At 43.0% G+C, this 72,089-nt stretch overlaps 1 protein-coding gene across 2 annotated transcripts; it reads left to right on the top strand.

Annotated features, from left to right (window-relative positions):
- The first annotated feature begins 14,335 nt into the window (after nucleotides 1-14,335).
- On the top strand, nucleotides 14,336-57,030 carry tox3 (TOX high mobility group box family member 3). Of its 2 annotated transcripts, none has more exons than XM_042062412.1 (7): nucleotides 14,336-15,136; nucleotides 39,574-39,639; nucleotides 46,852-47,091; nucleotides 53,723-53,986; nucleotides 54,394-54,621; nucleotides 55,239-55,319; nucleotides 55,961-57,030. In XM_042062412.1, exons 1-7 carry the CDS (start codon nucleotides 15,035-15,037, stop codon nucleotides 56,846-56,848), a joined length of 1,869 nt encoding a protein of 622 aa, XP_041918346.1. In that variant the 5' UTR covers nucleotides 14,336-15,034; the 3' UTR covers nucleotides 56,849-57,030. The 2 variants fall into 2 exon arrangements, with proteins under 2 accessions (XP_041918346.1, XP_041918345.1); XM_042062411.1 differs by having other exon boundaries at nucleotides 54,391-54,621.
- The last annotated feature ends 15,059 nt before the right edge of the window (nucleotides 57,031-72,089 follow it).

The raw sequence follows: 72,089 nt of genomic DNA, 5'->3' as shown, positions 1-72,089 counted from the left end.
TAGTAGCCTACAAAAGAAATGTAATCCATCTGTCATCAGTGCACGCTGTGCATTTGTGGGGCTTTTGCAGGCTGGTATTTTTTACCCCAAAAAAGCTCTCGTCCTGGCACGCCATGTAAAGAGGTGGACGGGGTCTCCTCCATCACCCAGTGGTACGATCTCCTCTCTCTCTCTCTCTTATCCCCAGTGCTCGAGCTGGTGGTTAGCTCCACCACTTCACAGAACCCTGTGCGAGGATCTCTCTACCCGGGCTCTGGGCCGCGCCGAGCCTCAGACAGTTCTGACAGGCCCTGCTACTCAGATTGATGTTGCCCAGATAGACACGGCAGAAAGAATGGCAATTATGTCAGGGCCGGGAGAAACATGTGTCTGTGTGTGACTAGAGAAAGCTCCCTCCTCTGTGTTGTTATCACTCCCAATAACCTAAACTGGGCTTGGGAGTAAATTGAGCATCTGCAGAAACAGAGAGACTGAGAGAGAGTGAGCAAGAGAGGGAGAGAGAGAAAGAGTAGAAGAGTGTTTGTGAGTGAAGGATCTTTCTCTTGGCTTTGTTCTCCTCCTTGCCCCTTTCTTTTTCCTCTGCTGAACCTTATACTATCACTGCAAAATAACTTGAAGCCCTTTCTCCCACGGTGAGAACGGAGGGATTAACAATAAACAGTAGGGCAGCAGAAGCATGACTGTGCTGATTGAGTTTCACTGTTACACACACCGAGCAGAAAAAAAACTCCAGGCGTTTGGACACACACTCGCTAACATTCGAGAATAGCAACATACAAATACGTAGTTACACGCTGACCACAAAATAGGCCTGTTGAGAAAATAAGAGACTCCAGAGTTCCTTGTATGATTATTTTTGTGCAGAGAAATAGTAACTGGGACAGAGGAAAGATGATTTATGTTTAATGTGGTGGGAGACTTTTTTTTCCTTCCTTTGAGGTGCAAGTGCGCACACTATTGTGGGTTAGCTTCCAGCTTTGCACCATATGTGAGCTGCATGGTAGATCCATATTCACAAAACAGAGGAGTAGCTATTATCGCAGATCCAGATTGCATGGCCCAGTGGTGAATTCTATGAATCTGGCTTGTGTCAGAGTTAATATTCACATCATCTACTTTGGCCAACAATAGCAGTGCAACCAAGGAAGGTAATTGACTGACACGGCCACTTTTTCAATGTCAGCGGTTAAGACAACACAGGACCCAAACTTGGTAAACAATGGGGGAACAAGGCAATAAAAGACTTGGGGTCTGGTCGTGGGCAGAGCTGACTATATCTAGGCCTGTGTGTGCACTAGAGGAAATGGCCGTTGAAAGGGAGGGCCTGGCAGAATGTTGGCCTCGTGCCAGGCGTTCCTCTGTTTCTTTTCTCTCTGGGTTGGCCACCTTCCCTGGGCCCTTTCTCTCTCTCACTCTCCCTCTCTCTCTCTCTCCCTCTCCCTCTCTCTCTCTCTCCCCCTCTCCCTCTAACTCTCTTTCTCCCTCCCTCTCTCTCTTTTTCTCCCTCCCTTTCTCTCTCTCCATCTTTCTTCCTCCCTCCCCCTCTCTCTCTCTCTCTCTCTCTCTCTCTCCTTCTCCTTCCCCCCTCTCTCTTCTCCCCCCTCTCTTTTCTGAGCTGAACATGACACACAAGCAGTTGTGGCAGCTCCTGTGCCACATTCACACAGGGGGTTGGGAGACTATAGAATGCTGATATTAACAATGTTGCAATAATGACGCATAAGATAACAAGCAAGCTGATTCATGATACCTCACTTACACTTCCTGATAGAGCTGTACAGAGGCATGCATTCCATCGACACAAAACTGCTATATCAAGTTCAAGGTTTCTCCTCCAGTGGAGACAAACCTATATGAGGCACAACTCAATGATGAAATCTATTCACCTTATTCCGCGCGCAAACATGGGGACGCTAGCTTTGCCAACATTGTCTCCGAACTTCCGATTGAGCAGTACATCCATTGCGATACACTGAGATAGCAGAGCTCTATCGAGATGACTGGCATCATATATTATGGGTCATCCTAAAGTTAGGAACGTTTATTTAGGATTTTGGTGACTTAAGACATTTCTGTTATACAGCTTTCTGACTTTGGAGCGGCTGTTCTGTAAGTTAGCCTCTCTATCCTCTTCTGCCGTGTTATCCCAATGAATCTAACTAGACGTAGCTAGCCGACCGGAAGTTTAAAGACAACGTGGAATTTAAAAAAATGGGCGGGGCTGAATAAGGTGAATATCTACACCCTACAGTATCTGGTTAAGTGATTACACTATACAATGTGTTTCCAGAGCGATATGACTTTCAATGTTTGTGGATCTTTTTTTTCACTAACCCCAGCTCACTGTTTATTCACCGTCCTGACAGAAAGGGCACATGAAACTAACCCTCGGCTGTCTTCCCTGTCAGAGCGGGTAATGGGAAAAGCTGACATAAATGATAGCCAACCAGATTAGAGAAATAATTAAATACTCTCTACAAATCAAAGCTCAACAACGTGTCAGTCAAAGGTGGGACAGATCTCACTTAATTTATAACTCTAAGAAATCACTATTTCTCCCGCCAGAACCCATCCATATCGGTAAAGGACACATTTACATTCCAGGGAATATGGGATAACATTGGGTTTTACTGTCATGTTGACATTTGATTAAAAAGACAACGACCAAGGGGCCAACACCATTTTCCAGCCCTGGTTAATGTGTTTGAGCTCCCTGCAGTCATAATGTCCAGTCAAGATTTCACTGCATATAGTGTTAAGTAAAGTAGATATGAGGGAGGGGGCAGGGAATAGATTTATGTAGACAGTATTGAGTATGTAAGATATCTTTGTTAACACTTTATCTGTGTAGCTAACTTTAGATTCTTAACAAATGGTAATCAAATAGTTTGTAAACTATCAAACAACTAGCCACCTTACAGTACACATGAATCTTTAACTATAACCAAAACCATAACTAAGTCTAAACTTAACCTTTCAATGTAACTCAAACTTAACCCTTGCACTAATGCCACCACTACACGGTAACGTGACCCTAATTACAAACAGAAATGTGTTTCCATATCTCACTATCTCAAGAACATTTTAATCAAGATTTAGCCAGTTAATATGAGCATTATTTGTATTTGTAGATTGTGCCAAGTAAAGAGGTTTCTTAAAGTGTCTTCTTGTTTTTATTACATCTTATTCACATGGGTTAATGAAAGATCCAATTCTCAAATGTAGATAATCAATGTTAAGTAAACATGTAGCCACTTCCTTGTATTTATGACACATTTAAGCAGCAGGCCTGACCCTCTGTTTCCTGTTCTTTCTGTTGTTTATACTCCTCCATTTTACAGTCACCCCTGTCACATGTTCCATTTCCCATGTTATCAGATGATATTTCCATGACGACGTGGGATCGGAACTGCTGTGGTTAGTTACTCCAAAGACAAGACCCACTGTAACAACACATATAAGTCTGATAGAGGGAGTAGTCGGCAGTGGACAAATGAAGTTTTGTCTTTCGTCTCCCGAATTGAAAGTAAACTCAGGATGAAGCCCACCAACAGGAGCAAAGCTAGCAAAGTTTTGTAGCCAATGAGGAGGATTTGTCAGCTACAACAGCAGCAGAGTTGTAGGTGGTGTCTTTTTCTCTTCTCTTAGAGCATTGGACTAAATGTGTGCATGGAGGAACTGCATTAATATGCATGAGCCTTCACCAGCAGCCAGTACATAAACATCAGAATATGGCTACTGACAGCCATTAGAGAGTGGCCTCACTGAATCAAACAGAATAATCTGTCTTTGATGCCACAGGGTTATCAGCAGTACCATTACCACTGCTATTAGTGGACTTAGACAGTGCCAGACTTCTTCTGCAGGCCTTTGCAAAGTTTCTCAGCTCACTGAATCATGTTTCTGTCACCATGCACCAATCAGACTGTCACCCCAGCAACATGTATACTGTGCAAGTGTGTAAGTGTGACTATAGACATAGTCTATGTTGTGTGTATTTTGTCCACTGAATTCTCCATCTCTTGACTGCTGAAAACAAATGCCTCCATTTAAAGACCATTCTGATCTATTCTGAACATTCATGTGCAGAGCTCTTAGCTAGATATTTTGAGCAGGACAAAGTGGTTAAGATTGTATTTTGTTCGGATTTGAAAAAGGACTCTTTTTTTCTTTCTTAGATGCTAATATGTGTGACTGGGTGTAGTTCTGTAGTACAAAACTTCAAGCTCAAAGCAGAATAGAAATATGTTTATAGATGTTTATAGGTTACGAAGAAATATATACATCCTTACATAAGCACAGCTCCTACCCACAAAGGGTTAAAATGTCACATGTGTAGGAGAGGAGGGTTATAGTGTGATGCATAAGTAATGAATGGCAGTGGCACAAGGAGGGTTGACAGACAGGCTCAAATTAACCCTTTCAGACCCCACGTCCATTGGAATGGACATGATATATTTTTGGGTCTAAACCAATGAAAATCTGTGGTTTCACCATTTTAATTATGCTTTGCTACTGATTGGATCCTGATGACCAAATCAGAATGCAGTTATGACCTGTAACTTGTTCTGAGAGCACTTCAGACATCAAACAACACAAGCATGGCTCTGAAGCTAGATAGGAACAGGAGTAAGCTTCTTTTTTCCCTCATCAATATGAATTTATATTTATGATAGCCTAACCAATTTGCACTTAGTATAATTCTAACCATTACTGGGATGATATTTAAAGTTAGTTTGAATATATTTCATAACAGTGTAGTACAGGATTTTTTCAAAGTTTAATGTCCATCCCAATGGACACCAGGTGTTGGGAGATGTTAGCCAACACTCATTTAATTATTGTCACCAGGCAAGGTTCTGACATCCTCAAGACCCAAGCTATAATTCTAAGTATATTTTTTATTTATTTCAGCTATTTTGGATGAATGTGCACTCATTTCACTAAAATGTGTAGTCGGTTGTACTAAATCGTACTCTCATTTTACTAGATTGTGCACAGAATTTAGTACATTGTGTGCCCGGTTTACTAAATAGTATCCTCATTTTACTAAATCATGGACTTATACAGCTATATTTTCTGAGCATTTAGCTATTTTTTGTGCAAAAAAGTGTGGAAGATTTAGTAAAACGAGTACACTATGTAGTAAAACAAGCGCAAAATTTAGGGTGTGTTTGTAAATTCAGTCTGACACTGAGAATAGCGCTCTGGAGTTCGAAAAAGACAAGCAGTCTAAATCTCTGTGAATTATTTTGGGTTACAAACAGTTTGGTTTAGGCCTACAATATGGACACCACTACAGTACTTGTGAAACAGTGTTTAGGTCCACTTCAACCTAGCCTGACGAGCCAGATCCACATTATTTGCTGCCGCTAGGGTGTGTCTAGATTTCTAGGCTAGCTTCAACCCTCTCTGGTATAACAGTCTCTCAGCCTACTGTGTGATGTCATGCTCTGCCACTCCATCCCTTCAGCTGGAGTGCCCAGAGTACGCACTGAAAGCTCCGAGATTGTGACACTCTGAATAAACAAATAATCCGACCCACGCTCCGAATTTACGAACGGTTAAAAGTTTCAGAGTGTGCATTTGGAGTGGCAATTTAAGAATGCACTCTAAGTAAAATGAGTGCATAATTGCAAAAAACAATGCAAACAGTGTGTGTATCGAAAACTGCTAAACATTTAGCACTAGCACCACAGGTCTATTGTGTGGACACAATCCGGCACAAAAAAAAAAAAAAAAAAAATCTATGATGTTATATTTTAAAACTCTTTGGACCTTACAAAAAAACATCATTTGAACTGTTCAAGTTCATGTTCCATGTGATGTCAATGTGAATTATAAGACAAAAAATAGGTATGATGTTGTCATATGATGTTGGTATTTTAACAACTGTTTGGACTGGATGTCCATTAAAATGGACAAAAAAAAATAACAATTAAAAGGTTTTGATAAAAACATTTTTTTTATTGATTCTCATTTATGGTTGCATTAAAGCAACACCAAAGAACTTTTCCTCTGTCGCACGCACTATTTGTTTATCCAGCACCAACTCTGCAAATAACAATGTCCACAGACAAGGTAGAATATGTTGCATGATTTTATGAAAGTACGATGTATTGCGACATCAGATGCAAGTCAAATTTGTAGTTTCTCATGTCTCATTCCATCGAACTACAGATCCGCTACCCGATCCGGCAAACTTACATAGTGCGGTTATAGCCGATAGAGGGCCGCGAAGCGAATGCAGAAAGTGCCGTTCACCCTGTTACGAGTTGATGAACCACTGAAACGATTTTTGAAACATTATTTTAATGTACAAAAAACTCTTTGGTGTTGCTTTAAGGATGGGGAAAAAAACATTATTATATTTTTCACCTTGGAACATATTTTTCACCTTGGAACATAATTGGGGTCTGAAGGGGTTAAAGCGTGAGTTGGGAACGATTCAGCTCTGTTTGAGAGAAAATTCGTTCAGCGTTGAGCAGAAATCAACCACCAAAGGAAGGCATATTGTGACAATGTAATTGATTGCAAATAGAAACTCCAATGATCTATTAAACAGACTATGAAAGGAATTGCAAATCTCTGCTAGGAAAATTGGATATTGTTTGCAATTTTGCACCCTCCATCAGCATAACCACTGTATTTTATTAGACTGTGGGGCATATCTTTAACTGTTCCCTTACAGTAGCATATTATCACCACAAGCCTAATGTAAAACTGTGATTGCAGTGCAAAAGAGATTAAACAGTTTCAGAGCATATTAAAAATCTGATCGCTCATCAGCTAATTGTGCTGAAATATTTTATGGATCCAGTTAATTCATTTGCTGAATCTGAGCTTTGATGTCTGACAAGCATGCACACACAAAAGTTCAGAGACAATTATGTGTGACATGTTGTTTGGCAAATGTTGTTAATATCCATGAGTGTTATGCCTACCTTAAAGCCAGCATAAGCTCATGTTAAATGAATAATTAATAAAGCTTTTGCTCTGTGCTTCATGGTAAACAACTGACATAACTAGGGGAGACAGTTTTATTCACCAGAGTTCATCAACACACCATCAAGAAGCCTTTTTTGTCAAGACAGGCTCTATCATCACAATAATTAGGTTGATAAATATTCCGAAATGCATCTAATCATCTGTTGTTGTTTTTTTAATGTAGCCTACAACCCTCTCTCTGGTACATTCAGTGAAATCTCAGCCAGAGTCTTTACTTTGTGAGCATAGACTCGGTTGCATAGCAGAGAGGACATCTTGAAAAATGAAATTATAAGGTGGCAGAACACACTGAAGCATGAAATGTAATTACTTCCCTAAGTTTCACAGAATGTCAATCACCGACATATCGCTGCATCGTTTAATGGGATATTGAAATATCCTCTTCCAGAAAGATGCAATGACGGCTCCCCCTAATTAGTATGAATTATGAGGACTGAGGTGACTAATGCTTTGGTGGACAGGTTTTAATTGAGAATAATAAAATGGAGTATCCGGTGAATTCATCGGAGCAGTGCAAAGATTTTTCATAGCCCCGTTGACATTTTTTAAAGGTGATTCATGATAACAACATTCATCCCATTTGGACACTGAAAGACCTCCACTTTGTCATAAATGTATTACTGTACTGTAGAGCTAGTGTAGTTATTGGTGTATACAGTATAAATAGCAATAGCTGTTTATATTTTCACATTTTTATTTCAGTTGTGCAAACCGAAAGCCAACTTTTCTTGTGAAGTAAACTCATCAGGAAACAGGCTGCCTCTCGTTAGCATAAAAACAAGCTGTTTAGAGGAAGTCTGATTTGAGCGCTATTGAAGCAAATAAACAGCGAATCTAAGTGAAAATATTCTCAAAGAGCTTTGCCTCCACAGTCAAGTCTCCAGCATAAACGTTTAACTGAAAATTGAGGGCTGTGCGCAGATGTTATTATTCAGCAGTGAGGATTCTGGCCAATTATGCACAGTATCAAGCCACTGCAGTGTAACCAAGGCTGTGTGTGCAAGTATGTGTGTGTGTGTGTACATGAGAGAGAGAAAGAGAGAGAGAGAGAGAGAGAGAGAGAGTGGTAAAGAAAGAGAGTGAAAGCAGAAGAGGAGGAGGAGGAGGAGAGAAGGGTTATGGCTTTAATCTTTAATCTTGCTCATCATTACTGAGTAGTGTAATAGAGGCAATGGGCCCCAAGGGCACAGCATAAATGCAAACACAGAAGACTAGAGCCTCCAAATATCCTGCAGGAAAAGGCCTGCTATGTACTCTGAGTACCACATACACACACACACACACACACACACACACACAACCATAGTCCTTAGGTTTACTTTTCAAAAACACATAATCAGCTTGGGGAAATGTTCGTGTTAGAGGAAATCAGTGAGGAAACTTGCCCTAGATGCTGAGGTCTGAATCATGAACCTCATCCCTCTCTCTCTCATGTGCTGTTATGGTTCCTTATTTCTCCCTTATTACAGTGAACGGGATATTATTGCAGAACTAAAAATACCTAGAGATCGAAATGTACATACTGTATGAACAGACATAGAGACATTCATCATTTTTTTCTGGGTTATGGGTGTGACCAGCATAGAGGAAAAATAACCTGCCTGTGTTCTCTGCTGAGCAGAGCAAGTGGAAAGACCCAGAAATTAGCAGCTTTTAAATGACTTTGTCTAGGAGTCTCTGTGGAGTTTGGAGTTTGGAGCATCCTCTTGTGCAGGCAAGTTGACTAGTGGCTGAGTCAGAATTCTCATTTATTTGCTTGGGATGGAACATTCTGCACTGCTTAAGAAAGAGTCTGGTGTTAAAAATCTCTAGCCCGGAAAAAAAACTCATCAGAATGGTATAGCTCAGTATTATAAAATATAATATATTTTAAGTAAATATAATATATTTTTATTAATTGAAAATATGCCTTTTGTAATCAGCTTCCTGTTGCTCATGGCAGAGCCTGATGAGTGAAATATGTTCTTTCTTCTGATACTGAGCGCTCAATTAAGTGTTCGCCAAATCTTGTTCCAATAGCTTATTTAGGCCATTTCATCCAGGAACCCATTGCCCAACAAATTTGTGGTTCATTAGCAATCAACTAATGTCCATGATTGCCATGTTTCCTGGCCACATATTGTTTTACTGAAATGTGGTTGGTTACATTTGTTTATTCTGTTGCATGTTCATTCAGAATGCAGAGAAGTATTGTTGCGCTCAGATGATAGTTTCTAAGTCCACGTGCGTAAGCATAGGCAGAGTTTGACATTCAAGCCAGGGGGGGGCAGACAAAAAAAAAATAATTGTAGCAGCTGAGACCTGGCCTACCACTTGGTGAACACAGCATGAGCACAAATAAGGAGAAAACAAAAATGCTAAATAAAGATATATATAATTACATTGTAACAATTTAACAATTCATCCTTATGAAATCCAATGCAGCAAGGCTGTCTTGAAACTCAATAGACAGGAGTGTCTCCTATAGCAGTTGAAAACATTCAGGGCTTAGCCCATATAGAGTCTGGTTGCTGCTCACTTTTGATAAATGAATCCACTGCCTCTAGCCTCATTTGCGCCAAATTGATTGAATATTTTGTACAATCATACTTTGTCAATTAAAGAATATAATGACCTGTTGCCATCTTGACATTTCTGTTTGCTATTAACGAACTATATAGCCTATAGCCACCTAGCAGAGTGGAGTTTTAAATAACAAGATGCATCGGTTCGTTACGCTTAGCTTAAGGAGAACGAGTCATTGAAAACTCAAATTCGAATAGGTAAAGTAAGTAAACTCCAAACTGTAGGCTATTGAGTGCAGGGCAGACCTAAATCATGGCGAGAACTCCAGGAATCAAATGAAGTGTTCACCTACTGTCTGATGCCTCTCTAAACGCATTAACAAAGCGCAATCACGCCATTACGTTAAGACGTGTTAAGAACAAAAATATTCAGATTTTGTTGTAAACCCAATGACATGGAAAAAAAAGTAATCCACAGCGATCAGTAGGCCTAGATGCACAAAAAGGGTCATGGTGTATCTAGCCAGGCTTACGCACGTCACATTCACCAGCCAGTTCCAAACAGGTGAACGAGGCCTCTCCACTTTGCTGTTTAAACAAAGTAAAAATAAAAAGTCCAAATCTACACACAACGCAAAATCAATTAGTAAGCTGACAGGACATTTGCATACATGCCATTTAGGCAACCTTTATTGCAACGTTGACACGGCAAGATGTCCAGACTAGTGCAACAGTAATTTTTCGTTTTTTGCGTCCTGCCTCGTCAGGTTGGCCGTAATGTCGCTTTCGATGTGAAGGATCACAAGAGAAGAAAACCTGGCTGCTCCCATCATCAGCCGCAGCCCGTTCCTTATATTATTGTTTTGTGTTATTTAAATTATTTTTTAAATATCTGGTCATGCCAGACGTATTTCACTAATTTTTGAAACAATGCAATTACCCGTTTCCACCAGGGGGGGCAGTGCTCCTCCTGCCCCCCCCACAAACTCCGCGTATGTGCGTAAGAACCAAAAATGTGAAGATGAAGCTGTAAGTGGTTCGCACTCTGATAAAAAAAAAAAAAAAAAACTAGACAAAATCTTGCAAAAAAGGAGCAACTAGTTTTAATAGAGCAAGAGCAGACGTTTCAGCCGTCCATTCTCAATGCTCGCAGTGAATCAACCACAGACATGCAATCAACAAATACCCAGTGGGTTCAGTATGCTCATTCAGACCATTTATAGAGCATACTATCTTAACATGTGGTATGCATTGCATAGGATCCCAACAACAGGCCCTTGACATTCCTGATGGGTTTCATATTGCACATAATAAATACTATAGCTGTTGAAATGCTTCAGCAATAACATGATGATGTCTGCCACTAAGGAAAATCACCTCCTTAATTTGAATGGAGCATAAATAAAGATTATTAGGTTAATTAATTATTTTGCATTTATTATTCTCTTATACCTCCACATAATTACTCTACGCGGATATAATTGAATTTGAACCGGAGCCAGTGGAGGATAATTTGTTTTCAGGTTACCAAATGGTGACAATGTTGCTTGGCTGAGAGGAAATGACACATGGTAGCTAGACATAATTCATCTGGCTGCCACACTGACACCAAACCAACAAAAGGAAATTAATTCAGCTCCCCAGCCACACTGGCAAACAACATTAAACACAGAAATGAATAACAATTGGGAATCAAAGACCAGCACGGGGACTGAGGTAGTTGATATCCAGACATATCAAATACAACAACTCCAACCAGGTGAATATGAGATATGGAGAAGTGCTATTTCTGGAGAAATAATATGATGCATGATGGTCTTTTTGCATAACCTATTTAATATGTGAGCAAGGGAGGGAAAGAGAGGGGAAAGCAAAAAGTAGAACAGAGAGCGAATACAGAGAGAGAGAGAGTAAGAACGGGAGAGAGAGAGGGAGGGAGAGAGAGAGGGAGGGAAAGAGAGAGGGACAGAGAGAGTGAGGGAGAGAGAATGTGTTTGCTTTTTATCATGTAACCACATGTGTACACATGCCTTTGGTTAGTGTGACAAAATGTATTTGTTGGCTGCGTTTTTTTCCCGCAATTCATGCCATATGGAATCTCTCTCCATGTATGGGTACAACCCAGCACAAAGAAATCAGTGGCGCACTGGAGCAAGCACAGCCATGAGGATTATCGCTTATCTTACAGCATGGCAACTGTGGTCTGGCTGGAATGTGAGTGCATTTTATACCTCTTTGATTCACTCTTCGGGGAGCATAGTACATGCAAAATGCATTCAGCGCTCACATCCACGTAATTCAATAGCACCATTTGCTTCCCACTCACCGCGGCCTGCTTCAAGCCCGCCACGCCGCCTAGGCGCTGCTGTGACGCTGTGAAATAAACATACATCTAGTAAACTTGTGTCCCACTTTCTCCCCGCGCTCAACATTCCTGCGTTCACTACACCGGCATGTTTCACTGTTACAACAAGCAGTGGATTGGTTAGATGTTGATACCTCTATGAATATAAAAACACAATGTCATACGAGCTCTTGCAGTATAACACTGTATGTTCTACATTAGCTGATGTTTGACCTTATTCAGCAAAATCTTACTGAGGCTACAGATCTCCACCCAGACATTAAATCTTTCTGCAATATGTTTGACAAACACGGCATGTGCATATACTGTAAACAAACATGGACACGGAAAATGCTGGAAACGGAAAATGTATTACCTTTCCACTAAACACACATACACAACACACACACACACACACACACACACAAACACACACATATACATACACATGATGTACACATATACACAACCACATTCGCATGCACACACACACACATACATACATACACATGTACACATACACAACAACACATTCACATGAACACTCACATACGCACACACACACACACGCATACACACACACACACACACACACACACACACGCATACACACATACACACCCACACATAGACACCCAAACACACACACAAATTTACCTTAAAGTCAACAAACATTTGAAGGAATATACTTAACCTTCTGGTCAGAGGGCACTGGGCTAGGTGGGAGTTGAAATGTGTGTCTTTGTATCAAGGACAGCATAATCTGATCAAAGCATTGTGTTAACCCCTGGTTGTAGGTTAGAGAGGGACATCTGTTTTTCAGGCAACAGGAGAAATGTAGTACCATTACTGGCCCCTCTATGATATTACATAAACAATCAAAAACTGTTTTCATTTAATGGTTTGTGCCCACACTAACTGTGTACCTATTTTTACTTGTCTGGTTCAGGTTAGTTCTCTTGTTATTTCTCATAGTTTATTTATCCTCGTCACTATAGTTACATGTGAAATTAACAACATTGTGTGTCTTTTCCTAGCCCTCATATGTATACCAGTACAAAATAAAACAGAAAAATCTGAGTGTGGGTAGACCAGCTCCAATAATTTATCTGACCCTAGATTCCATAGGGTGCTGCACCTCCTGCCAGTGGACCTTAATGAAACGTATAACAGGACAGATCAGTCGGTGAGTAAAACCACAATAGTCAGAATACAGTTAATGATCCCAGGGGCTTCACAAAGTCATAAAGTGTAAAGACATCCTTTTACTTTTTAATTCCTCTGCCCCCTGTGGTCATTCTGCGGAAGGCCAGCATGCTATTTCAATAGAGAGAGCTGTTTGGCTTGGCTTGTTGAACACATGCGGCTTTGAGCTCATTTTTTCCTGTGGCAACTCGACTCACTGCATATGTAGTTTTATGTAAAATTTTGTTCAGACATGTTTTCTGTGGTGAACAAAGAACTTGTCTAGCTTTGTGCAAGTAATGTATTGAACACGCATCCACTCTGTGTAGAACAAAACTGTATAGTCACAGGCTTGTTAAATTGTCTTTATGACTTCAGATGCTGTAAACATGTCTTTAATGCGTATCATTTATATCTGCACTGCAGTCTGTGTTTCTGCTGAATTCAGGTTTTACCACTGTACACAGTAACCTAAATAGATGATTAAATGAATGACTCAGTGTCCCTGTTTCATGCATTTCTATGCTTCCCTCAGTTCAATATGCACAATATGATGTTTCTTCAGCTGTTAATTGCCCCCCATTAAATACCCTGAACTTATGTGTGTGTTCTGAGTCTTACCGTATGTTCAGTCATCAGAAGTGTCCCATTGTGCTTTGTGAAGGTGAATTTAGAATTCATCAACGTTTCTTAATGAGAACAAAATAAAGTATTAGTCTACTATGAAGGAAGTAGTAGTGAAAACAACTTTTAGTTGTTCTACTTACACATGTTTTGTAGAACCAATGTTAGATGCTGTGTATTCAGAAAGAGTAAGTTTCTCATTCACATGTAAATTCCACCTGCAGAACTGGAGTCTGGTGAAGCCAACCATGTGATTACTTGTGCTTATCAGTACACACAATATCTTGTTGTATGTAACTACCTCTACTACTCTACTTACATATTTTATCACTCACCTCAAGTAGGTATCACTCTGACATAAAACAGTGACACGTTTATATAACATGTGTTTCTTTCTTGGTGTAGGTATGTGCTTTGTATGCATAGGACAGTTTTCCCAGAAGGACTGGATGTAAAAGATGTTGACGCCGTTTGTGATTATACATGCCAGTCCAGCTAAAACGATCGAGGGTATCAAAGTCTGAAACCTCTGTATCACAGCACACTAGTGCTACACGAAGTGTCACAGTTGTGTATCTCCCAGAACGGGGAGTGGCGAGCGGTGCCCGGGGAGTGGTCCTACTTCTCCGCATGTTCCCCTTGTTCATTATGCTTACAAACTGAGCGCGTCAAGAAGTGGCACGGAGCTGATTGTGAAGGTTACCTCCAGTCAGTTCAGTGTAAAACACCATTTGAAAGCTAAGAAGGGACAAAACTAGCGGGATAACCACAATCCGCACCGCGGGACTTCCACAGAGGGAATTAATGTAATTGAAACTGGTGCAACCATAGGACAAACTTCTCCAAGTTTTAAAAAACTTTAAATAACAAGATACGCATGGACCTTAACGGGCAGAAGACAGTGCTATCACTATGGGAATAGTTTGAATGAGTCTACGTTTCAGCGAAAAGTGGTTATTTTTGTAGATTCGTAATAGTCACCGTGTATTTTTCCATTTTGTTTTGTGGCACACCAGCAGGCAGGACTGTGGAGTCTCTTTTGCCGGTCGCGTGGCTTCTTTGTGTACAGCTGCTGCTCATATGTGCATGCTGAAACACCGTGGCCTGGAACAGAATTCCCAACCCACTAGGAAAAGGTCTAACATCACACAATTGCTTTTAGGCTTTAAATCAGGAGCACCAACAAACGCCAGTGAAAGAGGATTACCTAAACTTCACTTCGCCCCTTTCCCTTTCCCCGAGCTGTCCCGCACCGTCCCGACTACAGCCTGCTCGTCTCTCTCCATTGCTTACTGCGCGTGGATTGTAAAAAGAGAAAACAAATTGAGCTCAGTTCATTGTACAGCTGCGCTCTACACACAGAAACATCATGGATGTACGCTTTTACCCGGCTGCCGGAGGGAATTCTATTCCTGGAGATCCACAGAACCTGGATTTTTCCCACTGTTTGGGCTATTACAACTATAATAAGGTGAGATGGCTATATTTTCTGTTTGCACCGTGGACTGTGAGTATTTGTGGGACTAGCACAGCGCGTCGTTGCTGGGTTGAAGTTGATTTGTGTTCCGTCCGATAAACCGACATGCTCGCGGATGCTGGGATAAGGTTTGATATTTGACACGCAGACCAGTTTGAGTTGTTCCTTCGTTATTGCTGTGATACAACAGTTCTGTTTAAGAGTGCATAGATGTCCGATAACCTGGAGGCTCTGCCTAACCTATCTTTCGGCCATACAAACTTCATTGGCACTTCATTTTGTCATTGTTATAGTGTAAGACTTAGGTCAGGGACTTCGTTATGGTAGGTGGAAGTGTAAGTATTAGCGTATGATGTCACTATTATAACATGCTCGGATGCAGTGTAATAAACGGACAATTAGGGAGACATACAAGTGGTTCAAATTATTGGTTCGGGAGTAGCCTATGTTGTATCAAAGTAAAACCTCTAACCGAAAATCTATTGTTGTTCGGAATGGAGGGGGCGCATTTGAAACTTCGTGATGGAACATAGCCTAATTTTCAATTCATGGCTATTATAGGTGTACAGATCTAAAAGGTCCTCTCAACTTGGAGGGTTTACAATGTGTTTGAAATCGATAGTTTGACCCAAAACAAAGACTTGTCAATAGGAGAGCTCATATTACAAGATTGGTAAAAGGGCTGTGTAGGCTAAATAACGATGTTCTTCGTCAATTGTAATTAGTTATAAACACGTTATAATGAATAACAGAAGGCATGACGTTAAAGTGCATTAGGTTAGTATTAAACTCGATAAAGTTTACAGATGAACAATATACAGTATCTTCGCGCCAGCAGTTTAATACTTTGTTGGATTCGCTTGCACTTGTCGGTAGCATCACATGCCATTTTCAATGTGAAAATTGTCATAGGCATAAATGAGAGTGCACACGAGTTGCCTGTGCAGGCCATTGCCTCTAGAACCTGCTCTTTTGATATGTAGGCTAGGTTAGTAAGATGTCAAACCTCATGTAAAAAGTCATTGTTATCAGAAACAAATTGCTATCAGTAGCTTATTTGCACCGAATTAGAAGTGTAGTTGATCATGTCTGTCATTCTCGTTTCTTGTTCTTTGTTTCCTGACATATTATGTAGGCCTATTAGTCATATCCCTTACGGGTTTGTAAAAGTTATTCAGCTATGTGGTAATGTGGAAGTTATAATGGTTTTATTAAGCTTGCATAATGAGGCCGTGTGTAAAGCGTTTTTGAGTCGTAAACAAGTTTGGTTTCTTCGAGTATCTCAATGCGAACAACATGATTATGTTGGCATGCATATGCATGCAAATTTGCTTGTGATAGTCATCAGCTCTCTTTACAATAATCATAAACCAATGTGTGTCATTATATAGTTAATATGACCTCACGTTTCAAGCATATAGCCTACTTTCAAAGTAGGCCTACATGTGATCTCAAATCTGTCCACATGTCAAAAGGGGAGAAATGTAAAAACAGTTCAGATTCTCTCAGGGTATGTGTTGAGTTAGCACATAAATGGTGTGCTGTGTGTGTGTATGTGTGTGTGTGTGTGTGTGTGGGGGGGGGGGGGGGGGTGCTCAATCATAACACAACTAAAACTGATCAAAAGGTCATGTTGAGTCATCACATCATCAGCATACCTTCCAGAGACCACTACATTATTTACCCCAAACTGTCTAATCAATCTTACTGCCTCATAAGGGATTTGAGGGGTTGAAAGGGATGAAGACAGGGAGGAAGTCAAACCAAAGCAATTAGTTACTCACATTATGTGTCCAGTTAGCATTGTCTTTGTGTGTGTTTTTGCATGCAAGGTGGAGTCTATCCTTTGACAGAAATCTGCTTGTACTGGGACGCCAACAGTTGTGCTTATCACAAACAATCTTACATCATTCCCAAAGGGCTGTGATGTAGCCTAAATGACAGAAAAATGAAGTTGTGCAGTCAGTGTTTCAAAACATTAAATGAGATTTTGTTGCACATGCAGTCACAATGAGTAGTTCAAACTTAATGAGGTTCAACATCCAAAGACACCAACTGCAAATAAACGTACATGGTTGTAAGTCAAAACAACTTTCTTTTGTATGGATATTATTACATTCTGGATTTAGTCATTGAATAAATGTTAGTATAGCTCATTTTTATAACTTCTGAGCAAGCTGAGGTCATTAATTCTGATACATGAAAGGTAATTAATTATATTTCAGGTAAGAAAGGCTTGTCCTTCTACATTATTCTCTTTGCAGGCCACAACACAATAAGAGCAATGTTCAGGAGCATTCAAACAGAAAACCCCTTTCATTCAGTGATTAGTTTGGTGTTTTTTTTTTTTTAATTGTGCGCAGTCTTACATTCTACCAGAACTCAATTTATCTGCGTAATGGCTGCGGTTTTTACTGGCCCTTTGGTTTATACAGAGAACATGTGGTTGTAGTCAGAGAAATTTACAAGAGAATAGCTTCACTTCTGAGATACTTAAAGGAATACTTGCCCATATTATCCTGGACATGCCATGGGCTGATGTTGAATTACCTCATAGGGGTAAAATAATGTATATGTTACATTACTTATTTTGAACATGTAGAGTTTGGATCTACAGTATGGCACTAGTATATTTTCTTAAAACAGTTCAGTTTAAATGCTAGTGAAAGGTTTTGAAAGGTTAGACTTTTCTTACTGCACTGACTGGCCCTTTCACATGAATAGGCACATTTATTTTCTTCAGTTTGAGATACTCTTTAAGTGCAGCACTGCTGAATCAGTCGAGGCAGGATTCAATCAAGATAGTTGTCCAAGAGATATTAAAGACTCCATTACTGCTTGTATCTTTAGTTAGTGCACTACAGTGCACTCTGCTCGCTTATGAAGATGCTTTGCATGTGGGTTAGACTGTTAAAAGGCATATGAGCAAACACATCAATATTTTGATAACTCATTTTTTTAAAACTAGTTCAGTTGGAGTCAAAAGGCTCAGTATGAGCCAAATTAGCAGGTGGAAAGCCATCTCTCTCTCTGTCTGTCTCTCTCTCTCTCTCTAATGATCACCGTCATTTAGTTACACAAGCATAGATGATTCTCTTTGTGGAGTTTTCTCCATGACAACCTCTTTGGACTTTGTGTCAGAAAGTGTGTACCATGGAGGATTTATCAGAGCAGATGGTGCCTGTATAAAAATATGACAAATTACCTCTGAAATTCTGTACAGTGCATGCACTAATTTCCCCTGCTTTCACTGGATTAGAGTAGACCAAATAAATAAGGGAAGCACATTTTTTTTTATTAAAAAACGTACTTGATGTCAAACGTGGAGCTGCACCAACTGTTACAGTAAAACAATCCAGCCCCCTCCATTGTTGGGAGATTTGTGGATAGTGTAACATGCAAGGATGGAGCAAGCAGCTGTGGTTATCAAGAGATGTCAGAGGGGCCCCCCTGTATACGCTGCTTTGGCAGAGACAAAAGCTTGATTGTGAGGACTTTGGTTGGCATTGTTTCACGCCTCAGCATGGAAAACAAAGCTAAAAGGAAATGCGGGGGAGACATCAGTGATGTTAAATTACAGCCTCTTCCACTGTAAACCCACCCCAGGCAAAATTCACAGTGCCTCCATCCAAACCCCCAATAACCCTCTTCTTCCACCTACCCCCCATTCAATCCGTTGTTCTGGGCCTTTTGTGAGATGAGGATTGAAAGGGTTAAAGTCCTCTCCAAACACTGAGCTGCATGTGCAATGCCGACAGTGTACGCAGCTGGTGCCATTTCATCACACACATTCTAAACATATCCAAACACAACTTTAAATGGAGGTACCTTGAGAAGCTGCTTACTTAGTTATTTTTGAGGCCTGATTGATGAAACCAAAGCTCCTTGCTGAAGCCCTTTTTTTCCACGGTAGAAATGAATACCTGTTTTGTATGCTCTGAACCTTTTGAATCACCCCTTGTCCGTAGACTGTTTCATCATGTTTATTAAATGTGCTTTCTCATTGGAAAAAGGTAAACTCCTTACAGCTCTTTCTGCTTTTCCAGCCTTTCAACTATATTAGGTTACACTTCCAGTCAAACAGAACACAGATATGTGTGCCACGAAACATGTATTTTCACATTCATAAGTGTTATTTTCCTTATTCTCTGACCACACCCCATAGCTTCTTTTTAACTCCTGTGAAGGAAGAGCTTCCTTGACAACCCTTGAACAACAGCAGTGATGTTGCCATGGGAGCCATGCTCAGACACTTGAGTGATAGTGTATATTTGCCTTTGTAATGGTGTAAAGAGATTGGTGGCCCTGAAGCAAAAGAACAATGGGATACTTGCAGGACTGAAATGACATTTCAGGCTTTCATAAACAACAGAGTACACCAGATGCAGAGGCTGATTAATCATGAAATGGGTTCCTATTTTTGAGCAGACAGCACTCGTTGTTTTTTTGAAAGACCAGCTATTGTATAATGTTTTTCGGCCTTCATGTCATCAGCGGTATCGTGTTCCATAAAGATGAACAGATATAGAAATTGTTGACATCAAGACTTGTGGCCGTGACACCCGCAGTGGGGTCTGTTTTCACTGGATCTGCAGTACACACAGTCCACTAAGCTGACCTTCATATCGAATCACACTCTGATAAACGCTGGCATGATACTGTTGCAGCCCACCACATCTGTGCAGAAAGCACTGAAATAAAATCCAATGAAGTTGCTTCTGCTGTTGTTCATATTGATCCATTTTTTTTTGTCTTGTAAGATCAACCTGTGTTCTAATGTGATTGTACCCTTCAGGACAAAGGACTCAGTCTTCCCTGAAACAGCTGAAGCCAAGCAGGCTTATTTTACTGACAGGCCATGAGAGATGTTATGCTGAACAAATTGGTAGATGATACTTAATCCTCCTGTGGTTGTAGATGACCAAGGCCATTTTGCATGCAGCAGTTGTATTAATAAATCTAACAACAAACCACCCCATAGCGTAGCTGCCAATGTATATGCATCCCTCAATGATCATTTTTAGAACATTACAAAAAGATACCAATGCACCTCTAAATATAGTGACACACATGTAAATGCACTTGCCAAAAACAATGGTCTTCCCCCTCCACTGTTGAGAAGCAGTGATATGGCCCCTTGGTGTAATCTCGATAATGTGCATCAGGGATGCTGCTGAATATGTAAATCTTTGGCTGACACAGCCCATTAGCTTGATCAGATCTCATAAAGAGCATGTTTAATCTCATGGCAGGCCATAAATTGAATAGGCGTCGTCTTTTCCTCAAACAACATCCCAGAGGCCTTAGTGTAAGGAGAATTTGGAGACATGTGGAAACCCATGTTATGATATCTTCTGGAATCTTCTGACAGCCTCCTGCAGTAGTGGATGGTGCCAACACGTGTGACTGCAGTTTAGATAAGAGGACTGTAGTGCTGAAGAATCGGTGTCAGGCTTGGTGTCGTATTACAGCCATTTATCATGACACACCATCCGTTCTTCAGTCCACTATTTATTATACCACTCTAACACATCTGTGTGTGTGTGTGTGTGTGTGTTAGAGACAGGAGCATGAAAGACAAGAAACATTCATCTTGAACAGCTGAAATAGTCACTAAGCTCTCCTTGAGAACATGTGAGACAAAAATAGACTGACTTCTCTATACATATGGATTGGCAATGCCACTGGTATCAGTAGTATTGCACTGTGCCTCTTTTATTTGGAAGTACTATATCTGTTGATAAATTATATTTGACACCCAAGGTATTCCACCCTTAGATACAGAAAAAAAACATGTAAGCTTAGTGATTGCTATGATTTGCCAAACTACTGTCCTAGTTTCCATAAATATATTAAATTACAATTGGATTCTCTCTCTCTCTCTCTCTCTCTCTCTCTCTCTCTCTCTCTCTCTCATAAGTGACCTTCATATTTCTTTGCTTTAGGATATAGTTACATCTGGTATAGCAATCACATTATTGCCATATTTTAGGCTCTGTTTCAAGACCTGTACATATTTCTAAACACATGTTGGTTAACAACAAAATGGTTAACTTAAATGGTTAGCCATTCTCTCACCACAGTGATTTTTTTGACAACTCCGTTACACTAGGCTCTGCTTTCATTAAAGTCTTAATGGCCTGAGAAAGTAGAATTTTATTGTTCTCAACAGGAAGTAACCTGAGATTTAAGAGCTTTCGTTAAGACAAAGCCATGATAATGGAAACCCTTCCCAGCCCCTGGGTTACAAACCCAAATCTGCCCCAACCCTCTCTTAGCACACAGGGGTGGAAGATTTTCCTTCTGAAACCCAAGAGCCAAAATGTTGTCTTGCCGTTATTGACATCTAGATCTTTTTTTTCACCTCAGTTATGTTTGTGACCCATACTGCCATTGTCGTGAACAGCCTTTACCTCGTCCAAGATACAGTCATTACTCACTGTTTTGGTATTCATTTGCAAATGGGCAGACCACTGACCCGAGTGCATAATCAGCTTTCATTTGCGTGCAGCATTCAACAGGGAAATATGGAGGGTCTCACATACATGTCAGATGAAAGAGAAGCATACTGGGGTGATTATTTCATTAGTTCTTTGTTAGGGGCTGGCTGTAGCCGAGGCACACATTCCCATAATGCTTTGTGCCACCAGGTTGTCCTTTAGGGAGTGACAATGGCAGCAGGTGTGCAAATATTCATAAGGCTCACTGAGCAAAGAGCCCAGATAATGGGAGTAAATATAAGGCTTATTTGAATGTTCAAATAGAGGGCATATTGAAATGAACCACGGCAGCAACGCCATACTGTTCCTCAATAACAGTGCTACTTTATGGTTAAATCACCTCGCTGTTGGTGGACCAGGAACATAGGGGGAAAAAATAAAAGCTCATTATTTAAAGGCACTTGGCCATTAGTAAACAGGTCCTGTTTCATGTTTATCATCCTTTCTCCAGCCCATCACACAAATTTGCCTATCTGGGAGGTGGAGCTTTCCAGCGTTAGTTAGTGTTATGGAAATTGGACAACCATGTGTGTTCACTATTGGTTTGAAAGGTCACAGCCTAAAGATATTATAGATTTGCCCCCTCCACTCCCCCAAAACATACACACACACACACACACACATTTCCACCTCAAAGATCATAATATTCTCTGTAGCAACAGCACAGTGCATGGTTCAAAAATCTGCTAATCCTGTCCCACTAAAGAATTAACACCATGGCATTCAAAGTCATCCTCGCCCAATAAATAAAGTTTAATAGTCTTCACAAAAGCTAATATAAATGGGAAAAGCACCAGCACACTGTGGCAGACTTTAATTGGATCTTTTATAGAAGTGCATTAGGCTGATAAGTCTGAGGTCCTTTGTTTTCCCCAGGATTGTAATTCGACATAATTTATGTTAAATTAAGTGGCAGATCTTTCTCACTGAGGCTGCTGCTGTTGCTTTCGGCTCCCCAGCTTGTAGCTATAATACTGTGTCATTAAGAGAGACTTTAGCTTTATGCCACGTTGTACGAAGACGTTTGGACTTAAGCCTTATTTTGTTTACAATATGTTTTCCCTTGAAGCCCATTCCTTTGAACCACAAACGTTGATCTGTCTGAGAAGGAAGTTTGATCTTTTAAGAAAGTAAACAGTGTTGTAGTTGTTCACTTTAAACCTGGCTTGGCCTCAAGTGCTGGCAAGAGTGGGATCAAATGATCTAAATCAACTCTAGGTTACTTGGGTAAATATATGGAAAGCTGCAATATTAAAGAACAGTGTTTCCTCTAGGATTTTTTTAAGCAGTGGGGAAAGGCCTGTCCGAAATCCGTCCCCCCGTCCCATGGAACTGACAACTGACACTTGGCTGCAACACAAACAATTATATGTATTCACCTCTATTCACACACAATGAGCCATTATTTTCAGTTGTGATTGAGCTGTATATTTGGAGAATCTACAACAGGTCTGCACAATGAATTTTGAAAGGCAACTGCGACTATTGTACGTCTGTCCCATTTCTGATAGATAGGGGAAGAAAATTAAACCGTGGGGGGCTGCCACTACCAAATCAACATAGAGGAAACACTGAAGAAGAGGAACTGAATGACCAAAGCATGTCCTCATGGGTACCACAACCTTAATATTTAATATACATGTAGCATTGGATGACATTTTCCATTCGTCCCACATAAAAGTATTTTGTGTTCAGAGTATACATTTTCAGTCCACTGCCAGTAATTTTAAATTTGATAGCACATTGTTTTGGGCTCCATTTATACATTATTTTCATTAGTGAGCAAAAATATAGAGAAGACATTAAAAAAGCATAAAATCAACAGAGGGAAAGAGAGAGGGGATAAAAAGTTGCACAGCTCTTGTCTCTCGGCCTGGAGACATATGGTTTCTCTCATACTGTACCAGGCCCAACTCTGATATTTATTTCATACGCACATTAAAACCGTGGAGTGGTTGCTTTGTAGACAGTTTCCAAAAATTGTCCAGTGATTGCTTCATTGCTGATGTGATTTTTACTGGCCTCAAAAGTATCTTCAACAAAAAAAGGAGTGAGTGAGCCCGCCCTTTCCCTCTGGATGTAATTGAATGTTACGTTTAGGATGTTCTAATAAAGGCCCAATTAGAGCCACATTGCAGCTGGCTTCCATCTGCTCTCTCTCTTTCTCTCTCTCTCTTTCTATTTCTCTCTCTCTGTCTCTCTCAATGCCGTATTGATGTCGAGGGAGGAGACGCAGAAAGTCACCCTGTAGTTGGCTCCACTCCTCTTCCATTCATCCGCTCTTGATTTGAGGCCATTCAGGTGGACTTTGGAGGTGACCGCCCCTCGGTTGTTTGCTAAAATGATGAAAGCAATAAGAACAAGCAAGCAAGGTGTTGATTTGGGGGTGTTGTCGTTGGCGTGCCATTTTCCACTTACAATTGTCTGAGTGTCCGAGTGAATTATCAGGTCCACCTTTTTTATTCGTCTGGTATTCAGGACATGGCACCACTTTGTTGGTGATATCAGGGGCAGGCAGGGGCTGTGGGTTTCAGTAAATCTCCATGTAGAGACTTTGGCAGGATCTACAGTTAAGCGCAGGATTCTGACTGTCCTGTATTCAGTATCAGAATAAGTGTATTCTGTTGCATTACCACATGTCTGTGGCTGTAGACCACTACAGATGGAGATGGATATTCTTTTATAGGATATTTGGTGGGAGATTTCCTGTAACAAGGGCTTTGATTTCCCTGTGAAACTGATGTAAATTCCCTGTCAATCAACAGTAACCATTTGCTCTGCTTGCTCCATATTTCATCTTTTGATATCCTCACAAAACACAAATCCCCCCCCCCCCCCCCCCCCATGAAAGCTCTCCTGAAAGAGAGAGGTAGAATGATTACATTGTATCAAAGACATTACAGGCAGTTGATTAAAGCATTACTTCAGAGTTATCCAAGGTTAACCGTCCATAATGAAAGACTGTGAAAATAATGATACGCTGCATGGTTTTATGAAAGCTTGTGGCCATTCAGCCAGGCTGCTCTGACCTTCACAAGTCACACGAGCTAATCGGAACGAGTCCCCTTATCACAGCCGTGTTTTCAGGAAGATTCCCTCTGCCCCTGGCGTGAGGTTAGGAAGACTGTATGCTGCAGCGCCTTTTAGTTTCACAGGTGTTAGGGGACAGTGTGTGTACGGAGACAACCTCTTAGCGTTGGGGGTGGGGTGGTAAAGTTTTGACCGGCCTTTGAAGTGTCTTGCGCTTGCCCTTTGTAGGTAGATCAGTCACCTCCTCTGCCTCTTTTAGAATTGGAAGTGCGCACCTTTGAACAGGGAAATATTTATTTTAGTATATTTTCCCCCTGATCTCTCTCTCTCTCTCTCTCTCTCCCTCCCTCCCTCCCTCCCTCTCTGAAGGTAGGATATAGCAGAGCTTGTGCTGCATTGCCTTAATACTCCTCAAAGTCAGAGCCAAAGGTGAAAGCTCTGCTCCATGTCAGACAAACATCTTCGCTGTGCTTTGAGATCTCTAGCCTCGTGCTGCAGAGGTCACCGCGTGTAGTAGCGTTGCACACAGCAGTCCGCCTGTAATCCTTGGACAGTAGCATGGATCATGTGCTCCACGTTAGGTCCAAGGCTCCTGCAGCTCAATGGGGTATTGTTTTAGAGCCATTACGTAGCATGTCCGCCCTAATAAACTACTGTCATGAAGGCATTCATCCCCTCCTGTTTTCTTGGCCCAGATGTTCAGTCACAGATGGAGTGAAACAACCCTGTTTATTCAGGCATTCGCCAAGGTCTAAATCTCTCCTCAAACAGCCTGAGTCAGCCCGTGTAATTGTCATAAAGTGAAACTAATCTGAATAGTAATACTTTCAATCTTAATAGAAGTAAGCGTAGTGTTGATGAGCTGACATGCAGAGATGACATAGAGGTGAGAGAGAGAGAGAGAGAGAGAGAGAGAGAGAGAGAGAGAGAGAGAGAGAGAGAGCGTGGTGGGGATGCTAACTCTGATGCCTTATTTTCATAATTGCCTCAATGACGGTCTATTCTGGTCATAAATTAAAATAAAGCTTATTCATCTGTATACTCTGTAATGATGGAGTCAATTAAGTTATTATCTGCACTTTATCTTTGTGCATTTTTTTGGTCTTGGAAGTAGTTAGGACAAATGGAATGAAGACATAGTGCTTCTGTGAAGCATGAAAGGCTATCAAGATTGTGCACTTGCCAGAACAGTGAAGAATAGCTAGTATTATCCTTTCTACATTACTTGTATATGACATGGTGGGAGATGGGTGTGGCCTATCATCCATAAGCAACATCTAATGAGGGGAATGAATGTCACATGGAAGTCATACCATAGCCATCATTATTACAGTATTATCATGTGCAGAATCGTTGAGCTCTTCTGGCTTTATACATCTTATATTGAATTTCCCCTTGGGGATCAATAAAGTATCTATCTATCTATCTATTGGGCATTGTCTTTCAGATTCATTTGAACACTCATCAGAATGCTTCAGTTTTTCTTTTTGTAATTTGGTCGAATATGTTTGCTTTTTGGGATCATGACACAGGGCAGTGTGAATCTAAAGTGTACATGATGTTTTGACTAATTCATTAGTCTGTATTCTCACAGTAGTCTGATCCAGTTGGGTGGCCACGAAGGTTGAGAGCTAATTAGTGTTTTAAAAGCCAATCAGTTCCGTACGATTGCTGCTACCGCTTTCCTAACGGCGTTCTCTCACACTCCTATGAGTCATTTCCCAACAGTGATGTAAAGCATTTTTCTGTTTAACAGTACAGGAGATTGGTAACAACAGCATTCTTGCATTCTTGAAATATTGCAGGAGTTAATTAACAAATAAGAACAATTGGTTTATCCATATTTTTAACATTAGGCTCTGCACAACAGGCAAGCCTCAAGAAGCAACAACACAAGTAGTACATAAATCAAAGTGGCTTTCTTTGCCAAACGGCCCCCCTTGGGATGTGCCTCAGTACTTAATTAAAATCTAGAAGGATCTTGTTTTAAGTGTTAGGTGACCATGCTGCATAATAATGACAAATCGTGCCCCCGAAGCATTAGTTAAATATTTTGGAACATAAAAAGGGCCCCTATCTTATTTCATATAAACTTAAATGAGATCTGAATGGACGCATTTCTAAAAATGCAGCCGTGCATGGAGACTTCTGTGGTTTTTTCGTTGATGCTACTACTGCTGTTGTTGGCAAAGAACCCACCCCTCAAAAGCCAGAATATTCATTTCAAAATTACCCGTGTGGGATTACATGGCATGTGAGGACTTTATGAGTGCATTTATAATGTTTATCTTTGTACAGTGGAGGTAATAGCACTGTATGTTATTCCACTCATACATGTTAATGCAAACAACCTGGATTAAAATAGGTTATAATGCGGTGATTATGCCAAAAATGGTATGGGGTGGTTTGACTAGTAGTGACTACTTAAATTGGGTCACTCCTGTTTGCTTCTAATTCCAGCACATTGAAAACCGGTTCATTGATTTCTGTCTTCTTATCCTTTTGACGTGACAAGAATGATCTGTTTTGTCATCGCCGGTGATGGAATGTCCCTTGAAGACAGGTCTGCCATTTTGAACTGTTGCTCTTTGTATACACGTGTGGACAGGGGGAGTGAGAGTCAACATTAGCCCTGGTTTCTTAGCCCATTTCCAGAGGCAGCTGATAATGATGGCTTCAATTAGGCCGACGCCGATTGAGCTCAAGCCCTTGCTGAAGTGACTGACTGATTACACAAATAAGTCGACAGATTGATGGACAGTCATACGCAGTGAACCCTGGGAAGAAAACTCTAGCTGATCTGATGTGCCATGCAGTTTTGTCCCTGACAGTTCTACATTGACCACTATGAGTGTCCCCTGATCTAACGTGGCACCTGGTTACCGGAACGATTATAAGTGATCATCTGAAATCATTGGGATTGGAATGCCTTCGAGCAGTGATGAATGTCGTGGAATCTTTTTTCTTTTCGGCCACTGAGCAATCTGCTCTTTTGTGAAGCCCATAAAAAGGAATAATACATTAAAGGAGACACTTGTAGTTATCAGCAGAAAAACGGCAGTGAAATAAAAGCCCCACTCAATTACTAAGTGCAGGAGAACTATCCAAGGGCAGCCTCTGTGCTGTAGTCAATCAAGTCACACCGAATTGCAGGGATGGATATCCAGACGTTGCAGATTTAGGTAAAAGACATGATGATCACGCTGGGCAAAACCTGCATCGCTTCCATCTGCTCTTCTCTATCAGGGCCAGCGGGAAACATGTCTTGCGGTTCCTCCTGATCAGAGAAATGCAAAACCTCAAGAGCTGACAGCCAATCCTGCATCCTAATTGGGTCGATCTCTTCAGCAGCGATGAATGGAGAGATTAATTCTTCCTATGTGTCCAGTAAATCTAGCACTATCTATTTCACAATAAATTGGCTGATGGCAGAATGACAGGTAGAATCTCTTCTTTTTTCCCCCTTCCCCTTTGACTCCAGGACATAACTGGAATGTTCTCCTGTTCTCCAGCACCCACTGTGTCAACCACTACACTAGCTCTGTTTCAATCTCAACATGCCGACATCCCAGTCGTGATTGTCTAAATCTGCAATTGTGGCGCGACGCAAGCCGGCGCTCCGTGGAGATCTAGGCTAACATCGCTAAGGACACACATGCGCGGCTCCCTGAAGAGCTCGGGCATGGCGGAGATGTGGAGAAGCGGGTCAAGCGTGAGTCTAATGAAGACGAATGGAGCCGAGTGCCTCTCACGTGTGTGCCCAGGATCAGGGCTGGGGGTGGGGGTGGGGGTGGGGTGGGGGGTTAGTCTGATGGGGTCTGGTCCGTCGCATCGTGTGTGGATCTGGCGCGAAACCCATTTATTTCTAATGCAGAAACCCACAGTACAGTTCCCACTTGCCCCTAAAATAGAGGTCGAGACTCGTGTACAGGATGTGTCACTGGCCCCGTTTCTTGTCTCTTCTTCTTGAAAATGGGATAAAAATCTGCCAGGCGAACATGTACATTTGCTTCGATCAAAACCAAATATATTTTTTTAAGTAAACGTTTTATACAATTGGCTGTGTGTAAAAGCAGAATATGCCTGAAATATGTCTGCCTCCACATGTAAATAAATCACATCAGTGATGTGACACGGGAGGATTATAATGAGCACTAGATTGAGCATTCAGTCACCACATATGGTCCATTGCTTTTTCCTTCAGAGGATATTGTCCCTCTGTCAAAGTCATTTTATTCCCCACCATAGATAAACCTGACAGGAGTCCTATTTGAAGCCCAAAACCATCTTACTGGGAGGAGTCTTTGGAGCCAGTTTTATTGCACCTAGGCAATTTAAGTGGGAAAAATCATGACTCTGGTTTTTCCGTTACATATCCATACCCTGGCTTGTGGTTGTAATGTGTATTTGAAAAACTGGCTTTATGACTTAATGTGATTGACACATACCTCAGTGCAGAAAAGTGTGGTGGAAAATGTAAGTAGCGTGTTGTTATCCTGCAGGAAATCCACAGTGGGAAGCATTCCAACTGGTTGGAGCTTGCTAGAACATTTGCATCATCAAAAAAGAAGTGCCATTTCTGTGTAGTTTATAACAGATGCATTGGTCTTTAAGCAGTGTGTTTTTTCTCCTCACAAAAAGAAGAAATCTTCTGAAACATGGACCAACTCCAGTAATTCTTAAGGGTTGTCATTTTTTGCAGGTGCCTTTGATCTCTGAGCTGTCTCCCCACATTGAAGGAATGGAATAATTTCACTGCATATCTGAATAAATCCTTAGTACGGCTTTGTTCGCCAGCTTTCTAAATGTCACTATAATGATGGGAAATGAATGGCTCAGATTAGTTATTGTAATTATTCTACACTAGTATCATAATCTTCCTCTTCATTTGAAATGTAAAACATTTAAAAATGACAATTTTAGGAGTAAATACAGAAAGAATATACTAGCAGCACAGACTGGGGGGTAATTCTTGTCAAAAAAAGAACAACAACCCCTGCGTGTGTTGAAAAGAAGATGTAAGTGTATCTGTTATCGAGCTCCCAAGATCCTTTTGTTAGAGTGTCAGTCAAACTGACGAATGGTAGGTAATTGGTGAAAACTCAGTGCTTGAAATAGTTAATTGTCTCTAATGTTTGGGCAGGAGAGCAGAAGCTGTCTGACTTTTAGCCACAGAACCGCCTTCACAGCTGTCCGTCCATTTGTGTAATGTAAAAATAAAACACACTGTTACAAAAAGCATCCTTCAAGAGGCACTGTGTGTGTGTGTGTGGCTGCAAGCCTACTTTGCACCCTCAACCATTTGTTGCCTGGTTACGTTTAAAAGCATCAAAAATATAGGTAAACTCCAGAGACAAAATGACAGAGCAAAAGCAAAAATCTATTCAAAACAAACTAAACTAAAGACAACACCCTTATCCTTGCATTTTCATAATTCAAGCTAATTTTCTCCACTCACACCGTTAATCTTTGTGCGACCTGTTGATCGTTAGTTTCCAGACACATTTCTGGAGGGGCGCCCAACAGTATTTGCAGCAGGACCCCTGTCAGAAGTGCCAAGCAACACAGCCACAAATTGGAATGTGGTTGGGCTCTGGGAAGGGAGCCAAGATTTAAATTAGACAATAACCTCTGCTCCCTTCCTCTGCTTCTCTTCTTCCAGCTGTAGGCACATCCATTTGTTTAATACAGTCAGCCCTGCAGTGTGTAATAGACTGATATATGAGTCACCACTCAGCAGTTTGTGTTCCTGAGATTTATAAAGACCGAACAACTGGTCAGGTTTGTACTAACTGGAGCCTTATCAAGAGAACATGCATGGGGAAAGACATGTATTCTTTGTGCGGAGGACCCACCCCTTGCCAGCCTCCGACCATATGTTGCATATCTTTCCACGGTGTAAGCATATGGCATGTATATTTAATTTGAGGCTCATTTACGGGATGTGTGTTTATTTCACGACAAATGACTGCACGGACAATTATAGCGATGCCGCAGAGCACTGGCGTGGTGAAAGCGGTCAGCGCTGACAGATGCCATTTTAACAAATGCGCACTGAAACACCGATGCACAGATCAATGAGAGGACACTTTAAAGGAGACCGTTTGTAAAGAAAATCATGTGGGAAAAACAACATATCTAGTTGGAATGGAATGCTAACGTCAATTTGAAATGGACAGGAAGGAAGGAAGGGCATGCATTCCATGCATGGTAACATTTAACTGAATTCCAGTATGTTATCTGGTTCAGTAACTAAAGAGGCATGTTTTTACTTCCTAGCAACAAGATGGTGTAATGTGATGTAGTGTAATGTAGTGTAGTGTGTGTGTGTGTGTGTGCTGTGTGCCTGTGTTAAAAAAAGGTGTATTATACTTATGTATGTCCCCCTGCACCCATTTCCCTGATGCACTGTCGGGGATTAGATGATTACATCCTCCGCTCTGACCTCCACAGTGCCCTCTCTTTCTTATCCGCAGACATTTCCTCTGATGGCTACATTAGCCGGTCGTAATGTTCAGAGAGAGCGAGGAGAGGGAGCGTGCCTCACACTACCAGGCCTGCGAGGAAGGAGAGGCCTCATTCCCTGCCTCACTTTTTTTTGATGTGGTTTCATCTTGCTCTTAAGTGACTGAGCCTGATCGCGACTGTCAAACAAAGTGCATTAGCACCCACGTTTAACACCACATGCTGGGGCAAAACTGTTTTACTTCTCCAGAGCTTGACTTCCATGTCCCATTGAGCTCGGTCCTTAATCTCTGTACTGCAAGGGTTGTGTTCTCTCTCTCACCACTGGGAATTGCCCACCATCACCACAACACACACCAACATACTATTAGTATACCCTACTAAAATGTACTTTGTTTCAAAATATTCTAGTGGTCCAAAGGCAAAAACCTACATGAGTAACATAATTCAAGAACAACACCATAGGAACATGGCTAGCATGTCATGGTGAATGTCCCACTTGTCTGAGTCAGTTCATCTCATTCCGCTAAAGCATTGCGCCATTTGCTGATGGGGTCAGGAGGGCCTTGTGCCTGTAGTCATTGTGGGAACTGTGCCTCATGTTTCTGAAGCTCGCTCTCATGTCTAAGCCCCTTTGTGGCTGAGGTCCAATAGCTTTTCACCCCGCTAGATCAAAGATGAAGCTGCAATCAGCCAGCACTTTCTTTCAGGATTTGCTCGGAAAGGCCATAGCCCCTGACTTGAGCCTTCAGTAGGGGTTAGATGAAGAGCCGGGAGGGTTGTCCTTAAATCTGCGATGGTTAGATAGAATATGGTGGGCACATGCAAAGGCCAGTCCAATCAGGCAATGGTAACGGAGGCTCCAGTCTTTTTCCTGTGGTGGTTTTCAGGCTAATTCTATTCCATGGCTTCATTGAGGCCAGTAAAAGTGGTATTTGTTAGGTGTTCTTAAGACTAAAACCCAGTCTCACTACAGGCTCGGAGACACAGTTGGGTGTTTCTGGGGCCTTTCTTCTCTTGAAACTAAACCCTAGTCTCATTTCCATACATATGTTTGCAATTATAGTTAAGCTCTGAAAACAGTTTCTTGGTATGGAAATAGATTTGACAACAAGTATTGTTTGGTTGGAATTTTGATATAGCCGCAATGCGTTTCTTGGCTTGGTTATTTTTTCAGTGAAATTTTGTTTGTTTATAGAACATTCCATGCATTCCAGAAATAAACAAAGTCTAGTCCATGTTTTGCCAGGACATAACATTTGATTTAATTAATATAAGCAAGGAAACAAGGAAATTGAATTTCATCACTGGAATTGGTTTCAGAGTACATTCTCCAAACAATCTCCAGACTCTTTTCAACGTTGCAGTGGAGCTCATTTATTTAACCCCCCAAAAGCTGGCGGGACACAAAAGCCCCTTTGAAACACAGCTCTCTCTACGTGAGAACTTCAGAAAGGCAAAGACGTCTTAAGTCACACACATTTTTTTCTAAAACAAAGTACAAATCGCACATGTGTTGAAATACAGTAAAAAAAGAAAAGAAAAACATCTTAAGTCACGCACTGTGTTTTTGCCATTGGGAAAAAGTCCCTTTTTTGTTGAACACTCATATTTCATAAAGAGCTCTCTCAGGTGTGTAACCCACTCATATAAACATGTCCTTTAAATCCAGCCCAGTCTATCGCTAAGCATGGAGACCAGGGACCAAAGAGCTGTTTAAAACACACTCTAACCTTTTACAGAGCCCTGTGTGCAGAGGGGGAGGGGGACAGGTGTTCTTTCATCGCTGTGTTTTTTTTCTCTCTCTCTCTCTCTCTCTCTCTCTCTTTTAAAACTCATGGAAAGGGTTAAGCAACTCCTTCAGCTCCAGCCCCTTGTAAAAGCAAACAGGGCCTCCCAACACACAATACAGTGCCACAGCAGCCAGCAGGTACAGAAGGAGACTATCAGGACAGAGCGCTGAATGAAACTGTCATCTCACTAGATCCAGGTTCCTGATAAGAGCATTTGTTCCCTTCTCTTTCTCTCTCTCTCTCTCTCTATACTCTTTGGCCGGTCCTTCTTGAGAGTTTTTAATCTGTTGCTTTTGACTGTTGCAGCTATAGAAGGAACGGAGGGTGTGAGAGAAGGAGAGAGTGTGAAAGAGAAGGAGAGAGAGAGAGCGTCAGCTTTAATATTTGCTTTTCTGTAGCCCTCCAGAGCAGCTGCGGGCGGGGGGGGGGGGGGGGGGATCTGACTGCGCAGTACAGGGGTGTAATGATTTTGGCTTTTAACTGAATATTACCGATTGATTGAGCTTGCAGATCACACTCGGCTCTGCAACCGGCTGGGTGGACACACTGAGCACCAGAGTCCATTTACAAATTAACTACAACACGGCAACATGTGCATGTGTGTCTGTGTGCGTGTGTTTGTGTGTCTGTGTGTCTATGTGTTAACACGTGAGTGTGTTTATATGTGTGTGTGTGTGTGTGTGTGTGTGTGTATGGAAAGGGTGGTGCGTTTTTTTCATGTTCTGTGGCCTCTGTGATCATCCAGAAGGCCGATCTGCCAAGCAGGGTTGTAAATGAGGGTGAATTTGGAGGGGATCCTGTGGAAGTGCAAGGCAGGCTCCTCAGAGGGCTTTTGTGCCCATCTCCTCCACAGTCACTCAGGCAATTTAAGATGGAGCTCTGCCAAATATAAAAGGGAAACTGAGGCAGGCAGGAAGAAAAAAATGAAACAAAGCAAATTACCCCTGGTTAGCGCGAAACCGCGGGTTTCTGCTGTAACTGTGCTATTTATGCTCCAGTGTGTGGACTGGAGAATACATCAGTGGGAGAGACTCGGGTTTCAGCAAACAGAGGCCTCCCTGTGATTGCAGGGCTCAAGCTGAACTGTAAAATTGCTTGTCAGCAGCTGATAGGTTTCTGCCAGGAATATGGTCTTGATTGAATTAGTTTTTTATGCCAGGGGTGAAATCCCCATGGTGTTTAACTATCTCTCACCATGCTGGGTAGATACTATAATTAATGCTCTCCTGCCATTGGGGACTGTATAACCCAAGCTCTGTAGACACATTGGAGGGGTCAGATTTTTTCCCTGGGTATTGACCACATATTCACATCAGCACACATGTAACTTGTCGGACACTTTTGTTCAGACGATTTATTTTAGTCGACTAGACATTCGCCCTCAGGAGCCATTTGTGGAACTCGAAGGCCTGATATTGTGTGTCACAAAATGGGAGTCATAGCCAGAGGGGGTCCACACTGACAAATTTAAAAATAAACATCTATACTGTGACCCCCCCCCCCCCTTTCCCCCGCTTTGTCCGTTTCTGTCAATGTTTTCTGCCCTCAAAGAAGAATCTCCTCATAGCACTATGAATTTGCTCTTAAGGAATAAAGCCTCCCCCAGTATTGAGGCCAAAGAGTTTGTGAATGTTGTGGATTAAAAGATGACCCATTGTGCAAAGGCGGTTTGAACCTCAGAAATATTGCCTGTGTGAAGGGGCTGCTTTTTTTCTTTGCTGCGTTGTGTTAAAATAGTCCCCTCTGCCCCCACCATTCATATTGCAATCTCCACAGTCTCTCTCTCGTCTTTGTCATCCAAAGCCTTTAATGCTTTATCTCAACACACACAGTGCAGGGCTTTCAGTGGCCAAGCACCGCTGATACTCAAAATAGAAGAGCATTAACATGAAGTTTATTTTCAAATCCTCCCTAACCTATTTATCAGACATGTTTGTGGGCTAGGTTTCTCTGTGTTGGGGTTTTGACATGCTGAGAGGAGCAGTTGCACAAATTCAGGTTTAGTTTAGAGATTCGTGTTAGACTCACATATAAACAATTGTTTATGCCATGTATGAGTTGACATTGGGTGCTAAGTATTATAATGTATTTTTTTTTTTGAGGATTTGCAAATTGTGCTGTCCTTCTCACTTTAACATTTTAAACACTTTAGCATCGAGAGAATACCCCTTGCTGGATACAGTACATGTTCACTGTTACACAGAAGTGCCAAACGCACTGTAGAATTATATGCTCGTCTGCTATATTTGTGTGTGGTACAGATTGTTCAAAGGCTCGAATCTAAGTGTGCCTTGCGTTTCACAGTTAACATTTCTCTTCCTGCTAGCCTAAACTGAAATAGCATCTGATGAGAAAATAATGAAACAGACAGAGTTCAGTGACACAAGTCAGCCCATGTTGCACACAGTACAAGGTGCTTTATTTGTACTTTAAATATATAACAGCCACCACCACCACCACCTCCTCTCCAGAAGCTGTTTCTTGTGTTGCTGCTGCCTCTGAAACATGCTTTATGAAAGCTTAACATGTTCCTTGCCTATTTACTGATAGGATCAGGCTGGCCTCTCCTTCATATTAGGGGTGAGGCGGGGTCACGTTGGTGTAATATTGTTTGTGCCCCAGGGTTGAAATAATTTTGTATGTTGTAATAGCTGCCAAAACCTGCTTATTTCCCACTGGGCCAATTCTCATAAGAATATTCCTGTGTTGTTAAGGTTATGAAATCCTGTCCAGTTGAGACATAAATACTGAAATGAAAACTCGGATCAGTCCGCCCGTGGATTACGGTACAAAATAACGAAATAGCTACCATGACCCTTGTTGCATTTGTTGATATTGTATGTAAATTATGCACAGTATACAGTAACATCAAATGCCTCAGAGAGCGAATACTAAACACACACAGAACATTAGCTACTTGCATGCCAGTGGAAGGAATGTAACTGCTAAGGACATATGTTGTTAGCATCGCAGCCTAGATAAAAGGGACACACGGCTCCTGGTGCCTCCATCGGTTGGTCGTATTTGTAGTCTGCATACTTGTCTTCTCATGTTCCAGAACACTGTATAATTGCAGCCATGGAGAGGGGGCCTTTTCATTAAAGCTTGCTGTCCCACTGTAGCTGTACTTAAGAGAGTTCCACTCGCAGATCCATGTCTGTTTCCTTTAGCCTAAGACCTCCTGAAGAAAGAGAGAGAGAGAGAGAGAGAGAGAGAGAGAGAGAGAGAGAGAGAGAGAGAGAGAGAGAGAGAGAGAGAGAGAGAGAGAAGGGGGAAGATGCAGTTAGTACATGTACCAATCATCTTCCCAGGAATGCTGAGCCTAGGTGTTTGGGGCTGACTAAGTCATTACTTGTCTCTGGAAGGGGATGGCTGTGATGCTTTCTCCTTCTTGTGGTTTGTGGTTCCTATTAGCATTGTATCAAAGCAATGCCCCCTGAAGCTTCAGAAAATATATTTTTCCTCCTCTTCCTCCTCTTTTCTCTAAATGGTCACTCTGGCCATTTGGCAGAGTCTTTCTTCTGACCAGAGTGCTTTTGGGGCACTTTCTGTCTTTGCGTTGTGTAGGCTATTACCAGGCCGGAGAACTGATCAGTCAGCTTGGTCCGACACAGCTCTGCAGTTCCTTTCTTTTTAATTACAGAGAGTTCATTGTCCACACTGACCCATTTTAAAGCAGTAGCTGCCATTAGCTGCCGAGACCCTCCAATCATTCTTAATTTCATTTGGCGTTTGGCTCCGGTCGGGCCAATCACCAACATGACTATTTCCGACGCATGCACACACACACACACACACAAAAACTAGAAAAATGTTAACTTCAACAGGAACTGTTTGTCGCAAGACCCTTTGGTTGGCATCCAGTCAGGGTTCATCATGTTCTCCACAAGGTCCTCCTGATCTCCTACACCCACGAGCTGCTCAGAAGTGATACCGGTGTCATTATCAGCAATGTTACTGAAAGAACGTCCACTTTGGAACGTCTAGGAATGTAAAAGGCACACATTAAGCTTCCTGTCTGCCGAAACGCAACCCACTTTGTGCCGAGGTGCGTCGTCCTCACAGGCCCCTCCGCGCCGCGCCATTGAAGGTGGTTCGCGTCCCCATTGTATACTTTCCTCTCGAGTCATTTATCTAAGGCTGACTCTGTGGGAGGAATTAGAGCGGGCTTTGGCTCTCTCCTGTGTCTCGCCACTCTATTAGGCCGTTTGCTCATTGGCGCGTATTTGTTCGCGGACAGGCTGGAGTTAATATTCATGAGGGTTGAGGATTGCCATGTGTTTCGAGCACAGGGGCGAAGAGGCCAAACATGGCAGGTAATTGGATTGTGGGAAAAGGGGGAGGATGTTGATGGTGTTAATGAATAACTTAAACCTTCGGATTGACGGTGGCACCTTAGCCTACTCGAAAGTGCCCCCCCCCACCCCCCCCAAACTGCAGCGAAAAAGAAATATGCATTCGCTTCCCTTCACGCTGTTAGCATTATGCAGTGCCCACATTGAGGATGAAATGAAGCATTCACAGTCTCATGGCCTCCACTGTCCTTCCCAGAATCCTCAGTGAGACAGAGAGAGAGAGAGAGAGAAAGAGAGAGAGAGATCTTTCTGTCTGTGGCTTGGGAGCCATTGTTCGTTCGCCCCACTAAAGTCTTATTCACATCCCAGCAAACAGAGAGAGAGAGCAAGAGAGAGACGAGCGGGAGAGCGAAGTAGAACAGAGTCGAGTGTAGCCTTGCTATCTCTTCCCACATCGGCACAATGTTCCCTGTGTTTGAATAGAGAGGGATATCTCCGCGACTTCAATTTGTAATCTAAAAAGACGAAGGAGGACGGGGTAGCACTTCACCGATAAGCCGCTCGTAAGGTTAATTACTACCCGAGTACTTCTCAGAATGACTGACTTAGCCTCACCAAGATGGCAGGGGGAGAGAGTGTAGGCGGGGGGGGCTGGGGGGGGGGAGTGTAGGAGGATACTGTGGAGTTGCTGTGAGGGACGTTGTCAGGTTTACTCCCGGACAGATGTTTTCTCAGAGGTTATCAGTCTTGTTTGGTGTGTGTGTGCGCGTGTGTGTGTTTAAAGACCCCAAGCAATGGAGCTCTGAGCTGCAGTTTAGAGAAGAGATGGTTCCAGGTAAGAGGCGGCTGGAACCACCTGCTTTGCCAGCTGCCATCAGCCTACTGGTCCTGGCTCAGTCTAGCGTTACGCTGTTAACATTGCCTCCGATTCTCCCCTCTCCCTCTCCAGGGCATAAACTAATTAATGGAGACCATTCGTAGTTGATTAGCCGCAGTTCCTTAGGTAATTACATTCGCATACTAACCACTCTGAAGAAAAGAACAAGAAAAATAGGAAGAGGGGGAAGAAGGGATAGGTGGGGGGTGGAAAAATAAATTAATCCACTTCTCATTTTGCTCTGATCTTAATTTGTTTCTGCTATTGTTTGGACTAGAGAAAGATAAGACACCATTTTTTTCCATCATGTGTGTGCATACAGGCCTCTTATTCAAGTTCCTTTGCATTCATTATGTCTGTCAGCAAGTCTTTGTAATGAATACACAAAAGACGATTAGTTTAGTTTAGCTCCGTTTAGACAAGCCTCTAGAAATTGTGGAGGGAGAGTCTCTCCTTATGTCCTCGTTCTCTCTCTCTCTTTATTTCTCTCTCGTTGTCTCTCCAAACTCCTCATGAAGATGCAACCCAAAGTTCTCGGTGTCCCTGTTCTCTGTCCTGCGCTCCCCTGGCGTAGGTTGGGGTTTGTGTTGCTCGGTCACAGAGAGGCCCATTGTGCTCCAGAGTCCAGCTGCCGTCCCATAATTCTTCATTCTGTGTGCCATTGTTCCTACCTGTCAGTGCATTTGTGTCTCAGAAGAAAGGAAGTGGCTGCCATTCTGCTAGGGGGTTGTGTGTGTGGGTTTAAGAGGGAACGGGCCTGAGGACGAGGGGTGTGTGTTTGTGTGTGTGTGTGTGTGTGTGTGTGTGTGTGTGTTTGGTGTGGGGGGATGGGGTGAAGCGGGTGTGGGGACGAACAGCCTGTGAGGACCATGCTATTCCTCCATTTGCCCTCTTAAGCATGCCCTATTTAAATAGCCCATCCACACCAAACCTTTCTCCAGCCACTAGTCTGGACCCCCAAACAGCTCCATGTTCTCAGGATGCTTCTCCAGTCCTCACTCCCCCATCATTGTTTTTGTTACTCGACCGAGTCACCCCCCCCAACCCCCACCCCTTGGGTTACTTGAAGTTAATAACCTGCTGGTGCATCTCGATCCTTTGCTTTGTGATGCAAACCCATCCTTAATTGGCATCCCATAAGGCATGAATACTGAGCCCGGATTCTCATTACCTTGCGCTGAATTGGCCGAGCCTCTCATGCGTCTCGCAGGCCACAATGGAGTAATGCGGCGGCTCTCTGCCCGTGTGTGAGCAGAGCCAGAGGTGAACATCGTATGTAAACACAGAGAAGACTGTTACTAGGGTTGTCCGCACGGATTTATTTTAGGGTGTGCTCCTTCAGCTGGAGCTTAATTGCTTGTGGCCATAGTCCCTCAGAAGAAAAGGAATGTCTTAAGTGTGCGTCACTGTGTAAACATCGTTCTTAGAGGGCCACTAACATGTGTTTTGTTTTTGTTTTTCCCTCACACAGTTTGCAAACAACAACAACTACATGAATATGGCAGAAGCCAACGGAGGCCTGCTCCCGGGTGGTGATGTGAGTATTTATCTTATTTAGTAGTATTCCTCCCTATCACAGCACAGCCTTTCACACCTCATTCAAAAACAGTTACCTCATTAACCTGACACAACACCTCCAGCTCAGCATCGTCCCTGTGCCAGGCAAGAGTCACTCGCCGGGTACACAAAAGATCAGGTTCCCCCTCTACACAAACATCACCTCTGTACGACCTCTCTCTATCCCTCCATCTGCATCTCTATCCCCCCGCCTTCCATCCCTTTCTCTTGACCCTGAAACGGAGAGCGGACCTCGGGAGCCTCTTGAAACACGTTGCTCCAGATTGCCCAGTTTCAGGCGCGGCAGTGGCGCCCCCCCCCCGCGCGTGGAGAGGTCAGATGTGGACAGCAGACGCTATGGTCTGGGCCTGGCCTGGGCGGTGGCTGTATGGAAATACGGTGAGGAGGAATGCAAGCGGCAGCAGCAGCACTGGCCTTTGTCAGGGAAACATAAGGTGTGTCGCAATGTGCGGCCATCTGCTCACAACGCTAACACAGCGACATGTGGTTGCATCGTCACTGGGAGCTGCGAGGCTGTTTGGGGCCCGCAGTGATAAATGATCTTCCCTCAACCAGCGTCCTCCTCCGCTCGGATGCACTGGAGCTGTGTGTGAAGTGTCCAAATAAAGCAAAGCTGAGTGGAAGATGCACTGATCCCATTTCTGTAGGGCTTTGGGTGTGTGTGTGTGTGTGTGTGTGTGTGTTTTGTGGAGAGTGTTTTCCCCTCGCCTGACCCCGTCTCTTCATACAGCCTCCATCGCGGTGGCGCAGTATCTTAACAGCTATTTTTCGTGATGTCATGGCTCGGGAGCCTGGGAGGTGTGTTGGGGTGGGATTATGGGTGTTCGTGTTCAATTTGAGTTGGTGTAATATCATGGATTTTGGAGGAAGCAGGCGTGAGTGTGTGTGAGTGATGCATCTGCCTTGACAGAACTCAGCCGTCAGAGAGAGAGAGAGAGACAGAGCGAGAGAGGGGGGTCTGACGCCGACACCACAGAGAGTTTGTCTGTAAACACCTGTTCCCAGGCTCGTTGGGAGACGTGATCAAGGAGACTCTGCTGATGCGCGTGTCACTGCTCACCCCCCACCCCACCCCAAAAAATCTATATTTTTGGCATTTTCTGTCATAGGAGGGTTGCCTCAATTGCCATCTCCTGTCATTAGAGATAAGTCTGAATAATGCGCTACTGTAAATCAGTGAGCTAACGTCTGAAAAATACATTCTAAATTCTCTCTCTCTATCTGTTTCTCTCTCTCTCTCCCTCTTTCTCTGTCCCCCTCTTTTACTGTCTTGAATCTTTTTTAGTTTCATCCTTTCTCTCCCTCTGACTCCCAGTCTCACTGGGTTCGTGTCCTCTGGAGGCTGGAGTAAATTATGATCCAGCTGTGTTCAAAATAGACTTTTTGCTCCCCCTTGGCCCGCGTCGCAGCTCTTTCATTGACGCTGGAATAGTGACAGAAACGCCGGCATCATCTGATCATCCCATCTCATCTGCACTTCAACAGCTCTGGCCTATGCTGTTATTCTTTTTAAAAGGAAAAAATGATCTTACACAAGAGAGGGGGCTCTTTTTTTTCACACAGTGATTCAACGCCCTTTGTGTTGCTGTATTCCACTTTCACATAGCAACCATTGTTAACAAGCCCAGGCATTGCACATAGTGCTTCCTTCCCCATTAAAGCATTTCCAATGCAAATCCCAGGTGGGGGGGAGAGAGACCTTATAGCATCCATACGGCTTCGCCTCGGCAGCAGTATACCCACAGTAGCCGAGCCTCACGGTAGCTACAGCCCAGTTCCTCTCCGATTTGCGGCTCGAGCCGTGAAACTGGACCTGCCGGGGCAAGTATAATTTTACCCCCACGTTAGATCCAACTGGCTGCATCCCTCCGGATCGGAGCGCTTCTACTGTGCTGAGCGCTGGCCAGCCGGACCCGGAGCTGTGGCAATGAGCTGAGACAGCCAGCCCCAGCTGTGAAGGCCTCTTGTGAGAGCAGTGGGGGCTGGGTGGACTCGAGAGAACAGCCCCCCCACCCCTCCCCAACTCATTTGCATTTTATCAAAAGGAACAACTGTTTCCTCTGTCATGGTGCAGATGGTGTTGCACTGTAGCGCACATTTTAAAAATTAAAAGTGCAACGGCATCAGGGAAAGAGATTTCATTTCGGTGTTACTTTTTTGTTGTTGTTGTTGTTGTTGTACTTTCTAACGAAAAGCTGGGGGATTTTTTTTTTGAGTGTCTGCAAAGCATTGTTTCTTGGAACCTGAGCAGAAGTGGTATTAAAAGAGACTTTCCACTCAGCGTTGTGTAATTTCACACTGAAATGAGTTTTCTCTCCACTGTAACGCTATATTAATCTACTTAATGTGTCAGCCCCCGGGTCCTGGGTGCAGTGGGTGGACTGGGGTGGGGTGGGGGGGTCAGGAGTCTACACCAGCTCCAGCCAAAACGCATCTGACTCAGTGACAAATGCCTGATCTGCCAGCACTGACATCTCAAAAAATGGTGCTCATGTAGGCATTGTTTAATTCCCCCCTCCACTGAGAGAAGTGCTTAACAGTACACACGTGTTTTAATGTATTATCTCATTTCTGTCTAATGGCAATGAGCCATTTCTGTATCAGGTCATTTGTTTATTTCTCGAGCTTCGCTTGTTTACTTAACGTTAATCTGTTTCAAAATACATCTGCAAAATGAAAAATAATAAAAGCTAAGCTGAAATAAAATGTTTTGCTTCTAGAGAGAAAGCGCGTGGGTGTTTGGGAAGGATCGTGTATCACTGTCTTATGCACTTGGGCATGGTTGATAAGATGACCTTGGCTCCCCTGCCCGAGAGTGTACGTTTTAGCAGGGAGCCGTTCCAAAACGGAAACCGATACGCGCAGATTGAGTTCCGTCGAGCAGTATCGCTTGTCTCAAGCAATCAAATTAGACACATGTAATTACTTATAAATATGCTGAAATGGATTTTGCGATGGCAGAAATTTGAGGTATGCTCATTGCTGGGGCCCAGTGGTGATGTCATCCAAGCGGCGTAGCTCTCCGCCTCACCAATATTGGAAACTCGGCTTTGTCCCTCCTCTATTGATCCCCAGCCTATTATAGGCTGTAATTGCCTGCTGCTCCCTCTAACAAGTCCCAGTTATTGCATCGTTGAATCGGATTACAAACTTTATTGAGAAAGTGAGGGTATTGCTTCAAAAAGCTCTATCCCACCACTTCCTCTGGTCTGGAAGAGACTTGGGTATGAAATGTCCAACTCATTCCTCCAACTCCTCTACAGTCAGTGGCAACTGACAAGAATACTCATTTACTCTGGCCCAAAATTCTGATTTATAACTCCGCACTTGAGCCAACCAGCATAACTCAACAATGGTTTCATAATGTCCTGTTTGCCTACCTCATCATTTGCGTAGGTATTTGTTTTGGGCAGCAGCGGTTATTTCATGCTGAACAGATGTAAGGGGGATTATTTGGGGATGCCCGTGGTGGCTGTTGAGTTATGCTGGGTGGCTCGGGCGAGGGTTTCACTGCCACCGCCGGGCATGTCTCTTATGACTGCCGTCCTGCCATCCTCTCCGCCTCGCCATCTGAGCGGCGTGTGCCAGCTGAACCAGCCACAATCAGCAAACACTCCACAAACACAGATACACATCGCATCAGATCGCACACACTCGTGCACACACACACACACACACACACACACACACACACACACACACACACACACACACACACACACACACAAATACAGAAGTTGCCATTCACACACATCACACCCATTACACACAGACATCCACACACACACACACACTGCCAGGAACATCCACACACAAACAAACACGAGTGAAACACATGCATACACACACACTCACACACACACACACACACACGCACACAACCCTACCCAAATCACACAAGCGAGCCAGCCAGCATCTGGCCCTGCTGCATGCCTGCGCTGAGCTTTCAGAGCAATTTAAATGGATAATCAAGCTGCTGACGTGAAGAAAGTGGATTGTGCATCACTTAATCTCAGATCAGTCCCCAAGCTCCACCACCACCACAAACCAACTCATGAGCACACACACAAACAGACACACACACCTACACACACACACACACACCTACACACACACACACACACACACCTACACACACACACACACACATACACACACACACACACACACACACACACACACACACACACACACACACACACACAGACACACACACTCAGCAGCAGCAGCAACAGCGTCCCTAAGCTGCTCCCAACGTTAGAATTAGGCAGGCTTTATGTGAAGTGACACTAGGCAGGCAGTGTGGTACAACTCTGTCTCAGCTCCACCAGGCGATATCCTTATTCTTGCACCTCATCCCCGCGGAAAGGGACTTGTGTTGACAGCCGACACCTTCCGTACACTCCAGACAAGCCCAAAGTTCACATCTTCATTTTCAGCCCCCCCCCTTCGTCTGTACAGATGTTCATTCAGATCATCATTACTGACGGGAGATGGAGAAACTGCGGAGGTCCTCTGATAGAGATATCACTTGTTCTCTCTTTTATAATATGCTTACTGTGCCTCCACCCACTCCACCCACTCTACACATTCTCCTTTTTCTTTTCCCGCTGACTCAGAGCTGGGCTGTAGAACCTTCTCCTCTCCACCCCACCCCACCCCACCCCCATTTTGTTCTTGCAGAGGCAGGTCTTTGTTTGTCTAAAAGGTCAGAGTCACATTTGTTATGTTTTGATTCTGAAGAAGCAGAAGAGAAGGGGTGATGGTGGAAAAAAAAAGAGTCCAGGAGAAAAAGAGAGAGCGAAAGAAAGAAAGAAAGAAACTCACCTAACCTCACCTTGTTATCTCTGCATGTTGTATCAGATCTTTTGTTTATGGCTTTTATTCAGGGCCCTCTGAACCAGGTCACGGGCTACTGTTCCCTCCGCGCTCTCCACCCCCCCCCCACACACTCCTCTCGCTGGTCCGCTGCTGAACAAGAAAACCTGCTTTTCAGAGCAACTCCCCATCTCTTGCAGAGAAGGAAAAGGTCACGGAGTAAAGCAAATGAATATGACTCCCCCCCCTCCTCCTCCTCCTCCTCCTCTTCCACCTCCACGTCCTCCTCCTCCTCCTCCATCACCTCCTCCCTTTCGCTTGCCTTCCTTTTGAATCTATCCCCACGGCGGGTTGTGGGACAGGGCCAAACAAACAGCCCAGTGTTTCCCCAGCACGTCATTCTTTTGTTAATGACAGGTTCAACACTTGGCGCCGGGCCTGCTATGATCTGATCTCCCTGATCACTTCCATGTGCCGCTGCTGCCGCTGCTGCTGCCCCTTTCTTCTTCCCACTCTTGAGTCACGGCTGAATATCCCCCCCCCCCCCCCCCCCCCACGGCTGAATCCACCCCCCCCCCCCCCCCCCCCCCCCCTTTTCCTTCTTCGCATGCATAGTTCATAGCTCCCTCCCTGTTTCGATTAGCTCGCTTGGTAATGGGGCTAAGGTGTAGGGGTGGGGATGGGAGAAGAAACGTGCTTTAAGACACAGGAGCTACTGGTCTAGTAGGGAGAGGATGGTGGGTGGGAGTGTGTGTGGGTGTGTGTGTGGGTGTTTGGGGGGGGGGGGGTTGGAAAACAGTGCAGTGAAGAGTGAGGGGTGGGCGATGGTTTCAGTTTCAAGTGCTGCTAATGCGTCCACTGCGATGTGCAAACCTGCAGGCGTGGCGAAGGGGGTCGACTGGAGACGAACATGCCGCACCGCGCTACGCTGCGCTATGCTCCACTCGGCTTGGCCTCAGTGCAGAAACCAGAGACGATTTCACAGCTGGGAAATAAAGTGTCAGAAAAAGTTAGACTTGGATGGAGCTGTAATACAAATGAGACAGAGAGACAGCAAGAGGGGGGGAAGAGAGAGAGAGAGAGAGAGAGAAGGAAAGAGAACGCGAGAGAGAGAGAGAAGGAAAGAGAGTGCGGGAGAGAGAGAAGGAAAGAGAGAGAGAGAGAGAGAGAGAGAGAAGAAAGGCACTCCACTCTATTAGCTGCCACCACCACTGGAATTCATCAGGCTCGTCAAGGCGGCATTTGTGAGGAGGCTGTGAATTAGTTTCAAGTGTCTGTGTGCTAAAGCAAGCAAGGGGAACATTAATACACTCTAATCAAGGGCTATGCTGGCATATTCCCTCTGCTGCCTACACAGTGTTTTTCTCCTCTAACAACTTAGGCTAGAGAGTGACAGCGAGAGGAGAAGAGAACGCCTCTAGATGTCCTATCTGGCTGTAATTGACAATACTGAACATAGAGCAGAAAAGAGAGGGATGGAGAGTGAGAATAAGTGAGAGAAAGAGAAAGAGTGGTTGTGGGCTCATTCTAGTGATACATTACACCCAACAAAATGATGACTGAGCACTGTCTCACAGCAAACACGGATGGAGATGATGATACTATGTTTGTATTCAAGACGCATACATAGACAAACCTGTGTGTCTATGTATGCCAGGTAAACACCTACCCCTAAAGCGGACTTACAAGGCACTTTACTGGAATGCTAGTAGATAATAGAAAGAGGGAGAGAGAGAGCAAGAAAGAGAGAGAGAGAGAGAGAGAAAGAGAGAGAGAGAGAGACTGCAGGAAGTTGTAGAAGACAAGACCAGAGGAGAAGGTGAGCAAGTCCCGCCTTGGAGAATCCAAACTAAGCAAATTAAGTGTGACCAACAGCTTTAATTCGAAGGCAGCGGGATTAGCGTGTTTGATGAGCAGATTTAAGAGTGCAAGCGACGGGAACAAAGAAAAACACTTCTGGCCAAGCATAATAATCTGGAGAAATGTTCTTTAAGCCCATCTCCCTGTGACATGTCGTTTTCTCTACACTTCTGCCGAGCGTCTCCCAGCCCCCAGATTAAAGGTTTTCATCGTTTCTCCCTCTCCCATGATGGCTGGCCGATATTTTAGCGCTTTGACATGTTTGCTTCTAATATCCCCCATACCAGGCAAAAATTCATGTTTTAAGTTATATTTTTGTCAAGTGTATTGCGGGTTTAGTTTTTACTGTCTTGCATTTGAGTTTGGTGTTGAGGGTGTTTTTCTTTGCAGTTGTATGCCTTCGTACTTTAATGAAACTTGTGTCTGATTTATACCTCATCCTCCCTCTCCTCCCCACCCCACCTTTTCCATCACCTTTTCTACCCCTTTGCAGACGTTCCACACCCCCAGCCTGGGCGACGAGGAGTTCGAGATCCCCCCCATCACCCCTCCTCCGGAGACGGAGTCTGGCATGGGCCTGTCAGAGGGTGACACGCCCTTCCCCAACCTGCCCGAGCCCCCACCTCCACAGAGGGGCAACTTCACCCCCCAGTTCCCCCCTCAGAGCCTGGAGCTGCCCTCCATCACAATCTCCCGCAACATGATGAACCAGGACGGAGGCCTGTTGCCCATGGTGAGCTCTCGACAAACACAAACAGACCTGGCACATCAAAAAACAAAACACATGCAAATAAACATACAGGCGCATCCATAACAGATATAATCCTGACAGCCTAGGAACCAAAGATCTCATTGTGTCCCGAGTAAAAAAAAAAAAAAAAACAGCTGATGCAAACACAGCGTTGTGCTGCCTTCATGACAGACCTCATCCAGTTCTATTAGTGAGAAGTGAGCGTTGTGCCTCAGCTACCGTGCACCATATGGCACACTCATACATTATTGGTGGGGATTTCTAGAAGCAACTGTTGAGTGCTGACACAGAGTTCATTTCTGCAGCCACGTGAAGCGTTACCAGAGCTTGTTTTTACAGCTGGGCGCTGGCATGAGTGGCAGGGCATTGTCTAGACCTCCAGCATTTTCCAGGGCCAATAGCGAGTGTGGTCTCTCCATGGCTAGAACACAAGGTACTACTAGCCACGAGAAACAGGGGTTAGAGAGCTCAGCCGTTTATAGCAATGCTGTTGACATTGAGCGAGGTTTCATAATAACAGTCCAAATAATCACTTACATGGTAACCATAACATTTAATGTGTTTGGGGACTTTGGGCTATTGATTTTTAAAATAGAGAGACTTTTCTTGAAATGCCACAGACTAGGGTAAGACGTCTGAAAAAGAAGAAAGGAGAAAATGTCACAGTCTGTCTAGTTGCATTAAAAGCACTGTTTCAGAAAGGCAGCCACTGTCAGAAGGAATGAACTAGCCTGAGCTGAGCCATGGTTTGGGTACTATGTTGTGCTTTTGATGTTGTGGAGGTTTTGAGGGGAAAGGCAGACTCTGACATTTCTGACTAGCCTCATGATCACTTTGTTCATTTATTTAAATGGGTCTCAAAACCTCACAATTCCACACATATGGCGAATTGCGCCCTGATATTAGGCATATTTATTTACATTCCAATATGGGCAAGCACTATAAAATTTTATAGCTTTTTTCCCCCACCTTCCGTGCTGCTGGCGTGTAAAAATAATTGCAGCTTTTAAAATATCTGCCCTGCATAAGTGAGTCCCTGAAGGCTTTTGCCTAAAGAATTTTCATTTCATGGTCAGTTAAGCTTTCTACATCTGGAAGAAACGGAACCTTGACACAATTACGGGCGCTGTCTGTTCTCACAACTCGGCGCAGGATTAGATTTGATTCTCAAACATTATTCCTCCTTTAACGCCATTTGCATGCCTCATGTCTCTGATTGTATGGAGACTCTATTAAAAAGTACGGGAGAAGAATGGGAGGCGCTGCGTTCTTCCCTTTTTCGCCTGGTGGCAGAGAGTCTGTTGCATGGGCTCTGGGCTGCCACTTTATCACCCATCGCACATTGGAAAAAAAAGCCATAGAGAGGCCTTCTTCTTCTTCTTCTTCTTTTTCTTCAGTGGCATTCATTCAGACGAGCAAATGGGATTGATTCCCTCCAAAAACCCCTCCGACCAAAAGACAATGCACTGAAATCCCACTGATTTCCCTCATTGTCGCACTCATGAAAAGGCAGAAAGATTTGAGCAAGTAACACACTCCAATGCCCAATAGCGAGGGCTTTCATGTGCTATCCAGTGGGTTGACTATATCAGACGTGTTGCAGCCAAGGACAACATTGTGTGAGCGAAATCCATTTTGCTCATATTTCAATCTTATTTTGAATCTTACTGGGCTCACATTCGAAACCGAAGATTGGCAGAAAGGGGGAGACAACAACCATTCTGCTGCGAGTCTGCCATGAGACCTCTCTTCAGAGAGCCCAGCCTCGTTTCATTAAAAGCTTCAAAGCGACATTCTTGCGGCTTTGTGAGTACGCCGGGCCGTGATACAAGCCATATTGTAACGGGGGAGAAAATAAACAGTGTACCTGTGCTACTTTCACTTGCCCTTCTGAGCGACCGCGCTGCCAAGTGTTCCGCTAATTCTGCAATCCCTAATGCCCCGCGTATGTCTTGCAAATTGGCCACAGATGCTGTGGCCCCTACAAAGCAAAATACACTTCTCAGCTGCGGAGACGTCTGGCAAGGCCTGAATCTGAAGTCATTATTTATTTAATCTGCTGCCCTAACAAGCTCCTGACTCTCATTTTTGTCTCCCAGCATGAGTCCCTCTGGTTTTTTGATTCGGTTTCAGTTGTGCCCCCACTGCTTTTGCCATTGGTGGTAGCGCTGCCAAGATTGGTGTGGACAGCACTCACTCTAACTCTCTATCTCACTCTATCTCTCTCTTTCTCTCTTATCCCTCTCTCTGTCCCATGCTGCTTGTTCCGTGGAACTAGACCTGTTAATTTATTTTAAAGCCCATGGCATTGTTATACACAATATGCCTTCCTCTCCATGGGATTACAGATTATAAAAACATTGTCTTGGACTGGCCTTGAAACCCTGCTCCCCGCTACTTCATAAGTGTATTCAGATGCAGTGTTTGTGCAAGCCAAAATCAAACACGCACATCTTGTTTTTATTTCTCCGAATCAATCCTACTATTAGTCTGCTGGCTTGTGAGATGTTTGTCGACATGCAGCAATTGCCATCATAACAACCCAGCTGGGCTGTTGTAGATTTATGTCATCTGATTTGTAGTTGTTTGCAGACTTGCAGTACATGGTGATTTTCTCTGTGTTTGCTACCTAATGGGCTATCCTTGCCTGTCAGAGTATACAAATAAATACTCTTGATTTTTGTCCAGTTTGTCTGCAAATACAATTCCCTCACACAAAACCCTGAGAAGAAAGCGACAGGTCACAGGCTGCTGTATCTCAAATAAAATGGAAAATATGACCGGTGTTGCAGAAACCATGTTTTTTAACACCTCTGTTATCTCCCTTCCAAGCTGACTAGCACTGACATCAGTTGTACATCAATTTCAGAAAGTGGATTTTTCCCCCCACCCTCGCTCTTCTCCTCTCTCTCTCTCTCTCTCTCTCTCTCTCTCTCTCACTCTCACTCTCTCTCTCCTGCTCTAGCAGACAGCTATTGTGACATATTGGGTCAGTCAGAAATGAGAGATATTCATGCAGGCATGCAATACTCGTAATGAAGTCTCAAGCTGACCTTCTGTGTGATTGATTCTGTAATTTAGTTTTCTCAGGCAGTGCTTGAAATGAAATGAAATCATGTTGAACAAGTTTTAAATACCCACAGTGCACCGGGAGAGAAGAGAGAGAGAGAGAGGGGGAGGGGAGAGAGAGAGAGAGAGAGAGCGATGGAGCTGGTTTGAGGAGGGAAGGATAAAGGGAGTGTGGGGGTTGGTTGTGGAAAGAGAAGGGGTTGGTGGAGGTGGTTGTTGTTGCTACCCCAATGGTCAACCAGAGGAAAGCAATGTAGAAGGTAGAATAACATTTCTCTTAAGCATGGAGATGGAAGGAGAAAAAGAAGCAAAGACAGTATGCAGAGCACAACATGTGAGGTGTATAGAGTATGAAACAGGGGAGTGCAGAGAGCAAAAACAATTTATCTTCACACTATTATAGCCTTTGCCAGCATTCAAAATTCCATTTTTATTATTTGGCTTAAGCACTGACTTCTGCAGGTAGTCATAAATGGGGGGAGAGAGAGAAAGACTGAGAGAAAAAATAAAATCGTTTTGTAGTTTAAAAAGCACAGTAAAGGAATATGTGCAGGGGACTGATAAACTATCTTTAATAGGACTGACCTTTCATGCTGGCAAAAGTTACTGGGGGATTCATCCTTATAATTACCATATAGATGATTTTACCCCTCTCCTCCAATGGAACATTTCCAAGAGCACTGCGGCTGATTGAATGGAAATTGAACTTGTTAACATTCTTTTCAGCCTGTTACAGCTCTCGCAGTGCTGCTTTTAATAAAAATTCTCCACCTCCCCAAATCTTTTAGAACAGACCCACGGCTCCCCTTTTTTATTGACATCGTTCTTTAGATTTTTATCCGCATACTTTGCAGTGACTAATATTACATTTTTCATTCCAGCTGTTATGTTTATTAGCCTGTGTGTTGTGAAGTGGAGCTGTGACCATTGTAGCTGGGCTTTAGTGCTGTTCCATCAGCCCTTGATATAGGGCCAGTGGATAGTATTTGAAGTTTGGGGGGCGAGCAGTCATCTATCAAACTTGCCAGTGTGTTTGTCATGGCCTGGCCAGTTGACAGGCGATTGTTGCCGTTGTTGCCCCTGTGCTTGCAGGTTTCTATAGCAGCCTCAGACTGCAGCGTTTAAAAGCATTGAGTGTGCTGTGTGTGCATCCATCTTCAGTATTTCCATTACAAAAAACCTCTGTTATACAGAGAGAGAGAGAGAGATAGAGAGAGAGACACATGCACACATGAACACACACATGTATACGTATTGACACGTAAACACCCACTCCCTCCATCCCACATACTGTCACACACACACACACACACACACACACACACACACACGCACACACAAAGGGCACATCTGGCCTCTTTGCACTCAGGATAAGGCCTTATTTCCAGATTTATGATGACTATCAAAGTATCTATTTAGATGTCTGCTGTGACTCCCGTGTTCCAATCAAAATGCAAATGGGGACCGAGGCGGGAGGACATAAATAAACAGATCTGTTACAGGCGCACACCTCACACACTCGCAGAAAAACACTGTGGCTAAAGAAAATGTTCCGCCTCAGACCCCCCTCCCTCGCTGTTAGCACCCATGTCAGGAAGCGGCAAGTTCTGCTCCGTCGTTTCTCATTTCCATATCAACCACGGCCGGTGGAGTCAGTGCGGAGAGGCTTTAATCATAATATTAATTACTCTAATGATTTTGACTCACTTGACAGAGTGGCAATTTTTTTTCCTTAGTCGATCATACTGAGGAAACCCATCAGTGACGGTAGTCTATAAAACAAGCATGGCCCATTTAGGATAATTAAACTGTTAGTATACCACCGAGCCACACACACACACACACACACACACACACACACACACACACTCATAAGTGTGGGTCTGCTTAAGTTAAAACAAAGACAAGATATTATCTAAACCGACCCCCCCCCCCCCCCCCCCCCCCCCAAAAAAAAAAGTACATTTTACCTAATTTGCACAATGTGTCATTGCTCTTAGTGGAATGGTACCTCTGGGGCTGTGCAGAAGTGCTTCTCTACAGATGGCCACTGCTAATGAGCACAGTGCGCGCATCTTTGATGTTCTCTATGAGCCGAGACCTCGGCTAGCCCTCCACTGCTCCCTGGTAATGGGAATGACAATGATACTATCAGATCAAGCATGGCACTTTAAAAACTGGAGAGAAGTCAATCTCAAATCACTCACGCTAATGGCATCGCTCCGCTCTAATCAAAGTCATCGATGTGCTCGCCATTGTTGTGGAAATGTGTGGCGATGCCACGGTTCATCTCTCAGTGCCTCGTGGTGTGGAATCTTTTTTGGAACACCAACAGAACCATATTTGCCTTTTGGAGATTGTGATCACAATCAAGTCATGGATTTGGCATCTAAGACAAGAGAGAGAGACAGCAACTCCAAATCCAATATGTTTTTTTTATGGGTGTGTCTGAAAAGGTGTTAGAAATATTGTTTTTGTATGTGTGTGTGCGTGTGTGTCGGAGAGTGAGTTCATGAGGTCTTTTCAATATGGCCAGGTGCGTAGCTTTATGATGTGTTGACATTGGGGGAGATTGAGTTTGCGCTGCTGAATGCCAGATGGATGTGCTGAGGGAGAACAAATCATCACTTCTTTTCTTCCCCTCTCATTCTTGTTTTTGTTGTTGTTGTTGTTGTTGTCGTCGCCGTTGTTGGGCTGGGTTATTTTGTGCGATTCTTTGTCAGTGCCTCTGCCCTCCTGATCGGTCTAAACTGAGCCAGAGTGACAGGTTGTGTAATTTCACTGGCCGTGCAATCAATGCAAACACTTCACCTCCACATTCCACTAAGAGCTTTTGTCCACGAAAAAGCTTTATCACAAATCATATAAAAACGAGGAGGAGAGAGAGAGCAAAACATACAGTGGAAAATTATAGAATATTATACTCAACTATTATGCTTATGTGGAAAAGGAAAATGAGTATCTTTCAGTTCTCACATCTTATCCTTACACATGTATCAAATTTGGATTTTGACAGCATTATGTATGACAGCTGCCAAAAGAATGTCATCCGTATTTGAGTCATTCGTATTTGAGATTTTATTTTGTTCCTTTGTCACAAACTCAATGCTCAAGGCTCTAGGAAGAATTCACAAAAATTATACACGCTGAATGATTTCTGTTTGTAAAACACAAATCCAAAAGGCCTCCCTTGTACTTAGTGTGTCTGCATTTTGTGTTTTATTCTACGTGTCCAAGCGCTTGGCAGACAGGACTGTGTTTCACTTTGGGTCCCAAGGGTGTGGCAAAGAATAACCCAGAGCTATGGCGAGACTTCTGTGAAAAGCTATTACTTGGAATTCTGTTAGTGTTATAATGTAATGGTTTGGCAGTCCAGTAGCAACAGAAAAATTGGAGGATTCGCATTCTGTAGGAGCTTTCTTTTATGTGAAATAATAAGACTGGTGATATAAAAAATAATATCTCTTCAGATGCTGACAGGCAGCCGTAAATCAGAGGTGATGTATGCTTACATATGTTGCCTTTGTCTTCCTCTCTCTTGCAGAACATTGGGCAGGCCCACCTTCGCCAGTACGGCCCCAACCCAGCCATGGTGATGCGGTCCATCATCAGCATGAACAATCCCAATGGTATGATGTCGCGGAACCAGCTGACCACCATCAACCAGTCCCAGCTCAACGCTCAGCTGGGAATGAACATGAGCGGGCCCAACATCGCTCACACCTCCCCATCCCCGCCTGCCAGCAAGTCGGCCACGCCCTCCCCTTCCAGCTCCATCAACGAGGACGAAGGCGACGAAGGCAACAGAGTGAGTGACTCTTCTTTACTTTCACAACTACCAATACTCAAGAACAGAATTCCCTAACTGATGCCAGTACCGCTCCCTCCAAATACATACATACAAATTTCATTGACATTTTGCCTGAAGCGGTTCTTCACCGCACTTAAGGGATATCTTCTGACTGTGTTATTGTGCCAGTGATATTTTAGAGAACACAGGAAAGGTCAAATCGACTATGTTATTATCTGGTTTGCCAAAGTCATTGTGTTTGGTTAAAAGGGACATTTACATGGTGCTGTGTTTTAGATTAAATGTTACTTGAACCAAACATGTATCTACTGACGGAGTAAATGTGATGGGAAAACAAACATTTTCTGGATAATATTTGCCCAAGGAAATCACTAACATCCTACATCTGTTCTTCTCTACAGCAGATGACCGGGGAGAAACGTCCAGCCCCCGATGCCGGGAAGAAGCCCAAGACCCCCAAGAAGAAGAAGAAGAAGGACCCCAACGAGCCCCAGAAGCCCGTCTCGGCCTACGCCCTCTTCTTCAGAGACACCCAGGCCGCCATTAAGGGTCAGAACCCCAACGCCACCTTCGGGGAGGTGTCCAAAATTGTGGCCTCCATGTGGGACGGTCTGGCAGAGGAACAGAAACAGGTACTATTTGTGTGGCTGTAGTTTGTTTCCTCAGTTAGCCTACAGTCATTTCCTGTGTATTAGCCGCATTGTGTATAAGCCGCAGGACAGTGTTTTATGCAAGTTACAAAAAAAAAAAAAAACATATGAATACCATATTAACTGCTCCCCCCCCCCCTGCATTAACCTCATAGCTGAAGACATTTGGCAAAATCAATGTATAAACCGCAGCTAAAAATGTATGGTAAAAGCTAGCTGTCTACTGCTATCTTTTCTTTGTTAAAAAAAACAATACAACATGCTCAGTTCCCAATAACCTGAGACCTGAATCCTGACCTGAATCCTGAAGAAAATATATTTTGCCCTTAAAATGTTATTCTGTTGTTTGCCACCAATAACTATTTGGATGAGGTTTCTAGCTGTGTTCTCATTTACTGTATAAAACCATTTAGCAATGCTAGGCAGTGCCGGTGTCAGATCTTCAGGATTTATTAAATCGGCTCCTAATTGTGTCCCTGTTTAAATCATTTTGCAATGCCACAGCCTCCAGGTGGAGCAGACATAAACACGCACACACTACAAGATGATGTGCTGTTAATTGCCTGTTTTTCACACCAATTTCTTTCTTGTCTTCTCAGGTCTACAAAAGCAAAACAGAAGCTGCCAAAAAGGAATATTTAAAGGCCCTCGCAGCCTACCGTGCCAGTCTGGTCTCAAAGGTGAGATCTTTTCTCTCATTTTTTTCTCCCACTGTGGAAGTGCAATAATAGCAAGTAGCGAGTGCATTTAATGATCCTAAATTATAGATTCACATTCTGCCACATGCCTCATTAACTCGCTGCATCTGTGAGGTATTCAGCAACATTTCCATGCCCGCTGGTATCTTTAATGTCTTCACTGATATTTACATATTCTAAATTAATCCATATCCTCTACCATCTATCATCCTCCTGTAATATCCATATTTATCCCCTAGCTTAACATTGAGGCACAAACAATTCCATAAAAATGCATCCAATATTATATTATTTAAATTATTATATTGTATAATTATTATATTGTTATATATATTATTTGTCTGATTTTTTAGCTGATTCTCTTATTCAGAGCGAATTACAGTTTCTCGGGGTTAATTCTGTTGCTTAGGGGTACAATAGTGGTAGCTATTGTGATATTGTCTAAACCACCACCACCCCATGCTAGTGCATCTGTGTTTCTATCACACTTGAATTTCCCCTTGGGGATCAATAAAGTATCTATCTATCTATCTATCTATCTATCTATCTATCATGTAGTGTACCGTCTATGTGTGTTACGTCAAGAAATGCCCAACTGAAGTGTTCTATTTATTCACCTCAAGGCGGCAGCGGAGTCGGCTGAGGCCCAGACCATCCGCTCTGTACAGCAGACGCTGGCCTCCACCACCCTGTCCCCTGCCCTAGTGCTGCCCTCGCCGCTCAACCAGCACCCCTCCATGTCGGCCGCGGCCGCCGCCCAGGCCCTCCAGCAGGCCCTGCCCCGAGCCATCGCCCCAAAGCCGCTGCAGATGGGCGGCAACCAGATCGTCACCTCGGTGGCCGTGGCCCACCAGAACATGCCCGGCGGCATCCCGTCGCAGCTGCTCGGCCAGATGGGCCCAGGCGGCAGGGCCATGGGAGGAGGCGGCGGCGGCCCGCCACAGGTATCTGGGCCGGGGTCGCAGATGAGCCCGCCCATGCCGGGCGTGCAGCAACAGCCCCCACCGCAGCAGCATGCGTCCCTGCAGCAGCTCCAGCAGCAGCAGCAGCAGATGCAGCAGCATCTGCAGCACCACCAGATGCAGCAGCAGCAGATGCACCACCAGCAGATCCAGCAGCAGATGCAGCATCAGCATTTCCAGCACCACCTCCAGCAGCAGCTTCAGCAGCATCACATGCAGCAGCAACAGCAGCAGCAGCAGCAGCATCAGCAGCAGCATCAGCAGCAACATCTGCAGCAGCAGCATCAGCAGCAATTGCAGCTCCAGCACATGCAAATGCATCAGCTGCACCAGCAGCAGATGCAGCATCTCCAGCAGCAGCAGCAGCAGCAGCAGCAACAACAGCAACAGCAGCAGCACCAGTCTCAGTGTTCCCCTGCCCAACACTCCCCCGGTACCCCCCACTCGTCCACGCTAGGCAGCCCAGCCCCTGCCCAAGCCTCGGCCCCTCCGCAGCACCACCCCTCGCAGATCCAGGCCCACGCCCTCTCCCAAGTCAGCATTTACTGAGCCAAAATGCACACACACGTGCGGTCAATCCTATTTCAGAGTGGAGGAATAGAGGAAGAAAAATAAAAGCATCATTCCAAGTTGCTTTTCTAAGTTGCACTTAAGAAGTGTGTAAGAATTAGAATGTTTTACAAAGAACTGTCCATTGTTCTAGACGGATATTCAGATGTGTAAAAAAACGAGGGTTGGGGAGGGTGGGCTGGGGGAAATATCTTAAGCTGGACTTTGTCTATAAAATAGGCTGCGCTATGAGAAAGCTGGTTGCTGAGTGCCCGATTATTGTTTGTATGTAATGTTAGTCTTGCTCTGTTTTTTCTCTCAGTCGTCGATTTTAAAAATGAACTTTTGGGGCGAAGCTTGGTGAGACACAGACAGTGATTTCCATCAAGGACACATGCCCCGGTTTTATTTAACAAAGCTTTATTTATGAGGTCAACGTTGCTGCCAGTGCTTCGTCCAGCTCTTGGCAAAGCGAGCGGATCTCAAACAGAAAACTGCACAGGCTTGACCTCGGTGGATGACACATCCTGAAGGAGACATTTTTACATAAAAAAGGTGAACACCAGAACTGAGTTTAACAACACAGGTACAAAGCCCAGTGGTCGACACGTTTCTTTTTTTCAAACGGTTGTTTCCTCCTTGGCCAGTATGTTTTGTCGAACTTCTTCTTTCTCTCCCTGACCGCCGATATCCTCTCTCTTTAACCGATCCCCCACCCCACATTCCTGTAGATCTAGCTGTTCAACAGTTACCTGAGGGGACTCAATGATCAACTCAATGATCAACTCAAAACGCTTTTCAAACCAAGTGACGTATGAGCACATTCATCCTCTGTTATCAAGTGTTGAGGACAAAAAGGGAACTGAAGGACAGTGTATGGTGTCTTGCTGGAAGAAGACTGGACAGAGGGTCCAGAGGCTGTCATAGATACTTTTAAGTCATAGTACGTCGTCAGACTGTACCCCATACCTGCTGTACTGTTTGGTGTATGGAAGGGAGAGAGAGAAATCTGAGCAGGTCTAAGCTTATTTGCTCAAAGGTGTGTAAATGGCACTCCAAAAATAGAAATAAATCCTCCTTTTATGTATTTGTCTTTACCTCAGATGTTTAATGAACTTAAATTATGTTTCTATTTGTTTTCATTTTGTGAAATAAAGTGCATATTTTATGGGGGTGGGGGAAACAAAATTCCAGTTGTAGGTTGATGATGGTTTCATGATTAATGTATTTTTACACTATTCCTTGATACCACAAACTTATCGTACGGCAGAAGAAGATAAAGAAGATACTTAGCTGAGACATTTCGTTGCACTGTCAAAGCCAACAGAAAAAGGCATTGGAGGTATTTTGTGCCAGCTGTAATTGATTCTGTAAAAATAAAAGAGAAAAAGATGTACATTTTTCATATCACCTTGTGTAAAGTTTTAATATGTGAGGCTTTAATTAAAACATTGGTAAACTGACCTGTGGATTGCTATATCACATAGTGCATTTCTGCTCTTTTATACTTTTTTATGAGTTACATTAGCGGCAATTCATTTGTTTGTATTTTGCTTACAGATTTAAAGAAATCAACTGCTTTTAAAAATCTATCCATAGAATAAACACATTTAAGTATGGAATCTGATATTTTTGAGCTCTCAATAGGCAAATTTATTTCAGTTTTGCTTGGCCACTCAAGAAACAAGAGACATTCCGTAACTAATGTGATATTAGCCATAATTTTGTATGGAGTATTATATATTTCTTTGTGTCTCTTTGTTTGCAATTAAAAAAAAGAAAACAATCACAAATATTTATTTCAAAGAATCAGTTCATTTCTAAGATGATATTAGCCATAATTTTGTACGAGGCATCTCATCCTGTTTCCATGTTGGCCATTTGAAAATAAAATATAAATAAAATGTCTATGCTTAGCACCAAAATCACTTCAGAGCAAGCCAGAGGCAACATTTGTATGTTTTCTATAAAGCAGTCCTCTGCAGAGGGTTCATGTTGCCATTATGATAGTGTGTACTGTTTTTCTCAGTGATTACAATTGAGTACCCTTGTAATTGTGTGTGTTTAAAAAAAAAATCAGTGTAGAGACTGGACAGGGTTAGCATGTAACTGCTACTTGTCTCAATAACAGTCCCATTCTCACTGACCAGTGACTCTGAATCCGACTCTTCTTTCTTGCTCTGTTTTGAATTGCCACATTTCTAAGATGGCCCCTGGAGTGGGGGTGGAGGAGGGTGGGTAAGGGGTGGGGTGGGAGGGAGTTAGGGTTGTGGGCGTTCTGAGAAATGGTAAGAGGGGGAGGGGAAGATAGCAAACACTAATTATCATAAATCCACAATAAGCATTTGGAGCGGGTGGACTTGGAAAGGACTTGGTGAGGGGGGTGATGGGGTTGGGTGTTTATGGGGGGTTGGGGCAGTTGTGAAAAGAAGAACACATCAAAAGCATGCACTGGAAGGATGTTTTTTATTCAGAGACACACAAAAATGTGCCTTCACATATTTCACCGCAGCTTGACAGAATTTTCCAAACTGAATTTTGTTCTCAATTAGTTGGTCTTCAAATGCGTTTGTAATTTCGGATGAGGGTCAGTCCGGCATGAAGTGATTGGCTCTTCAGCTCAATGTGGCAGCGATGCCCAATTCTCTTCCCTTCGTGATTAATTGCGGCATCTGTCCTGTCAGGAGTGGTGCTGAAGAGGTCCACAGGAAAAACTGAAAATAAACGCTGGCAACACATCTTAAAGCGCTTATGATGAAATGAAAATTAAAAACAGCAAGTGCTGTGCATGACCTGAATATCAATGGGGGAGGGGGAGGGGGTGATTCTGAGAGTGGTGTCCATGGCGACCAAACACATGCTTTAAAAACACACAGTAATGAGGCTCTGGGAAATGGCTGTTATTATTCCGAACAGATTCACTGTGGAAGACATCAATAATGCATGGAACGGCTTGTTATTCCATAACCCTTTAGCACTGTGGTCAGCGAGTGTACAAATATCTCACAGCAAGGGGCGTAGCTCGGGTTCTGGTGCACTTCAATAAAAAAGGTTACTGATATTTTCACTAAACACGGAGACATTTGCAATGAACGTTAGTGTGACCTCCAGTTGTGGTAATACTGTGATGTTAATGACTTCTGCCAGCACGTTTCAAAGGGGTAAAAAAGTAAAACATATTCACTGCCACTCATGCTTTTCACATCAGCTGCACATCAGCAATCCATTTTGCACAAGCAGAATGCTATCAGCCTATATACACATACATAAGTACATATAGATATAGTAGCCATGCATAAAAAATCTATACGTGTCAAACTATGTTTATAATGATACAAAATGAGTACACTAGGGGTGGATATTATTGTCTGGCATCAGATAAAGATCAAGTGCTTCTTTTGTATGGCTGTAGATGCCAGATGTGGGTGCTGTATTGAACTACATTGTAATGATTGATTTGCTCTTGTGTTTTCCTGCTCATTGCACAGACACAATGCAAGTGTAACAATCGTCCTGCTGCCAGCGACCTACAAGCCCAGACCACAGCCACTCACCACTCAGCTTGGGGCAGCGTCGGGGATGTGGATCGGCCATATTGTGCTCTGTATTGTTCATTAGAAATGTACCCCCTCAACCCTCCCCAAAAAAGGCACATATAGCCTTTGACCTAACTAGAGACACCTGGTCCTTGGAAGAGCAGTCCACCAGTCCTACGTTCAGTGGCAGGCTTTGTGAAGCGGCCTGTTGAGCTTAGCACAGTGGATTCCATTGTTTACAGAACTGCTGACCTTTAACTTCAGCTCTGAACTTTGTGTGGGGGATTCTCTTTGCTCTCTCTCTCTCTTTCTGTTGGGGTTGTCCACTTGAACCAGGCTCATGGTAACCTTTGCATGGAAAAACTTGACTTTCAGAGGGGCCAGTTGATAAAGGCATCTAATGACTGGAAAATACATTAAGTTCTCAAGAATGATCTTAGTTATTTTGGCGTATGAGGATCACAGTCATTTAGTAGGATTGCAGTTGCCAGTATAGCATTCGGTTCCCCAAAAATAAGTTGGCACTGACCTTGCTAACAGTTGTCTCTTGTCATTGCCATTAAGGGAGATTATATATAACAATGTTCATCAGGAGATGCTTACACTTTCCCAGTAGGTACACGTCATCTGTGAGTTGAGAGGCTGTGGTTTTACATTGTTTATCGAATGATATTCACAAGATTAGCTAATAGTACCACACCACATAAATAAATTGTTAAGAATTCAGCGTTTGGTAACATAAATGTTTAAAAACCAAGGCATTTGAGATATCCTCTTTCGAGATGTAACCCATGTGTTCCGTGAGGCACACTAGGAGTAAAGAAAAATGAAATAATCCTTAAAAAGGGTTTTTTATGATTGCAGGATACATGTGTGGTTTTGTTAATGTCAAGAGAGATTATGGTCCTAACTTAATTTCAAGCTGCTGTTGGGAAAGCTGTTTTTTTTCTTTCTGCGCTGCATACAAAATGTGCAGGAATTATTCATTTTACTCAAAAAAGGAATGACTGTTCACACAAGCAGGCTAATGCAAAGGCTCACACATTTCAAATATTGTCTCTAAATCTACTTAGTAGGCCTACTTTGGTTAAACTCACCAATCACAATTTATTCCTTCATGATTTAAAAGTTCAATTATTTCATTTCGAGACAGGCACCTGATCCTAGAGAATGTGTTATTTCCCTTCTAATGAGTCTTACACTGTCTTTACGACATGACCTGGTAATTTCACACAAAACATCAGTTTGACAGCCATGACAGACTCTCTCATAGTATTGCACTGATTCATGTAATACACTCTGTGATAAACAATAGCAAGGAATCATTTCAGTGAAAGCTGACAATGGTTTATCTTCGCTCTGGGGCCATATGAAACTGATAGCACAGACACTTAGAAGTCTGGCTGCATGTAGTTAGCGTTTGAACTAATGTACTGCGCCAGCGTCAATGTGGTATTTGTTTTGTATTGAGTTAGAGACTCAAATTGAAAATTGCTCTGCAGGCTGTCAATGATTTGAGAACACTTGCTTTGTTGTGACAGACCATGAAGCCCCAGAGGTTGACGGATGTCCTCAGACTTGATTAAAGAGGGACCGGTTTCACTTTATCCGCTCGCGTTCAGTAGTGGAATATAAAAACCATGCTTATTCGGCCCCATTGTCACTTTCCAATTCCCTTCATCAGTATTTTATGGGCTTTGTGTTCGACAGAGGGCCTAGCTCTGAAATTGCCTTTTATTGCGACTTACTTAGCCTGTTAATGTAAGCTATTACTGGGTGCACAGGTTTCTATAGCAACAAAACTGATAAAGTGTACCAGGAGACCAAAGTGATAGATTACATGTGCACGCTGTGTCATATCCAATTAGCTCAAACTGACTGTATGGCATATTATGCCACTCCTCCAAGAAAAATCAATAAATATGGACAGTGCCCAACAAGGTCCCCTCTTGTCTTTTTTATTTATTTATTTGCCCCCCCCCTTCTCCTCCTCCTGTTCAGTCCAGCAATAGGGAGGCAGAGACGGATCGTGCCACGAGGATGTCTCTGTACTGCTGCTATAAGAGGCAGGTGCTGTGTAGACACCATTCAAAACTTGGCCTATTCAGTCCAAACTCCTCTAACGCTCCATTCATGCATAGCTAAACGCCATCTGCTCCTGTTTTGCCTGAAGCAATCACAGCTGACCAAAAAAACCCTGATAACAGCTGTTGCCAAACAAAAGCCAAACAAAGGGGGCAGGGAAAGGTTAGACACAAGTTCCAAACAGAGAGAGAGAAAAAAGAGAGAGCTCAGATGAAAATGTGACAGAAACCATAGGCTTGGTAATCCAATCAGTAAAAATTGTACAGATGAAGAGAACAAAACATGCACATCAGAGCAATCTTTCCATTCATCGTAGGAATAAAATACTATATGGAGGAATAAACAAACAGTGCGGTGAAAATATATTTTCGGGGGGGGGGGGGGGGGGAATGCTGTAGTGCAGTGAGAAGCTCTTACTCAATTACTGCCAGTCCATTATTTGCTGGAACAAAACCAAATTCACTATCAGAAGACTGAATGGTTCATCACGATGCTCTTAGCGTTGCATGTGCGATTGTGCGTACCATGCTGTACTAGACAAAATGTCTAGTGTTAATGTGAAAATGAGTATGAGCATGTTGTGCGGCTCAAATCCAGATGGGAAAACTGAATTCAAAGTACATATCGGAACTCTGTCTATTACTGTCGGTCCCGTATTTCCGCCGTCTTGCGCGTATGTGTCACTTAATATCCATTTCTATACAAACCAAGACGGCGGATTCCTAAAGAAATGCAAGCACTCACACCATAGGTGTATCTAAATCAGCTATGTACCAAAAATGACATTTTACCATGACTCGAAGAGCTGTAAACATTGTTGTAAGGCTGCGTGTACACATCTGCTTGGAGCTCCAGTGGAATTGTAACTTCATGACGAGAATTCTCGGTTTAACCGTTCATGTGCTGTTGAAATGGCGTCAATAGGCGACCCACCAGGCCAGCACTAACCTCCGAACGTGGTAAACAAAATCGGATATTTCAGACAATAAATGCTCCCGTTAAGAACCAAAACAGATTTTGTTCAAATCTAGACACCTATGGCTCCTGAAAAATGTAAGGTTCATTTATCAAATGTTATTTTGAAGTATTGAAAAACATCGTTGTTTTAGAATTTCCGAACGAAAGTGGTGATAATTGGAGGCGTTACGATACGCAAGTTTAAAAATGCTGCCCTGTAACATTTAAAAAAAAAAAATCAAATTGTATAGCTGCTATGGTTTTCCAGTCCAGCCTCCAAAAAAATATTGTACACACAGCAGCCTGTGCACCCACTCTGACTCTTTGCAGGTCCTGAGACCTTTATCAGAGAACTCAACAGGGGCAAGGGCATCTGCTTGTGTATCTAATGAGGCCCCCCATTCTCCCCCATTCTGAATGCTCTGTGTTGGGGTGTGATTGGCACCAGGCTCCCCGAGCCGTAGCCGGAGCGCTGATGGAAGCCTCTGGTATAATACTGCACGGCTGTTGACCTGGGGGAGGAGTGGGCGGCCAAAGGAGGATGTGAAAGACTGCGAACAGCTTGCGTGCCTTCAGACCCTCAGCCTGGCGTTTTGCAGTGCCGAGGGCCCGAGCCCACTGGTGGAGCTATAGTCACAGCTCTGCTAACGCAGTACTAATAGAGAATTCATGATGCCACCATGCAGGCAGGGGATCACCCCACCTGACAACCAAGCACACACATCCGCTATTTCTATGAAATGCTAATGTGATGTACAGTGATTATATATACTGCCAAAATACAGGGAAAAGCATAAGTATGCAATGTATTCATAATCTTGTGTTTACATTTTCTTGTGTGTGTGTGTGTGTGTGCATAGTGCATACATGTTTATATGCATATGTGACACTTAAGACCACAATATTTACTCCAATGTATTCATAAATACATAATTAATGCATAAAATAGAATGCAACAAGCAAAGCCAGAGTTATTTGCCTTATTTAAAGGAGAATTCCGGTGTGATATTGACCTAAAGTGTATCGAAACATGATACCGAGTGTGAACGTATGTCTCATAGCCCATCTCGGCTTGTCCCCTGCACTCCAAAATCTGGCGCTAGTTAGCCGATGCTACCAACATCTTTTTCAATAGTGGTGCTTCGGCATCGGGCTAGCCATGCAAATAAATCACTGTTTTACACCCATTTACGAGGCTCAATGTATCTCCACACTTCATTGGTAGACTTCCGAGGGCCCTGACATTTAAAACGAGACATTGAGAACTTTGAAAAAGCACTGGTAGTTTACTTACAAGACGATTTATACAGACAGTATCTTCACGAAGTTTAGCGTTTGCAGCCATCTTGAATTTAGTCACGATAAGTCGAGCAACGAGTAAGAATGAACAGGTATGATAAGGGATCACATTCCAAAAATAATTCAGTGGAAATGCATGGATTCCAGTTGCTGCTACTGGAAGAAACTGGAATCCATGCATTTCCACTGAATTATTTTTGGAATCTGATCCCTTATCATACCTGTTCATTCTTACTCGTTGCTCGACTTATCGTGACTAAATTCAAGATGGCTGCAAACGTTAAACTTCGTGAAGATACTGTCTGTATAAATCGTCTTGTAAGTAAACTACCAGTGCTTTTTCAAAGTTCTCAATGTCTCGTTTTAAATGTCAGGGCCCTAGGAAGTCTACCAATGAAGTGTGGAGATACATTGAGCCTCGTAAATGGGTGTAAAACAGTGATTTATTTGCATGGCTAGCCCGATGCCGAAGCACCACTACTGAAAAAGTTGTTGGTAGCATCTGCTAACTAGCGCCAGATTTTGGAGTGCAGGGGACAAGTCGAGATGGGCTATGAGACATACGTTCACACTCGGTATCATGTTTCAATACACTTTAGGTCAATATCACACCGGAATTCTCCTTTAAGCACCCACTTGTCTACTTTCGCTATAAAAGGAATTCGGAGAAGCCAGAGGTCCATATTAGAGCAAAACCATGTGAAGGACAAGCTGAATTCAGTGAGCGAAGCTGTTTGCTACCTGCCTCAGAAAACATTTGAGGTCAATCAGTCTTCCGCTTCCTTTAATCATAAATATTCATCTGTGCACTGTACTGTGGCTCACATGAAGGACAAAGTGGGTGAGTGTGGGGGACAGGCTCTCTGTATTCGCCATAGTGATTTGTCTACAGCGTTGATTTTGAGTCCAGCGTAGTTTTTATCAGTTTAATGCACAGGCAATGTTCATTATGTCTTTGCCTGGCGGGTCGGCCTCTCTTGAGCTGAACAAGTATGGGTTGTGTTTCTGTCAAAAGGGGGGTTTTCAGTGCTTGACCTGTGAAGCCATTCAGTACTCAGAGTGAGCCATTGTTTGTGTCCTTTCTTTGTTTGGACTTTGCAGAGAGATAGAGAGGAGAGAGAAAGAGAGAGAGAGAGAAGGGGGAGGGTAGAGGGGGCCACTACAGGGGGAGAAGGAACTGGGGGCCTCTGGGTGTGCCAGACGTTTGCAGCACACACACAGACACACACACGCACACACACACACACACACACACACACACACACACACACACTCACACGCACAAACACACGCACACACACACTACTTTTCATTTATTATTGCAGCACACACACAGACACTCACAATCATACACACACACGCACACACACACACACTCACACGCACAAACACACACACTCACACGCACAAACACACGCACACACACACACACTACTTTTCATTTATTACCTCATCGATTCATGATATGCATCTTGAGTCAGATATAGCCCTTTTTTATCTAATCAGAAACATGGCAGATATATAAGCTCATACAGTACGGTATATTGCATGTGAATTAGGCTTTCCTAACCTAAGCTCTTTTAAAGCATTGGTTTCACTCAAGCTGCCCATAAAAATGTGACATTTCCTCAGTGTTGAAAAAATGATGCTGTTCATCATCAACAACATAGAATGGGCAGCCACAGACTTGTACCAACCCTCTCTCTTCTGACAACACCAAAGCCAGAATGATGGCACACTTATAGCACACCTTAGATAGCAGTGATGGGCAAGCTACTTAGAAAATGTAATGAGCTAAGCTACCAGTTACTCTATTGAAGCTTAAGTACACAAAAGCTTCAAAGTACAAAAAAGTTACATTCATAGTTTACTACATCAGAAGGTACTTTGTATTTTTACAAAAAATTAACATAAACAAAAAAAGTGAACCAGCTTCATGCCAACTCAGAGTTATTTTAATGGCCTAGTCAATATAACTCAGTCAAACAGATACACAGTAACTTAGTTACCTTTATTTACACATAGGCTATAACATATGTTCAGTTCAAAAACAATTACCCTTGATTGTTACTTTCACATGAAAAAGGCTCCACATAATAACAAAAGGCAGGTACTGAGAGAGTCTGGAAAATGTAGCTTTCTGTAAAAGCTACTGCACTATTTGGTCAAAAAAACGGCTAAGCTATTGAAAAGCTATCTGCTTCAGAAAAAAAGCTACGCTACCACCAAGCAACTGAGAAATGTAGTTAAGCTAGTAGCTTTGAGTAGTAAGCTACTGCCCATCACTGTTAGATAGCATGCCGACAAAACATGTGAGAAGAAATATAATAAGAATGCACGCACAAGCTTCTCATCTTGCTTTGCTTTATTTGTATTTCATTAATGCAGAACATGTCTTTTACTGTACTCTCTCTGTACAGGTCTTCATTCATTAGAGTAAAACCAAACTTTTTAGTTGTCATGCAGTGACACTACACGCTATTAAAATAGCTACAGTTGGTACAAGCTAAAGCTAAGCTGATTTGGGAGGACAGTGGTGGCCTTAGGCAAATAGACGCCAGGCTGTCAGGCTTTTACACCATTGCAACCCTAACGTGTGTATTTCTATGGAGTATCATCTCATCAGTATGAACTTGTAAACCCTTATGTTATCCTTATACAGTTTTATCCATATTTGACCTTTTCCAAAAACAAAATGCAAAACATAAACAAACAAAACTTCATCTGATCAGGATTGAAAAAAATAGGGAGGTCCAACCAAGAGCGTAATTACATAAGATACAGTAGTTAGAGATTTTAGTCTGAGACACTGTAAAGTTTCTCAGTTGGCTGCTTCAGTGCACACCAACAGTGTTGGCCTAAGAGATTAAAAGGAAAAGCAACAACGTGCATGAAAAAGGGGAAGGTTAAGATGGGCAAAACAACACAGCGCGGGCTACTGGGCTCATTCCAAACAGATGTGCCTGTGTTGGATGTGTTTGGATTAAAGTGTAGACAGAGATGTAAACAAGTGATAGAGCAACTGGAGGAGAACTTGATACCCTCTACTCAGAGCTGCTCTCCAGCTGGTAAATTGTGAGAATTAAACAGAGGCCAACGAGTTACAAACCGGATAGGTGCAAATTCGATCAGGCAGCAGGACAACAATGTAAAGGATGCTTCTGAGATTTGCAACAGCTATTTGTTGAAGAAACAGGAAGGTAGAGCACTATTTTAGATGGAGTGGCTTGCACAACTGTGTGCTTTTCACAGCTAGCAATATTTAGCTATGTCTAACATGTGACATGCTACTACTTCTGCCTGATGATTGATCAACATTATTTTGATATCCTGCAGTCATATGTAAGGGATGTACCTATCTAGGAGTAAGCTTAACGTTTATGTCTGCTAAGACCATGACACAGATAGAATGCGTAACTGGTATACATTTGAATCACATAATTCCAACACCAATTAAAGTGTTTTATTATAATTTGTTAATTTTTGTTTGTCGTCTGTCTTATATGTCTACTGTTAGGTGTCTCGGGTACGCTGGCGATTACGCCGCTCCATCCGGCATCGTTTGTCTTGTGTCATTTGTTATTTTGTAAATTTGTTTGTTTATGCCTTGTTGTCGCGGGAACGCTGGCGACTACGCGCTCTGTCCGGCATATTTTGTCTTATGTGTAAAATGTCTTGTGTGTGCTGATTATTATTATTTTTTGTTTACTCTGTAAACCTTGGCTGCTTTGAAAGGCGCTATGTAACAAATAAAATGTATTATTATTATTTATTATTATCTATGTTCTGTGCTATGTAAAGTGGCCTGAAACCCTGCATTTCATTAGTCAAGTCAAGTTTATTTATATAGCACATTTCATACACAGAGGTCATTCAATGTGCTTAGAGGCCATTCAATGTGCTTTATGCAGATTTGTGCCACTTACATCACATGAACCAAAAGATATAGCTCTGACAAAACATACATTTTTGCTACATTGAATTCATAGTATTACAGTATGTTTACTTATACGTATCCAATTGCCTATTTGTTTACTTTGTTTACCTACTACTCAACCTATTGAATTGAATCCCATTATTTGAAGGTTCGACCCACTACCTTATACCCACTATGTCTGAGGGTTCAGCTGATTGGTTACAGTCAATTTGTATTTGTAAGCGGTGGTGGGTCTATTTATCATGCTATTTCTTGTGTGTTAACTCTGTGCTCACGAGCTTCAGTGGTTTCATCGATCAACGTCAAGTTGACAGAAGCCCCCCCCCCATCCACACCCCAGCCCCAACATGTTCTTTTCAAAAACCCATTTGCATAACCTAAAAAGGGAAGACACTTTAACATGTTCATCATTTCAAAACATCACTCAGTTTTAACTGCGTGTTGGTAAGTCATAACTCAGAATCCTGCCTGAATAGCCTGAACAGGAGTTCCAGAGACAAACAAATAACAAATACAGCAAATAAGTTAAATGTGTGCAAGCCACACATTGTTATCTGGGCATGTGTTTCACAATGCTTTCCTCTGGGGAAATGAAAAGATAGAGGATCCTTATTATCTCGGTACAGGTACACCAGGTGAAGGCTCTGCTTACACAAGTAATAATATTTATAAGGCAGATTCAGATGTTGATAGAAAACACGTATGTACACACACGCGCATGCACAACACACACACACACACACACACACACACACACACACACACACACACACACACACACAAACACCACACACACATTTATTCTTGGTGACCATTACATTGTGGAAAAGTGTGTATCTCGGAGATGGTCAAAATTGACAGCACACTGTATTCCTCTCAGCCCCCCCCCCCCCCCCCCCCCTCCCCCCAATTCCTCTCCCTCAGGGGTTCAACTGTAAATTATTTCTTCTGTGACAAACAGTTCCAGACTCTCTGAATTATTTAGTTCTCACACTCTTTTGCTAACAATGTTTGGCTCCACCGTTGAGTGTCATAGGAGCTCAGCACTGTGACACATTCACGCCTGCAGCAGCAGCAGATGAAACCACACTTTTTTCGACGGCTCCTGTTGTAGCCTTGGCGAGCGGCAGAGGGTTTTTAGAGATTAAAGGTGACAAAGCTAATTCGGCAGATGGACGGCCCAAAACATGAGCTCTTGCTCTGACCTTTTCACGGCCTATGAGAGCAGGGCACCTCACAAGAGCAACTATATTAAAAAAGTAAATGGATGGGCTTTTGGAAAGGTCAGGACACATGTTTCTGAGATGTCTAGCATTAGCCTTTTAGCAAAGATGCTATGCTATGACAGCAACTTTGTATTCATTCACAAAACATTGTCTTTGTTTTCTTGGGAAACATCTCTAATATTCAGTATTTATTTTCTAGTTTGCTTGTTTGAATGTCAAACATTCAGGCTGCACTGAAGTGCGGCAAATATTATTCACATCACCACTTAGGTCTCTAACTACACAGTTTGACAATAATTCACTGTAACATCTGTGAGCTCCTTCTTTCTAGTCATTTACCTGCCAGGACCAACACTGTGGAGTGGGCCAAGGAAACAGAAACAAAAAAAGGCCCAGTCCTCCACAGTCAGGAGGCTTGTATAGGCAGGGGCTTTGCACCCGAAATCTCCCCTTCTTTTGACTGCACTATGCAACTCTTACGCCACATTTCATTTGGGGGTCTTTACGTGCAACCTCGGGTCAGTGACTCTGGCAATGGTTTGGGCCATTGCGGCAGGCCAATGTGCTGATACAATAGAGGGGAGGTGTGGGGGGGGGGGGCTATTCTAACAGCTGCACTGTTCACAGTCTGGCAAATGAACTGACCAAGCCATGATGAACTTTACCCATTGTTCCCTTCTATAGACCCATGGCCTCTTTTCTCCTTTTTTTCTCCTCCCCTTTATTTCGTTTGGGTAATTTCAAATCATGAGGTTTTATTGGACAAGGCATGCAATTGGCTTTTCAGCTTAAGCTGTTTTCATAGTGCGTGAATGTTTCTATGCCTTGTACAAAAACAATGTTGCCTGGAGTTTGAAATTAGGTTTGCAGACTCATATGGATTTCAATTATGTAATTGAAATTGAGTGAACACATGACTCCTTTGCTCATTGGTCCAGCAAGCTATGTATCACAGGGGTTTTTCTCATGGGTTTTTTCTATTACGTTTGTGGGTAGGAAACATGATTGTTATTTATGCATTCAGACTGGACTTTTATTGAATTGCAGGCTTTACAGTGAAATATGTAAGATCACTACCGATTCAGAATTGCTCTCATTGAAAATAATCTCTTCTTGTCTTCTAGACAAGATGAATAGGTCTGAACTAGTGAAAGCTTCCAATGTCAGATGTTACAGTTTTCAGAAACTGCTCCCCATTTCAGCATCCACAGAAATCTGAACATGCTGGGTTGTATATCTGACAAGGCTATCAAGAGAACATGATTGAGTTGAGGCCATGTTGTTCATGCATAGAAGGTACTCAGCTCCTATTTCTGTTCATTGAGAGGTTATACAACTCTAGTGTTTTGATGTTGGCAGGATGGGATGCAGCACATCAATACAGGAAGAAAAACAAGACACTTGCATTGCAGATATCACATCTGACCACAGAACATGGGCAATCCTAAAGACTAGATTGGTAGATTATTATTTTCTGTTTTGTTTATTTTGGATGAATGTATATACATTCATCCAAAATAAACAAAACAGAAAATAATAGTCTATAGTAATAGTAAATAATCTATAGATTTGTTTTCCACTATTTCCAATATGTTGTGTATATTATCCTCAAGTAACATAAGAGCATGATTAATGTCTTGCTAGAAAGTACAAAAATGGCTTTGGGATAGTTGTTGAAATAATGTTACCCCGGTGGTATAAATCTGCAGTGGAGTAAGGAAAACGTTTGTGTTGCTGTCAGGCTTAATAAAGCACCTTGGCATTTCAAAATGCTTTGAAGAGTTTTTTTTGGATAATAAATTACGCAGCTGGCCTTGGACTTCAAGACCTCTTGTAGAAGTGAACAGTAAATATCACACTGATGAACCTCAGGAGGAATCCTCCAAGTTGTTAGATTCAAAACAAAACCATGGAGATGGAATCCGTTTTCTCAGACAAACGATTTCAATTCAGACACCCACTGCAGTTGTCCGGTGCCCCCCCCCCCCCCACACACACACCCCACCCCCCTGCACAGTAAAAACGGGATCAGTTTCCCCTGCAAATACACAGTCAATACATCATGACATGTCAAGACGGTGATCTCAGAGTGCATGACAACAAATCTAGGGGAACATAAAGGTCAGGTGGACTATACATTCATTGCATCACTTAAAATGAGGTGGATACCTATTATCATTTCCATTCATGAATGTTTTCAT

The sequence above is a fragment of the Alosa sapidissima genome, chromosome 14, assembly GCF_018492685.1.
Source record: "Alosa sapidissima isolate fAloSap1 chromosome 14, fAloSap1.pri, whole genome shotgun sequence".
NCBI lineage: Eukaryota > Metazoa > Chordata > Actinopteri > Clupeiformes > Clupeidae > Alosa > Alosa sapidissima.
This window is presented reverse-complemented; position numbering and strand designations above follow the sequence as displayed.

What these genes read in the sequence shown, in the direction of transcription:
- tox3 (XM_042062411.1), top strand. Translation starts at nt 15,035, where the DNA reads ATGGATGTACGCTTTTACCCGGCTGCCGGAGGGAATTCTATTCCTGGA. An exon ending in GCTATTACAACTATAATAAG is followed by an intron (nt 15,137 to 39,573) that starts GTGAGATGGCTA and finishes TCCCTCACACAG; the next exon opens with TTTGCAAACAACAACAACTA. An exon ending in TGGCAGAGGAACAGAAACAG is followed by an intron (nt 54,622 to 55,238) that starts GTACTATTTGTG and finishes TTGTCTTCTCAG; the next exon opens with GTCTACAAAAGCAAAACAGA.